Source organism: Theropithecus gelada, chromosome 3 (genome assembly GCF_003255815.1).
Source record: "Theropithecus gelada isolate Dixy chromosome 3, Tgel_1.0, whole genome shotgun sequence".
Taxonomy (NCBI): Eukaryota; Metazoa; Chordata; class Mammalia; order Primates; family Cercopithecidae; genus Theropithecus; species Theropithecus gelada.
The window spans coordinates 6,415,055-6,487,143 of NC_037670.1; positions in this window are offsets into that span (position 1 = coordinate 6,415,055).

The window sequence follows — 72,089 nt, forward strand, 5'->3', positions numbered from 1 at the left end:
AAAGATGGGATCAGGCATAGACAGGGTTGGAGATCATTGATGCCACTTTGAATTCTCTTTTTTTTTCTTTGAGACAGTTTTTTTGTTTGTTTGTTTGTTTTTTTTTTTTTTTGAGTCGGAGTCTCGCTCTGTCACCCAGGCTGGAGTGCAGTGGTCGGATCTCGGCTTACTGCAAGCTCCACCTCCCGGGTTTGACACCATTCTCCTGCCTCAGCCTCTGGAGTAGCTGGGACTACAGGCGTCCACCACCATGCCCGGCTAGTTTTTTTGTATTTTTTAGTAGAGACGGGGTTTCACCATGTTAGCCAGGATGGTCTCAATCTCCTGACCTCGTGATCCGCCCGTCTGTGCCTCCCAAAGTGCTGGGATTACAGGCTTGAGCCACCGCGCCCGGCCCTCTTTTTTTTTTTTTCTTTTTTTGAGACAGTTTTGCTCTTGTTGCCCAGGCTGGAGTGCAGTGGCGCAATCTCGACTCACTGAAACCTCTGCCTCCCGGGTTCAAGCGATTCTCCTGCCTTAACCTCCCGAGTAGCTGGGATTACAGGCATGTGCCACCATGCCTGGCTAATTTTGTATTTTTAGTAGAGATGAGGTTTCTCCATGTTGGCCAGGCTGGTCTCGAACTGCTGACCTCAGGTGATCCACCCACCTCGGCCTCCCAAAGCGCTGGAATTACAGGCGTGAGCCACCACGCCCAGCCCACTTTGAATTCTTTTGACAAGCATCTGAAGTGTTGTGAGGAACTTAGTGTGCATTTAACTAGATTTGCTCTCAGGTTCAAAGAAAATCAAGTCCAGTGGGTAGAACACAGTGTCATATTCTAGGAGCAGGAGGGAAAGAACATTATACTTTCAATGACAGAGAGGTAGCAACCACCTGGGGAACGTGTGGGACACAGTCTGACCATTAGAATGGGATGGGAAGTGACAAACCAAGTTAGAGTGGTGTGGGTTTAGCTGTGCTGCCTCCAGCTCAGAGCTGGGCTTTCCAGCCACAGTACAGAGCTGCTGCATAGACCATGAAACAAGAGGTACCCAGAGGTGTAGGTGGGGATTGGAGGAAGCTACCATTCAGAGGGGCAGTGGTACACCAGACCCTGGAGCTATGATAGTTGGCATGGCCAATTCCAATCTCCATTTGCTGATAGTACTGAAGTTTGCTTGCAAGCTGGGCAGATTAGAGACAACAAAACTTGCATGCCCCTAACAACCCGATTGCACCCTTGCTCCGACATCAGATGTACTACTTTGGTGTTTAAGCCAGCCCCTAACAGCTCAATTTTTTTAAAATTATTTTTTATTTTATTTTATTTCGTTTTGTTTTTGAGACGAGTCTCACTCTGTCACCCAGGCTGGAGTGCAGTGGCACGATCTCGGCTCACTGCAATCTCTGCCTTGCAGGTTCAAGCGATTCTCCTGCCTCAGCCTCCCGAGTAGCTGATACTACAGGTGCGTGCCACCACGCCCGGCTAATTTTTGTATTTTTAGTAGAGACAGAATTTCACCATGTTGGCCAGGATGGTCTCGATCTCTTGACCTTGTGATCCGCCCACCTCGGCCTCCCAAAGTGCTGGGATTACAGGCGTGAGCCACCGCGCCCAGCCCACAGCTCAATTTTTATGTGAAGTTGAAGTGTGGTAAAAATTCAAGTTGCTGTGATGATTTCTCAAAAAATGTAATTACAGCTTCTTAGAACAAAGGGCAAAATGGTCACCTTCAAAATCATAAATAGGCCAGGCACAGGGGCTCACACCTGTAATCTCAGCACTTTGGGAGGCCGAAGCGGGCAGATAACTTGAGTTCAGGAGTTTGAGATCGGCTTGGCCAACATGGCGAAACGTTGTCTCTACTAAAAATACAAAAGTTAGCTGGGTGTGGTGGTGATACGCCTGCAATACTAGCTACTCGGGAGGCTAGGTAGGAGAATCACTTGAACCCGGGAGACAGAGGTTGCAGTGAGCCAATATTGCATCATTGCACTCCAGCCTGGGTGACAGAGCGAGACTCTGCCTCAAAAAAAAAAAAAAAAAAAAAAAAGAATAGGAAAACAGGTTAGTTTTTCAACATTACATGACTTCAAATTAGTGTGAAGAATGCCTTCAAGAAAGCCTTTACCTTTTTCTATTTTTACTTTTTATTTATTTTTATGTTTTTATTTATTTATTTTGACACAGAGTTTGGCTCTGTCACCCAGGTTGAAGTGCAGTGGTATGATCTTGGCTCACTGCAACCTCCATCTCCCAGGTTCAAGCAGTTCTCCTGCTTCAGCCTCCTGAGTATCTGATTATAGGCAGGCACCACGACACCCAGCTAATTTTTCTATTTCTAGTAGAGACGGGATTTCACCATGTTGGCCAGGCTGGTCTCGAACTCCTGACCTCAAGTGATCTGCCCTCCTTGGCGTCCCAAAGTGCTGGGATTACAGATGTGAGCCACTGAGCCCGATCCTTTTTAAATTTTAAGCAATATAATGGGGGAGATTTTGGTGTGAATCCCAAGTGGCCCACATCCTGCTTAAGACGGCAGATGATTTTGCTGTCCGTTATTTTCAGAGATTAGTCTTCCTCACTGTGAGAAGACAATGATTCCTTCAAGACTATTTTAGCCTAATTCAAGAAGTGATGATTATGAAGTTATTAAGGCATTTAGAAATTAGATTTTCTATTGACAACCAGGTGTTCTAGTATTTGGAAACACATCACATTCTTTAGTAGAGATATTAGAGGAAGGAAAATGAGAGTTCTGTCTTCTCACCGTGGCAGCTTGGTGGACCTAAGACCTTTTCCAAACGAGGTAGTTGAACATAGCAAATAAAGGGGAATGTATTCAGTTGGAGGACTGTAGGGTATAGCGGAAAAAACACGCCACCTTTGAAAGTGGAAGATGGGAATTAAACAACTTAAGGGGTTGAGGGCAGTGGCTCATGCCTGTAATCTAAGCACTTTGGGAGGCCGAGGGGGGCTGATCACTTGAGGTCAGGAGTTCGAGACCAGCCTGGCCAACATGGCAAAACCCCGCCTCTACTGAAAATACAAAAATTAGCCAGGCATGTGGTGGGCGCCTGTAATCCAAGCTACTCAGAAGGCTGAGGCAGGAGAATTGCTTGAGCTTGGGAGGCAAGCGTTGCAGTGAGCTAAGATTGCACCACTACACTCCAGCCTAGGTAACAGAGTGAGACTTGGTCTCAAAAAAACAAAACAAAACAAACAAATGAATGGCTAGGAGAACCTCGTCAAAGCAGAGCCCTAGTTTAGTGCCTGACATGTAAGAAGTGCTCACTATAAGAGGTGTGCTGAGTTGAACCAGAAACCATGCTCTGAAAAACCCTATATGACCGCTGCAGTTGACCTGTAGGGATGGCCCCACCTTGAAGACTCCAAGTTTGATTAGTTGCTGTAGCAAGTCTGGGACTTCACACCTCTCAAGACTTCTGGCTGGGCATGGTGGCTCAAGCCTGTAATCCCAGCACTTTGAGAGGCCGAGGTGGGTGAATCACGAGGTCAGGAGTTCAAGACCAGTCTGGCTAACATAGTGAAACGTGGTCTCTACTAGAAAAGTACCAAAAAAAAAAAAATTGCTGGGCATAGTGGCGGGTGCCTGTAGTCCCACCTACCGGGAAGGCTGAGACAGGAGAATTGCTTGAGCATGGGAGTCGGAGGTTACAGTGAGCTGAGATTATGCCACTGCATTCCAGCCTGGGTGACACAGCAAGACTCTGTCTCAAAAAAAAAAAAAAAAAAAGACTTCTGATAACTCAACTGGTGCCACGCTTCATGGTGAGCTCATTGGAGCTACCAGAGCTGGAATGAAAACATTGAGGTGGAAAACCAGGGCAAGGTGAAGTCAGGTGTTGGGCAGATCGTGTCTGTGAGATATAAAGGCTAGGCCTAGACAAGGGTGGGACAGTGTCAGGGCCAGGCATGGCAGGAGACATCAAATTTAAATTAGAGTAAACTGAGTGCCAGAGAGGTGCTGAAATCCTAGAACAAAAGTCCATAGAGAGTTGTCAAGGAGGAATGGTTTGGGAGCAAGGATACGTATATACTGTCTAGTTAATTTACATGATGGAGTGAGTTGCATTTGAAGGGCTAATGACTAGCACCTATAGACTCCGTCGGGTGAATCCTAAAGAACTAAGGAGGAAGGGCTGGGTGCGGCGGCTCATGCCTGTAATCCCAGCACTTTGGGAGGCTGAGGTGAGTGGATGGCCTAAGGTCACGAGTTCAAGACCACTGGGCGTGGTGGTGGATGCCTGTAATCCCAGCTACTCAGGAGGCTGAAGCAGGAGAATCACTTGAACTCTGGAGGTGGAGGTTGTGGTGAGCTGAGATCACGCCACTCATTGCACTCCAGCCTGGGCAGCAAGAGTGAAATTCAGTCTCAAAAAAACAAAACAGAACAAAAAAAGAACTAAGGAGGAGGATGGAGGTGTGGAAATCAGGTCCCTTCTGCAGGTCCGTTCCCACTCCAAATTCTGAAGCTTGGCCAGGCTTAGTGGCTCACACCTGTAATTACAGCACTTTGGGTGGCCGAGGCAGGAGGGTCACTTGAGGCCAGGAGTTCAAGACCAGCCTGGCCAACATGACAAGACCCTGTCTTTACTAAAAATACAAAAATTAGCTGGAGGTGGTGGTGTACACCTGTAATCCCAGCTACTCGGGAGGCTGAGGCACCAGGATGGCTTGAACCCAGGAGGCGGAGGTTGCAGTCAGCTGAGATCATACCTCTGCACTCCAGCCTGGGCGACAGAGTGAGACTCTGTCTCAAAGAAAAAAAAAAATCTGTAGCGTTGTGAAATTGGGTTACAAGAATATTAATACAGCTGAACGTGGGCTCTCTGTTAACATTGATACTTCATAGCTGCCAAATTCTACAATAAATGAGATTTGATATCAAGTGGTTCTGAGATGTTGCTTGGAGCTTCCTGGGATCAACCCGGTTGTGCTTCTAGCTTCAGCCTTGGGTATGGAAAAGAACAAAAGGCTGCAGAAAAGCAGGTGTTATTCACTTTGTTGCTTTCAATGTGTATTTGGTTGAATGGGTGCCTAGAGATTTTTAAACATTAGCTCCTTTTAAATCAAGTTGGGCACCTTATAAATCAAAATGATAAATGATTGATAAATAAACTGTCATTGCCACAATTAGATTCTCCATTATACTTGTATGCTATAATTTAAAATGTAATTTCCCTTGAAGCTCATAAAGGCCCTGTAGTAATAGGGTGTCACAATGTATTAGGGGCACGTGCATGCATTGTGGCTGAGTGCGCACCTTGATGAAGTGCAGGGCTGAGCTGTAGGGTTTTACTGCGAAAGCATGTGTTTGGCTGTCGGTTTAGGGGCAGATCTATGACATTCAGGGAACTGGGTGTTTCAGCCAGAAAACCAGAAGAGTGAAGAGGGAGGAAGTCCTCCAAATGGACCCCCCCAAAAAGTGAGTTAGCCCATGTCGCATGGGCGGCCAAAAGTTTTCCAATCAAGCTCATCCAGGTGATAATTTTTCATGCATTTATATCCTGTTTTTGTCAAGGATAATTTAGTAAGATTTATCAGGAAAGAACAATATATATTCTGCAACTCAGTTTTCTTCAACTGAGCAGTGAGAAGCTCAGACTTCCAAGGAACCACCAGACTCAAATCTTTGGAAATGGAGTTTAAAGATTTGCACTTCTGGTAAATGTCCTGATCTTTTTTTTTTTTTTTTTTTTTTGAGACGGAGTCTCCCTCTGTCATCCAGGCTGCAGTGCAGTGGCGTGATCTTGGCTCACTGCAAGCTCCGCCTCCCGGGTTCACTCCATTCTCCTGCCTCAGCCTCCCGAGTAACTGGGACTACAGGCGCCCGCCACCATGCCCAGCTAGTTTTTTGTATTTTCAGTAGAGAAGGGGTTTCACCGTGTTAGCCAGGATGGTCTGGATCTCCTGACTTCCTGATCCACTCGCCTTGGCCTCCCAAAGTGCTAGGATTACAGGCTTGAGCCACCATGCCTGGCCTTTTTTTTTTGAGATGGTCTCACTCTGTCACCCAGGCTGGAGTGCAGTGGCATGATCTCGGCTCACTGCAACCTCTGCCTTCTGGATCTAAGCGATTATCCTGCCTCAGCCTCCAGAGTAGCTGGGATTACAGGCACCTGCCACCACAGCTGGCTAATTTTTGTATTTTTAGTAGAGAAAGGGTTTCGACATGTTGGCCAGGCTGGTCTCGAACTCCTGACCTTACATAATCCACCCACCTCGGCCTCCCAGAGTTCTGGGATTACACGCATGAGCCACTGCACCAGGCCGCCCTAATGATTTTGATGCAGCCTTATCTGCTCTAGTCATACTTCAGTTTAGGAACAACTAATACAACAGGTCATGATCTTAAGACCAATTCTGCAAAGACAACACTCAGTGACTTCTGATTCAGCACCTCTCGGTTTAGCCAAATGAATTGGAATTTGCATATCTGTGTCGGCACTTAGTCTAGCTTTGCAGGTAGATTTTGTTTTGTTTTGTTTTTTTGAGACAGGGTCTCACTCTGGTGCCCAGGCTGAAGTGAAGTGGCACAATCACAGCTCACTGCAGCCTGAATTCTCCGGGCTCAAGTGATCCTCCCACCTCCAGACTTCTGAGTAGCTGAGACTGTAGGTGCATGCCACCATGCCCACCTAATTTTTATTTATTTATTTTGTAGAGATAGGTCCTTCCTATGTTGCCCAGGTTGGTTTTAAACTCCTGGGCTCACCACCTCCTGGGCGATCCACCCCCTCGGTCTCCCAAAGTGCTGGGATTACAGCCATAAGCTGCCGTGCTCGGCCTGATTTTGTTTTCATTTCTTTTTTTTTTTCTTTTTTTTTTTTTTTTTTTGAGACAGAATCTCGCTCTGTTGCCCAGGCTGGAGTGCAGGGGCATGATCTTGGCTCACTGCAACCTCCATTTCCTGGGTTTAGGCAATTCTCTGCCTCAGCCTCCCGAGTAGCTGGGATTACAGGCGTGTGCCACCATGCCCAGCTAGTTTTTGTATTTTTTAAAGTAGAGATGAGGTTTCACCATCTTGCCCAGGCTGGTCTTGAACTCCTGATCTCATGATCCACCCATCTTGGCCTCCCAAAGTGCTAGAATTACAGGTGTAAGCCACCACCCCCAGCCTGATTATGTTTTCTATACTAAAAAACGATGTGGCTTCCCTTAACCATTATCTGTGAGAACCACTGTGTTTGAACATAAACACCAACCAATTCTGTCTTCTATATTCCTCAAGCGTCTTTCCCTAATATGCTTCCCAAAATGACCACCCAAATCTTCACGGACCGCTAGCCCTCTGGTAACATTACTGTTAAGCCGTCTTTCCCATCCTGCATATATTTACTTCAAGTCCTGACTCCCCTCAGTCCCCATTACAGGGCTGAGAGTGTTGTCTCTAAAACAGGACGGATGTCTTAGAATTGAAAAGAGAACCCCTGACTCTCAGAGAAGGGTCAGGTTTCCACAAACACTTTAAATTCCTATTTTTTTTCCCCCTTGCCAGCTCATTAGTGCCATACCTCCACATTTAAATTCCACCCACAGAGTGAGCAGAATGGATGTCACCAGGCTGGTGTTAAATCAACAGTCCCTGTGCTCACAGAGCCCTTTGACCTGAGCTTTTTGGAATGACCTGAAATCATTACAGACCCAGTCGAGTGTGGCTGCGAGAGTCTGGTCGGTGTCGGAAACCCTCGTGCCCGTTTATAATTTCTCATGTAGCTCTTTCCCTGTCCCCAAATTAGCCATCAAGTGGTTCAATTGACCTTGAAATGTAGATTGTAAATTGTGACTTGAGAAAACCAGGGATTCCAAAGTGATTTTTTTTTTTTTTTAAATTCCAATTTGGCCTTGACATGGCATGCATTTAAAAAATTTTTCCAGGGATTTCTTTCCTGCTCAGAAGGATGTATGGCATCTTGCTCGGGCAAGCCCTTGTTAGCAAGAGTTCTTGTTCAGCCTGTTCCAATGATTCATTAAAATTAATGAAGCCAGATTTCTACACCTTGATTGGAAGTTAACATTGTGGAAAAGGAAGCTGATCGGATTTGCTGTTGGAATAGGAGAATTTCCCATTCCTCTCTTCCCAGGCTGGTAGTAAACCACGGGGAAAGTTTTTTCCTTAAGATTCCTCAGAGGTTCAGTGTTACATTTGGTGAAGCTGAAGAGTTAACTCAGGACAGTGCATTAGTTAACGTGTGGGCAGAGCTAACACCGTGTTTAAGGTTTCCAATGAACTGTGTCAAACCTCCTTGTCCAGCCTTATTTTCTAGCATGATTCGAGAATTGGCTCAGATGTTTTCTAATATGCTCTGCTGTCATCCAGATGGAGATCCTCTTTCTACTTTTTTTTCCTTAGCCTGCCTTCCATAGCCCTCTCCTATCAGCTTCCAGGGAGGGGTCCCCACATCGTATTCATCTCTGTCTCACAGGCACCCAGAGCCTGGCAGGTAAATTTTATTGAATGGAAATGGATACGTCTATAAATACATTTAGTTCTTCTGAATTAATCCAAGGCCAAAAAAAAAAAAATCACAAATAGGAACTGAATAATTCATCAATTTATAAACTTGAGAAATCCAGAGGAGAAATTTAGCCCTATCTCATCATGTTACAGATAAGGAAACTGATGCATATGGTGGAATTGTGATTTGCCCAAGGCCACTTGAGTCAGTCCAGTTCTCCCTCCATCTTTTAATTTAATGTATGAATCCTGGGCCACTGTGACTTGAACCCCAATGCACTGAAGTGTATACATTCCTGCAACTTGTAATTTAACAGAGATATTTACAGAATCCGTTTATGGCTGTACTTCATCTTGCCCAAAAGAAGCTGTGTGTAAATCTGATCACGTTTGAAAAATAAAAGGAAATTATTCTATTTAAATTAACCCCATAGTCAAATCTTTTACAAAGCCAGGGATCCCTTTTCTATGTGACTAAGTACAACCTAATTAACCTATTTTTGTTACTTACGGTTTTTGGAAAGTGAAAAACTCCTTATTTAGGAATATAACAGACCCCGAAGGTGAGGAGAGCAAAAAGTGCTAAGAGATGGGGGTGATGGTTTGGGAAGCTGAGGTATCTTGAAATAGTCTATCATAGGATGAGTACATTTGCATACTTGAAATTCTTCCGGCACTTCCCTTCTCCTTCCTTTCCTTTTTTTTTTTTTTTGAAACAGAGTCTCGCTCTGTCACCCAGGCTAGAGTAAAATGGTATGATCTCGGCTCACTGCAACCTCTGCCTCCTGGGTTAAAGCGATTCTCCTGCCTCAGCCTCCTGAGTAGCTGGGACTACAACGGTGCACCACCAAACCTGGCTAATTATTTATATTTTTAGTAGAGACAGGTTTTTGCTATGTTGGCCAGGCTGGTCTCAGACTCCTGACCTCAGGTGATCCTCCCACCTTGGCCTCCCAAAGTGCTGGGATTGCAGGTGTGAGCAACAGCCCGGCCGCAATCTTTTTTTTTTTTTTTGAGATGGAGTCTTGCCCTGTTGCCCAGGCTGGAGTGCAGTGTGTGATCCTGGCTCACTGCAATGTTCACCTCCCAGGTTCAAAGGATTCTCCTGCCTCCCCCGCAGCTGGGATTACAGATGTGAGACACTGCACTGGGCACTGAATCAGCCACTTTTTTTTTTTTTTTTTCTTGTTTTTTTGAGATGGCGTCTTCATCTGTCTCCCAGGCTGGAGTGCAATGGGGCCATCTCAGCTTACTGCAACTTCCGCCTCCTGGATTCAAGCAATTCTCATGTCTCAGATTCCCGAGTAGCTGGGATTACAGGTGCCCACTACCATGTCTGGCTAATTTTTGTATTTTTAGTAGAGATAGTGTTTCACCATATTGGCCAGACTGGTCTCGAACTCCTGGCCTCAAGTGATCTGCCCACCTTGGCCTCCCGAATTGCTGGGATTACAGGCGTGAGCCACCATGCCCATTCCCTATCTTTTTTCATAAACAGCTTAAAGGGGAACATGTTATGTGGAATTTTGATTATCTTCTGTCTTTGGCTTAAAGATGGTCCCTGTTTTCTGCTCAGCGAAGGAATGAGGAAGGGTGAAGGATTCAGGCCACCGGTACTGGGCAGAGTGCCAGGTTCCTGGAAATATTCAGGAAATACTCATTAGTGCTGCTGCAGCTGCTGATCTGGAAACATCCCACTTACCTCCAGAAAATTCCAGAACCAGCATTTATTAAGCATCTCTACGCAAAATGCTTTGTTGGGATACTTGGGAAGATATAAAGACACCTAGGACTCTCTTCAGGCTCATAATGTCATCCTCTCCTTCCGTGTTGGAGATCTTTTTTTTTTTGAGATGGAGTTTTGCTCTTGCTACCCAGGCTGGAGTGCAATGGCATGATCTCTGCTCGCTGAAACCTTCGCCTCGTGGATTCAAGTGATGCTCGTGCCTCAGCCTCCCAAGTACCTGGGAGTACAGTCTTGCACCACCACACCTGGCTAATTTTTGTATTTTTTAAATAGAGGTGGGGTTTCAGCATGTTGGCTAGGCAGATCTCGAACTCCTGGCCTCAAGTGACTCACCTGCCACGCCTCCCTTAGTGCTGGGATTACAAGCATGGCCCCTGCGCCCAGCCTGCATTGATCTTACACCAGCAAACTCTCCTGAGGGCACTTGTCTGGCTTCATCACAGCCAAAGACCAAGGGGCCCTGGAAAAACTCAGACCACATGTGCATGGGCAGAACCACTCACTCACAGGTAATGGCAGGAGTTAAAATGCAAACTACAAAGCTGATTATAAAATTCTAGGCCAGGCACAGTAATCACACCTGCAATCCCAACACTTTGGGAGGCTGAGGCAGGTGGATCACCTGAGGTCAGGAGTTCAAGATCAGCCTCGGCAACATGGTGAAACCCCTTCTCTACTAAAAATACAAAAAATGAGCCAGGCGTTGTGGCGGGCACCTGTAATCCCAGCTACTTGGGAGGCTGAGGCAGGAGAATCGCTTGAACCCGGAAGGCAGAGGTTGCAGCGAACCGAGATCGCACCATTGCACTCCAGTCTGGGCAACAAGAGTGAAACTCTGTCTCATTAAATAAATAAATAAATAAATAAATAAATAATTCTTAGCAGTTCTCTCAATTGCCTAATTGCAGGAGTATCCCTAAACTTTCAAATGTTTTGTGTTAAATTGTTTCCCTTAATGGTACTGGTTTCTCTTCCCTCTTTTTCTTCATCTTTTCCACTTTCCACAATTCTATATCCTCTGGATTCACTTATACGACTCACACTGTGTCTACCTCCAATCCGCCCTCCACCCCTCAGGGGTAAGTGTCTGGTGGATTCGAAACTGCCCATGCTACAAATTTAGATGAACCTGTTAGTAAACCGAACTTGGGTCTGCTCCCTCGGTGCAGCAAAGCCACACACCGACAGCGGAATCACAGTGAGAGAAAGTGAGTCATTTATTGCAGGGCAGCAAGCAAGGAGATCGGGCAGTTCAAGCTAAAGACTCGAACTCCCCCATGGCTTACAGATAAAGAGGATTAAAGGGAGGCTTAAGTTACAGGTCAGGTCATAAATCACAACATGGAGCCCATACATTGTTTTGACCTAAAAAGGTGGTGGGATATCTCAAGGCGGGGGCCCACAGGTCATAGGTGGATTCAAAGATTTTCTGATTTGTGACTGGTTAAGGAAGTGAAGCTTTACGTAAAAATCTGGGGTCAGGCTGGGCATGGTGGCTCACACCTGTTACTCCAGCATTTTGAGAGGCCAAAGAGGGCAGATCACTTGAGGCCAGGAGTTCGAGATCAGCCTGGCCAACATGGCAAAACCCTGTCTCTATTAAAAATATCAAAAATTAACCGGATGTGGTGGGAGGCGCCCATAGTCCCAGCTGCCAGGAAGGTTGAGGCAGGAGAATCACTTGAACTCAGGAGGTGGAGGTTGCAGTGAGCTGAGATTGTGCCACTGCACTCCAGCCTGGGGAACCAAGCGAGACTCTGTCTCAAAAAATAATAATAACATAAATAAATAAATAAAATAAAATAAAATAAAAATTTGGGATCAGCAGAAAAGAATGTTAGCTCTGGCCTGTGGGCATGACCTCCTCCAGGTTCCTTAGGAAAAAGCTTAGAACAAAGAACAGGTTGGGGGGGCAGTGGGGGGATGGGCGGTTGGAGGGGTCAGGGTTCGGCTCTCATTTTCCCCTTATCTGAGTTCTGTGTGTCAGGGGATCCACTTCGTGGGGTCCAGGTTTCTGAAAAACAACTCAGGGACATATGTTAAGATGCTATCTTTCATTTCTATAGAGAACAAAGCATCTCATGTATCCAGCTGCCTTTGATGTTGTTTTAAGCTTCAATTGCCTTCTCGATTATCAAGTTGCCTATTCACTTCTCAGGGCTAGCTAGGTGCCTGGAACTTCCTTGGAAAGAACTCAGGATTTTCCTTTATTTCCACAGATAGGGCCACCCATAGGCCCCTCAGAGGGGTTCTTGCTCCTCTTCAAACTGGATGTGGGACAAGGCAGACCCTTTGATGCTAATGCCTGGGATATATTAGGACCTTCTGTGGCTGTGCTGTTCAAATCATTCAACAACATCCAGTATCGGTCAGGGGGCTTCCTGGTCAATGAGAACTAAGGGCTGAATAATAGAAGATTGCCTGGGTTTTATATGCTTAGTAATAGACTGTTCTGACTCCTTCAAACATACAAGTTTCTCTGGGTTTTCTCCCGTTTCTATGTATGGTTGTGCAACCTACTGAAAATCTTGCTAGTGCATAATTGTTCTATCGCTTCAGAATTTAGTTGTTTCTCTTGTTTATTTTTATTATTATTATTATTGTTTGAGATGGAGTTTCACTCTTGTTGCCCAGGCTGGAGTGCAATGGTGCGATCTCTGCTCACTGCAAACTCTGCCTCCCGGGTTCAAGTGATTCTCCCACCTCAGCCTCCCAATCCAGTAGCTGGATTACAGGCATGTACCACCATGCCTGGCTAATTTTGTATTTTTAATAGAAAGGCGGTTTCTCCATGTTGGTCTGGCTGGTCTCGAACTCCCCATCTCAAGTGATCCGCCCACCTCAGCCTCCCAAAGTGCTAGGATTACAGGCGTGAGCCACCGTGCCTGGACATTCATTCTCTCAGGTCTTTTTAAAGCGTGTTTTTTTTTTTTTTTTTTTTTTGTAGATATGGGATTCTGCTATGTTGTGTAGGCTGGTCTTGAACTCCTGGTCTCAAGAGATCCTCCTGCCTTGACCTCCCAAAGTGTTGGGATTACAGGAATGAGCCACTGCACCTGGTCTTAAAGATTGTCTTTGGATCTCTTGGAGGACCTGTGGCCTCAATTGCTTTATTTTTACCTTTTTTTTTTTTTTTTTTTTTGATGGAGTCTCACTGTGTTGCCAGGCTGGAGTGCAGTGGCACGATCTCAGCTCACTGCAACCTCCACCTCCCGGGTTTAACTGATTCTTCTGTGTCAGCCTCCCAAGTAGCTGGGACTATAGGTGTGTGCCACCATGCCCAGATAATTTTTCTGTATTTTCAGTAGAGATGGAGTTTCACCATGTTGGCCAAGATGGTCTTGATCTCTTGACCCCGTGATCTGCCTGCCTCGTCCTCCCAAAGTGCTGGGATTACAGGTGTGAGCCACCGTGCCCGGCCCTCAATTGCTTTCATAAAAGCAGAACCTCTGAATGAGTGGCAGATCATTTTTATTTATTATTTACTTTTTAAAACTTTGTATTTTAGGTTCAGGGGTACATGTGTGCAGGTTTGTTATCTAGATAAATTGTGTGTACAGATTATTTCATCATTCAGGTAATACGCATAGTACCTGATAGGTAGTTTTTTCCATCATCATCCTCTCTGTATCTCTGACTTCACTTTGAGAAGAATATGTGTCAGAGGTTCTGCTGGCCCAAGGAGGAAAAGATACATGTAGCCGAGGCATCCCGGCTAAGTCCGGTGTAGATCAGCCAACCTCCAGTACTCAATAAGCGCATAAGTGAGCCCAGTAGGGAGGCTGCCTGGCAGAGCCCGGTTCATTTTAGCTGACCCAGAGATGACTAAGCTGTAATGAACAATAGTGGTTTACACTACTGAGTTTTGGACTGATTTGTTATGCAGCAATACATTTGCAAAAGTATTTTAAAAATATTTTTAAGTTTTTAAAAAATTGATGGAGTCGAATTGATAAATCTTATTTCATTTTATTTTATTTTTGAGATGGAGTCTCACTTTGTCACCCAGACTGGAGTGCAGTGGGGTGATCTTGGCTCACTGCAATCTCTGCCTCCCGGGTTCAAGTGATTCTCCTGCCTCAGCATCTTGAGTAGCTGAGACTGCAGGTACCCACCAGCACATCCAGCTAATTTTGTATTTTTAGTAGAAACAGGGCTTCACCATGTTGGCCAGGCTGGTCTTGAACTCCTGACCTCAGGTGATCCACCTGCCTCGGCCTCCCAAAGTGCTGGGATTACAGGCATGAGCCACCTCACCTGGCCAATCAATCTTATCTCATTGCAACTGGATTTTGAGTCAGAGTTACAAGGGTTTTCTCTACATTCAGGCCATGAAGAGATCCACTCATATTTTCTCTTAGTACTTAGATGGTTTTAGTTTTTACATTTGTAGCTCTGATCCATCTGGAGTTTATTCTGGCACATAATGTGAGTGTGAATTCATTATTATCTTTTTCCAAATGGCTATTCAGTTATTCCAGCATTACTGAATTTCAAAGTCATTTTTTCCCCAGAAATTTGAGGTGGGTCTTTATCATATAGTGAATTTCCATATGGAGGTGGGTCTATTTCTAGGCTTTTTTTTTTTTTTTTCTTTTGAAACGGAGTTTCCCTCTTGTTGCCCAGGCTAACGTGCAATGCTGCAATCTCAGCTTACTGCCACCTCTGCCTCCTGGGTTCAAGCGATTCTCCTGCATCAGCCTCCTGAGTAGCTGGGATTACAGGCATTCGCCACCACGCTTAGCTAATTTTATATTTTTAGTAGAGATTGGGTTTCTCCATGTTAGTCAGTCTGGTCTCAAACTCCTGACATCAGATGATCTGCCCACCTTGGCCTCCCAAAGTGCTGGGATTACAGGCGTGAGTCACCACGCCCGGCCTTCTGGGCTGTTTATTCTCTCATTGGTCTATCTGTCTACTAATTGGCAAGGGCCACACTGTTTTAGTTATAGACACTTTGCATTATGTTTTAATATATGGTACAGCTGATCTGTATGGGCTAAAATTAGTTTAGGTGATTGGGGAAAGTACCTCTGAGGAGGGTGTCATTTACATTGAATTATAAATAGCAAGGAGTCAGTCATGAATAATATTTTATGCAGAAAGGAGGGCTAGAGAAAAAAGTGAAAGTAGGGAAAATGCTTGGAAATAATATCAGCATTGAAATCAGGGTCGATATTGTAAGGAGGTCTTAGTCGGGAGTTTGGATTTTGTTTCAAATTCAATAAGAAGTCACTGGAGGGTTTTAAATAAAGGGAGTTGGAATAGGAAAGCAGGTGAGGAGTGACTCAATATGATTTACATTTTGAAAAGATCTCCTTGGCTAAAGACTGAAGAATGAACTATAGGATTCAGGAGAAGAGGCAGAGAGGCCAGTTAGAAGGCCATTGTCATTGTCATAGTCCATGGTGTGACTTGGACAAGAGAGATCGCATCGGCAATGAGGGTGAGTGAACAGACAACTTAGACTACTAGGGTGGATATAGGGACATAAAAGAAATAGAAGAATTGAGTTTGAGTTAGAAGAATTGAGTTACTGAACCATTTTTGGTTCAGTAACTAGGGAAGAAGAGAGAAGATCGAGTTTGAAGACAAAAATCAACAGTTCTGTGTTGATTATGTTAATTCAGATTCCTTCTACACATCAAAGTAGAAACCTCAAAGTAGGCAATAAGGTACACATCTTTGGAACTTAAAGGGAAAATTATGAAAATAAGAAATAGGAAGTCACTGTCTCAGGTGTTATTTGAATGATAGGACAGGGTGGATCTCCTTAGGGAGACTTTAATGTTGGTAACTATTTTAATACTCTTACTGATATAGCCAAAGGGCACTTAACAGAATAGTCATCCATTCATTTGTCATAATTGCAACGTATGTTCTTGGGGTATAGATTTTTTTTGAGCAAATATTTATTGAAAGCCTACCTCTTGCTGGGCCTGGTGGCTCACCCCTGTAAGCCCAGCACTTTAGGAGGCCGAGGTGGGCAGATCACTTGGGGTTAGGAGTTCGAGACTAGCATGGTCAACACGGTGAAACCCTGTCTCTACTAAAAATACAAAAATTAGCCAGGTGTCATGGCAGGCACCTGTAGTCCCAGCTACTCGAGAGGCTGAGGCAGGAGATTCACTTGAACCTGGAAGGCAGAGGTTGCAGTGAGCCAAGATCACGCCACTGCACTCCAGTCTGGGTGACAGAGCCATCTCAAAAAAAAAAGAAAGAAAGAAAGAAGAGAATAAAGAAAAAACAGAAAGCCTACTTCTCAAGAGATGATGTTTTCTTACTTGTCTGTCACTCTGCTAATCCCCGAGGGCAGGAGTAGGATGAAGATGCAAAAGAATTTTGAATATGTATCCCTGTTCTCTGAAACTTACCTTCTATTAAGAAACTTGAAAAGACATGGAAAAACCTTAGTTGCTTGTGTTTTTCTGTGCAATTTCAGCCAACAAGAAAAAATTGTACAATGATTTCTAGAAACAGAGGAATATGATGTCTTTTCCTAACTTTTTTTTTTTTTTTTTTTGAGACAGTCTCATTCTGTCACCCAGACTGGAGTGCAGTGGTGCGATCAAACCTCATTGCAACCTCCACCTCCCAGGTTCAAGCAATTCTCCTGCCTCAGATTCCTGAGTAGCCGGGATTACAGGCATGTGCCACCATGCCTGGCTAATTTTTTTGTGTTGTTAGTAGAGACCAGGTCTTACCATGTTGGCCAGGCTGGTCTTGAACTTGTGACCTCAAGTGATCCACCGGCCTTGGCCTCCCAAAGTGCTGGAATTACAGGCATAAGCTACTGTGCCCAGCCTTCTAACTCTTCTTGAGTTTACCCAGGCAAGTCCATATGTGCAAATCTATCCCATTGCAATACAGGAAAATGTCTCAGAAGTGACTTCCGTCCTGGGCCCATGAGCTCATCTGAGCCAGTTAGGGTAGAAGTGAATCAAATGAATTTGTGGCATTATTTAGGCTGAACAATGCTGAATTTCAGAAACAAACACTGCTGTGTCCCAGGATTCTGTACTTGGCTCTAGGTCCTGTTCTCCCATTGTGATCTCAATCTGCTTTGGGATCTGGATTAGTCTCTGCACAAATGATCCCCAAATATTAATACCATTCCACTCATGTCTGAACATCCAGTTCACATTTCCCACTTATTCGATGGTGATACATGTATTTGAAAGTCACGTGGACCCATTATTATGCAACCTGCAAATGACTAAATTAATCAACTTCTTCCAAATGGGTAGATGCATGCTCTACCTCCTGGGATCCCAGGTTCAATTTGGTTTTCGTTTTCATTTTCTTTACTTTTCTTTCTTTCTTTCTTTCTTTCTTTCTTTCTTTCTTTCTTTCTTTCTTTCTTTCTTTCTTTCTTTCTTTTTCTTTCTTTCTTTCTTTCTTTCTTTCTTTTTCTTTCTTTCTTTTTTTTTTGATGGAATTTCACTGTTGTCACCCAGGCTGGAGTGCAATGGTGCAATCTTGGCTCACTGCAACCTTCCCCTCCCAGGTTCAAGCGATTCTCCTGCCTCAGCCTCCAAAGTAGCTGGGATTACAGGCACCCACTAACACACCTGGCTAATTTTTGTATTTTTACTAGAGATGGGATTTCACCATGTTGGCTAGGCTGGTCTCAAACTCCTGACCTCGGGTGATCCGCCCGCCTCGGCCTCTCAAAGTGCTGGGATTACAGGCATGAGCCACCACGCCCGGCCTCCAGGCTCAATTTGTGTGGTCACCAGTCACCCTCACCATCACCAAAGCCCGGAGTCCTTCCCCTCATTGCCTATATCCAATGAATCATCCAACTCTGCCAACATAGTCCCCCATTTTTTCAAATGTAGGAAAATTCATATAATACAAAATTTACAGTCATGATCATTTTTAAGTGTACAGTTCAGTGGCATTCACGCTGTTGCACAATCATCACTCCCATCCATCTCCATAACTCTTTGCATCTTGCAAAATGAAAACCCTTGGCCGGGCACGGTGGCTCACTCCTGTAATCCCAGCACTTGGGGAGGCCAACGCGGTCGGATCACCCGAGGTCAGGAGATCCATAGCAACCTGGCCAACATGGTGAAACCCCGTCCCTACTAAAAAATACAAAAATTAGCTGGGCATGGTGGCACACGCCTGTAATCCCAGCTACTTGGGAGGCTGAGGCAGGAGAATCGCTTGAACCTGGGGGGTCGGAGGTTGCATTCAGCCGAAATGGTGCCACTGGACTCTAGCCTGGGTGACAGAGTGAGACTGTCTCAAAAAAAAAAAAAAAAAAAAGGAAAGCTTGGAGCCAGAGACCACGTTCAACCTTCCTTTAGCTTTTACTAAGCTCTTTGGCTGGATCTAGAAACCAAATTGACACTAGGCGTATTAACAAGAGAAAAATGTACAGGTTTTATTAGTTTTACATATACATGGGATCTTCACAAGGGAATAAAGTCTGAAGAAGTGGCCAAAGCAAGGTGCTTTTATACTTTTTAGACAAAGAAGGATAAAGTAGAGAAGAAATGACAGGACAAAGGAGATCAGGCCAGGGACAGTAAATGTCTAGGAGTCACTAGGAGATACATGGAAGCATACAAAACTAGTGGAAGGTAAGGGTTACTTTGGTAAGTTTATTTATTCAGGTCCATTGCAATGCTCAATTCCCTGTCTCTGGTGATAAGGGCTGTGTTCTCCTTCTGGTACAGGGAAAGAATCTTTATGGCTTTCTGCGTGCAGAAGGGACAGTTAGCTAGCCCTTTCTGAAACTGCAGTTTCTCCAATGTCTTTGAATGAAAATAATCAATATGCAAATTGGGCATATTTTGGGATGACACATCCTTAACTCCTTCACCCTATACCCATTAAATGACAACTCCTCATCCTCCCTGTACCAGCCCCTGGCAACCACCATTCTATTTTCTGCCTCTATGAATTTGACTGTGTCAATTCCCTCATATAAGTGGAATGATGCAGTATTTGGCTTTTGTAACCAGCTTATTTTGTTTAGCATAATGTCCTTAAGATTTATTCGGCTGGGCATGGTGGCTCATGCCTTTAATCCCAGTACTTTGGGAGGCCGAGGCAGGTGGATCACCTGAGGTCAGGAGTTCAAGACCAACCTGGAGATAGCGCCACTACACTCCAGGCTGGGAGACAGAGTGAAACTCCATCTCCAAAAAAAAAAAAAAAAGGATTTATTCATATTGTAGCATATGTCAAAATTTCCTTCCCTTTTAAGGCTGAATAATATTCTGTTGAATGTATATAACACATTTTGAGTTAATCTGTGGCCTAACATATGGGCTATCTTGGAAAATGTTCCATGTACAATGAGAAAAATGTGTATACTGTTGTTGAATAGAGGGTTCTGTATATGTCTGTTAGATCTAGTTGGTTTATTGTGTTAAGTCCTCTATTTTCTTTCTTTCTTTCTTTTTTTTTTTTTTTTTTTTTTTTTTTTGAGACAGAGTCTCGCTCTGTTGTCCAGGCTGGAGTGCAGTGGCACAATCTCAGCTTACCGCAACCTCCGCCTCCCGGGTTCAAGCAATGCTCTTGCCTCAGCCTCCCAAGTAGCTGGGATTACCGACACCTGCCACCACGCCCGGCTATTTTTTGTATTTTTAGTAGAGACAGGGCTTCTCCATGTTGGTCAGGCTGGTCTTGAACTCCTGACCTCAGGTGATCGGCCCGCCTTGGTCTCCCAAAGTGCTGGTATTACAGGCGTGAGCCACCTCACCTGGCCGATTTCCACTGCGGCCGTTCCTTCTGCAGTTGTTCCCACCTTTCCTTCATGTCCTTGCTTATTCCTGAGACTAGATTGGGCAAGCGAAAAACACCTCCTCGGTGTCTTCCTAGAGCCACTGAATTCTCTTTGTCATAATGTATTGAAATCTGCCTTTCATACAACCCTCGAACTCCTGCAGACCTGCACTGTCTTGTCGAGGCAGAGTGTATGCCTCATGGGTAATTTTTAATTGTCTAGTAAGCACATTAAAAAAGTAAAAAGAAAGGGGTGGAATTATTATCATTATTATTATTATTGAGACAGAGTCTTACTCTGTCATCCAGACTAAAGTGCAGTGGCACAATCTGGGCTCATTGCAATCTCTACCCGCCGGGGTTCAAGCTTCCTGAGTAGCTGGGATTACAGGCACATGCCATCACGCCTGGCTAATTTTTGCATTTCTTGTAAAGACAAGGTCTCACCATGTTGGTCAGGCTGGTCTCGAGCTCCTGACCTCAGGTGATCCACTCACTTTGGCCTGCCAAAGTGCTGGGATCACAGTGGAATTAATTTCAGTGACGTATTTTATTTAACCTAATATATCCACAAGTTATTTCAACATGTACCACTCACCATGTTTCAAGCACTCAACAGCCAAACATGGGGCTAGTTGCTACTGTGATAACTCTGTTCAGCTCGGATAGTAAATTTACAAGGGCTGGGATGTCTGCTGTTCATCTTTGTTCTTCAATTCCCGGACATTTCTCAGATTGCATTTCCCTGAATACCTGCTTAAGAATCACCTGGCTCTCATCAGCTTCCTGAACAATTAAAATTGCTGACCTCCGGGTCCTTATCCACACCCACTGACTCTAAGGCCCTAGGGTTAAGATATGGGGATCAGTTTTTGTTTGTTTGTTTCTTTGTTTGTTTGTTTTTGAGATAGAGTCTCACTTTGTTACCCAGGCTGGAGTACGGTGACACAATCACAGCTCACTGCAGCCTCTGCTTCTTGGGTTCAAGTGATTCTTGTGCCTCAGCCTCCTGAGTAGCTGGGATTACAGGCGCCCGCCATCACATCCGGCTATTTTTTGTATTTTTAGTAGAAACGGGGTTTCACCACGTTGGTCAGGCTGGTCTCAAATTCCCGACCTCAGGTGATCTGCCCGTCTCAGCTTCCTAAAGTGCTGGGATTACAGGCTTGAGCCACGGCACCCAGCCTGGGGATTTGCATTTTAAACTAGTAACATGGATTTGTTCTGTACATCCATGTTTGAGAACTATCAGTTTTTTGAACCATATGTTTGTGTGTTGGAATCCTTGCTTGTCTGTTTATTTGATGTTGGATTTTGAGGCTCAGAAGTGAAGTAACTACCCAGTTTCCTCAAAAAGAGGATGATACTATTTGCCCAGTTTATCTTAAGAGATTACTGTGCAGATTAAATGGGACAGATGGATATGAAAGCTCTTTGCATAGTATAAAGTACTTCATAAAAGTTTTTATGAGACTATCAGTTCCTGGTAGCAGATTATAAATATATAATAAATATAGGTATGGCATTTGCTATTTTACTTACTTTTTACATGAGCCTATAGTGATTTGTTTTTCTTTTTTTCTTTTTGAGACATAGTTTCTATCTTATTGCCCAGACTGGAGTGCTATGGCACAATCTCGACTTACTGCAACCTCCACCTCCCGGGTTCAAGCGACTGTCCTGCCTTAGCCTCCCAAGTAGCTGGGATTGTAGGCATACACCACTACGCCCGGGTAATTTTGTATTTTTAGTAGAGATGGGGTTTCTACATGTTAGTTAGGCTGATCTTGAACTCCCGCCCTCAGGTAATCCGCCCTCCTCGGCCTCCCAAAGTGCTGGGATTACAGGCATGAGCTACTGCACCCAGATGATTTTATTTTTTCTTTTGAGACGGGGTCTCACTTTGACGCCCAGGCAGGAGTGCAGTGGCATGATCATAGCTCACTGCCACCTCCAACTCCTGGGTTCAACTGATCCTCCTGCCTCAGCCTCCCTTTAAGGAGAGGAAGGATGAGAAGTGTGTGGTGCTTTCTGTTTTTGCTCCATAAAGGGTCTTTCCAGAAGTTTGGGGGGCTCCCCTCTCTTGTGACTCATTGGCTCCTGTGGGCTGCCCTCTGGTCAGCCACTGCTGTGTGTCATCCAGGGATCCAGTTGTACCAGGCCCCTTGGCCCTCTGATGCCCTCCCCTAACCCTGCAGGCTCAGCGATGCTTGATACGGGACTCCAGGGACAGAGGCAACAGAGATGCTGTGCTGATGCAGCCTGGATGACAGGCTCAGCTCAGAGCAGCACGTGGCAGGGCTGGCAACCTGCCAGCTCTGGGTTCTGTCTGTTTTGTGTTCCTCACTCATAACTGTTTATTGTGACAGGTAAACACTTGTTTTGAAAGCTTGCAGGCATACTATTAAAACACAAGTGTTCTTGACACAGTCAAGCTGGGCTGTAAAATGTTTATCTTTCTGAGTGACAGCTGCTGGCTTTTCTTCTTTCTTGCTTTCTTCCCTCCTTTTCCTTTCTTCCTTTTCTTCTTTCTTTGCTTAACCTGTTTCCTTCTTCTCTCTCCGCACTGTCCCTGCTATCTGAGGAGTGACCATGAGTTCCTGACTATTCTCTTGGGAGGAAAGGGTGGAGGAGTGATGAATGGAGTAGGTTGAACTCTCCAATGACTTGTCAAGGTGGTGCTGGATCTTTTGGGTATTGGCATGTGTAATTCATAATCAAATCTCTATATTGTCAACAAAATTAAATACGCTGCTGAAACAATAAAAATGATAAAAAACAAAATTCAACTAAAATTAGAGTTTGTTTTTTGTTTTGTTTTTCTTTTTCTTTTTTTTTTTTTTTTTGAGATGGACTCTCTATCTGTCACCCAGGCTGGAGTGCAGTGGCGCGATCTCGGCTCACTGCGACCTCTGTTTCCCAGGTTCAAGTGATTCTCCTGCCTCAGCTCCTGAATAGCTGGGATTACAGGCACCCACTACCACACCTGGCTAATTTTTTTTGTGTGTGTGTATTTTTAGTAGAGAGGGAGTTTCGCCATTTTGGCCAGGCTCCTCTGGAACTCCTGACCTCAAGTGTTTCACCTGCCTTGGCCTCCTTAAACTTGTTATTTTAGTATATGTGCTGCTGAGGTGAGCACGAAACTTATTATTTTGAAATAGTTATAGATTCACTTGAAGTTACAAGAAATAATAGAGAGAGGTCCTGTGTACCCTTCACCCAGCTTCCTCCCAATGATAACCTCTTACATGATGATAGTACAATATCACAATTGGGAAATTGACACCGGGATAATCTAAGGATCTGACTGAGATACCCCCTCACATTACGTGCATTCATTGTGTGTGTGTGTGTGTGTGTGTGTGTGTAAAGTTAAGAGGTTCTCTAGAACCACTCATCTTGGAAAAGAAGGGGATGTAGCAGAAGCCCCTCTTATGTGCAAATGGAATTTTGGAAGAAGAACATTCAATGGGTGCTTCTTGTTGAATGTGTTTTTTCCTCCCAACCCCACCTCTCCTAACACAGCTGTCTTTGCAGGCTCACTTGGGCTGTATGGTTGCGTGGTGTCACATTCTTTTAGAAACATTCTTTCTGCTCTCCTAGGTGACAGCTGGTTTCTGAAATTAATCTGCAAATGTGTGAGTCGGAACTAATTATTTGAGGGGTTATCCTTTTCAGGTAAACCATTAATCTGAACCTCTTGACAAAGCTAGCCATCCTGAAGGAGTGACATAAATGGTAGGAACTTCCAGCCACATAGAAGGCCATTTGGGGACATAGTCGAAGCTGACAAGTCTTAATGAGACTCTCAGTCTTCCTTATATAGAGTCAAATGGTCCATTCCCTAATTCTCATCACTGATGTTAGCTTTAATTTCTGTAGATTGATTTAATCTTGCTTTCTCATGATAGCCCTTGAAATATGAGAAGACAGCTCCCAAGCTCCATTTACATCTCTATTTCTATTTCTCCAGATTAATTTTTTTCTATAATGACAGATTCTCACTCTGTTGCCCAGGCTGGAGTGCAGTGATGCTATCATAGCCCACTGTAGCCTCAAACTCCTGGGCTCAGGTGATCTTTCTGCCTCAGCCTCCCAAGTAGCTGGGACTACAGGTATGCACCACCATACCTGGCAGTGTTTAAAATTTTCAGTAGAGAAGGGGATCTCACTTTGTTGGCCAGGCTGGTCTGAAACTTCTGACCTCAAGCAATCTTCCTGCCTTGGCCTCCCAAATTGCTGAGAGCACAGGCTTGAACCACTGCACCTGGTCCTGATGAGATATTTCCTCGCTATTTCTTCATGACAACAAATCTTGTTATTCTCTTTGGTTTCAACTTTTGTTAATTGATGCCCCTCTCAAACTATGGTGCCCCAACTTGAAGAGAATAATATTATAGATATTGTATTGTTAATGTGGATGTAAACAGGCCATGACATCTCTTGCTTTGGTTGAATTTTGCTCTGTATAAGCTTTATGTGACCGTCTCATGCAATGAATCATGTGTGGTTTCAATCACTAAAATCTACATGTCTGTTTTATGCTTAGTCCTGTTAAATTTTTTATAAGATGTCACCCATTGCCCCAATCTTTTGAAATAAAATTTCATTTTATTTTATTCTGGGAATTCATTGTGGTAATAACTTTAGAAGTCATCACTAAAAAATAACATAAAATAAGACAAAAGTACGTCATGACTTCCCTCATGTAGTAGAGCAATGCATTGTGTGTGTGTATGTGTGTGTGTGTGTGTGTGTGTAATTGACAATTGAGTATTTTATTCTGGAAAAGCAAATTTAGACATCCTGCTGAAAAATAAAAGACATAAAAAATTAAATTTAACTAAAATCGAGGTTTTTTTGAACTTACTATTTCAAAATAACTATGGGTGGAAGGCCAAGGTAAGCAGATCACTTGAGGTCAGGAGTTCGAGACCAGCCTGGCCAACATGGCGAAACCCCATCTCTACTAAAAAAAAAAAAGACACAAAAATTAGCTGGACATGGTGGCATGCACCTGTAATCCCAGCTACTCAGGAGGCTGAGGTAGGAAAATCGCTTGATTCCATGAGGCGGAGGTTGCAGTGAGCCGAGATCACGCCATTCCAGCCTGGGTGACAGAGCAAGACCCTGTCTCAAAAAATAAATAAATAAAATTATAGATTCACAGTTTTCTCCAATAATAACATCTTGAATGACCGTAGTACAATATCACAACCAGGAAATTTACATGAGAATAGTCCAGGCCATGGCACCTCTTGCTTTGGTTGAATTTTATTCTATGTAAGATTATGTGACCATCTCATGTAATGAATCATATATGGAGTTTAGAGTAATCCATAGGCCTTTTGCGAATTTCACCCATTTTACATGCGCTCGTGTGTGTGTGCGCATGTGTGTGCGCAAGTGTGTGTGCGCATGTGTGTGCCTGTGTGAGTGTGAATGGAAGTCTTTTTGACACTTGAGATCAAGTTTGGTGTGAATACCTTTTAGATGTCAGACTGGCCTGATTGAATGGCATTATGGCATCACAGCCAGAGAATGGGACTGTCTGTGAATGTCCCCAGGCACTTAGCCTTTTTCTTGTATCTATAAAGCCACTATAATTGTATTGACCCTCATTTTTCACAGGGTGAGATCATGACCGGAAGAGCACTGTGGAAAATGTGAACCTCTGTCTACAATTTGTCCTTATTATTAGAATATTACTCTTTTAAAAGACACACACTCTATTCACATCAAACGTAACCCATTATGCTGTATTTCATGTAAAAGCTCATCACATTTGATGCTACAGAAAGAAATGAAGTTTTTAGCCTCGTTTCCTGTTTCCTTTCATGTACAAAAACATTCATCTGGTAATTAAAAGAAAACATTCAAAGGAACGTAAAATAAAAGTGCCCTGTTAACATTAAAGAGTAAAATGAAGAAAGTTCAGACAAAATAGAGTGTTGAGGCCCTTGTGGAGTGAATAAAACCTTTTTGTGGAGGACAGCATTCTCATTGCAATTAAAATGAAATATCAAGTCAGGTTCAATGGCTACTCTAGTGAGACAAAACAGAAAGGGATCATGCTTTCCTACTGCATTTTAGTGTCATTGGTATTAGACATTCTATTGGAGTAGGTGGATGTAGGTTAGAGGTGGCAATTGATGAATAATCTGCCCTTAAGAATGGAGAAAGGTAGGTGTGGAAGGTTGTTACAATGGAAAAAGTAAATTCCAGTTATGGTTTAACAATAGGACTCTCATGGTTTGGGGCACTTTGAAACATTACTGGACTCTGGGAGAGACCCACAATGGAATTGCTTGACCAAAGACTTGTATTTATTTATTTATTTATTTATTTATTTATTTATTTATTTTTGACGGAGTTTCACTCTTGTTGCCCCAGCTAGAGTGCAATGGCGCAGTCTCGGCTCACAGCAACCTCTGCCTCCTGGGTTCAAGTGATTCTCCTACCTCAGTCTCCTGAGTAGCTGGGATTACAAGCATACACTACCACGCCCAGCTGATTTTGTAGTTTTAGTAGAGACAGGGTTTCTCCTTGTTGGTCAGGCTGGTCCTGAACTCCCAACCACAGGTGATCCACTCCTCCTCGGCCTCCCAAAATGCTGGGATTACAGGCATGAGCCACCGTGCCTGGCCTTGACCAAGGACTTGATACAATGGTCCAAACTACCTTCAAACTTAATTCTCTTTTGGAAAATAGGACTACATTAGAGGTTGACAATATAAAGAACTTCAAGAAAAGGTTTAGATAAGCTCATGAATAGTAGATCTATTGTCTGTTGTTAAGGGGAAGTTAGGAATGTTCAAGGTACCACCTGTGAGGCTAAGATCAAGAACTCTCACGCCTGGCCAGGTGCGGTGGCTGACGCCTGTAATCCCAGCACTTTGGGAGTCTGAGGCAGGAGGATTACTTGAGGCCAGGGGTTCAAGAGCAACCTGGGCAACATAGTGAGACCCTGTTTCTGCAAAAAATTAAAAATTAGCTGGGCGGATTACAAGGTCAGGAGATCGAGACCATCCTGGCTAACACGGTGAAACCCCGTCTCTACTAAAAAATACAAAAAACTAGCCGGGCGAGGTGGCGGGCGCCTGTAATCCCAGCTACTCGGAGGCTGAGGCAGGAGAATGGCGTAAACCCGGGAGGCAGAGCTTGCAGTGAGCTGAGATCTGGCCACTGCACTCCAGCCTGGGTGACAGAGCAAGACTCCGTCTCAAAAAAAAAAAAAAAAAAAAATTAGCTGGGCATGGTGGCATGCATCTGTGGTCCCAGCTACTCGAGAAGCGGAAGTGACAGAATCTCTTGAACCCAGGAATTTGAGCCTGAAATGAGCTATGCTTGTACCACTGCACTCCAGCCTGGGAGACAGAGGTGAGGCCCTGTCTCAAAACACAAAAACCAAAAACAGAAAGAAAGGACAAAGGCACTCCTGTCTCCTGTGTCCTCCTGCAGCATATCACTGGGGGGCCCTGTCAAATGAGGGGCACTAGGTTGAGAACCATAAAACAGTCTGTTGATTTATGCATTTAAAACCTCAGGACTTTTTTTTTTTTTTTTTTTTTTTTTGGAGACGGAGTTTCCCTTTTGTTGCCCAGGCTGGAGTGCAATGGCGTGATCTCGGCTCACGTCTCACTGCAACCTCCACCTTCTGGGTTCAAGCGATTCTTTTGCCTCAGCCTCCCAAGTAGCTGGGATTATAGATATGCACCATCATGCCTGGTTAGTTTTTTATATTTTTAGTAGAGACGCAGTTTTTCCATGTTGGTCAGACTGGTCTCAAATTCCGACCTCAGGTGATTCGCCCGCCTTGGCCTCCCTAAGTGCTGGGATTACAGGCATGAGCCACCACGCCTGGTTGGACTTTTGTCTCAAATGAAATTGTTAAAGGAATCCACTTTTTACAAAATATGTGGTGGAACAAACTTTCTTCCGTGAGTCTCTTTTCCAGGGTATATGGGAGATAAGGAGGGGAAGACCAGGGCTTTTAGGCCCGGCTCTTCCTAGTGCTGAGACACTGGAAGACTGCTTTGTAAAGCATCTAGGGATGTAAATTCAGGAAAAGCTCTTTAAGCATTAGACCAAAGCTGAGTGAGCTGGGAGGTTATGGATCTCGCACGTAGACCTGATAATGGGCATTGGCATGATCTTAATCCTTGGACAGCAAGATGCCTCCCTCTGCCCCCATGATGTGTATGCAAATAAAAAAGAAACATGGAAGTAAATTATCTCCCAGTTTTCCCTCCTCTGCTGTCCCCTCCAGCTCTATCCTTCCTCTCTACCAAGAGCAGGGCCACTTGGAGGACAAGGTACTCACCACGTCAGGCCCAGGTCCGAGGCTGTGAAGAGGTACCAGATGTAAGAGAGAGGTGGGACTGGCTCACTTTTTAGAACAATTTAACTGGAGAGTGTGCAGGCAGGGATGAGTTATAAAGACACAAGGATGAGGGGGAATGGGAATGAAGGGAACATAAGGAGGAATGGATAGAGGCTCATGGAGACACATGCAGACTCTACAGTTGTCAAGGGCAGTCTAAAGATTTGGGGGGCCGGGCCTGGTGGCTCATGCCTATCATCCTAGCACTTTGGAAGGCCGAGGTGGGTGGATCACCTGAGGTTGCGAGTTCGAGACCAGGCTGACCAACATGGAGACACCTCATCTCTACTAAAAATACAAAATAATAATAATAATTAGCTGGGCATGGTGGCGCATGCCTGTAATCCCAGCTACTTGGGAGGCTGAGGCAGGAGAATTGCTTGAACCCAGTAGGCAGAGGTTGCAGTGAGCCAAGATCACACCATTGCTCTTCAGCCTATGCAACAACAGTGAAACTCCATCTCAAAAGAAAAAAAAAAAAAAAAAGATTTGGGGGCTAAGACTCCATACTCTTGGATGGTACAAGGAAACATGTTAGCTCAACTGGGGTGAGCTACACCTCTGTGTTACTGCCTCCTCTTAATCCTCTGTGATTTGCATTTTCTCCTCGGAGAACCTGAAGGTAGCAAGAACAAGCATGAGAGTTATAGAAACGTAACTTAATTTTCCAAAATTAACCTTATTTTTGGCTGAGGGTGATGGCTCATGCCCGTAATCTCAGCAGTTTGGGAAGCCAAGGCGGGTGGATCACGTGAGGCCAAGAGTTTGAGACCAACCTGGCTAACATGGCGAAACCCCGTCTCTACGAAAACTGCAAACAATTAGCCAGGTGTGGTGGCGGGCGCCTGTAATCCCAGCTATTTGGGAGGCTGAGGCGGCAGAATCACTTGAACCAGGGAGGCGGAGGCTGCAGTGAGCCAAATTGGCACCATCGCACTCTCGCCTGGGCAATAAGAGCAAAACTCTGTCTCAAGGAATAAATAAATAAAAATAAAATAAATTTAATTTCTCTCACAAGCCTGCATTCTGCATTCTGGCATGGATGTTATGTCAGCTGATTCACGGTCCTCTCAGTGAGTTCTGGGGTTGAGGGTCTTGGTGGTGCCAGTCCTGGTGGTAGGGGTTCTTCTTTGTTATCTATATGGACTTCAAAGCATCTCTCTACCTGTCTGGACTTTGACATTTGGTCCCTGTAGTTTTCTCTTTGTTATATCTTTCTGATCCAATGGACAGCCTTTGTGTTGAGGAGCCCAAGATCAGCCCCAGGCCGGAGTAATCACCAGGAGAACTTGCAGATTTCAGCCTGTACTTGTCCTTATGTTATGATCGATTAATTAATTAATTTATTTATTTTGAGACACAGTCACCCTGGCTGGAGTGCAGTGGCACAATCTCAGCTCACTGCAATCCCACCTCCCAGGTTCAAGTGATTCTCCTACCTCAGCCTCCTGAGTAGCTGGGGTTACAGGCATCTGTCACCATGCCCAGCCAATTTTTTGTATTTTTAGTAGAGACAGGGTTTTGCCATGTTGGCCGGGCTGGTCTCGAACTCCTGACCTCAGGCGATCCACCCACCTCAGCCTCCCAAACTGCTGGGATTACAGACATGAGCCGCCATGACCAGCCTATGTCTATGATTTATTACAATGAAAGAATACACAACAAAATCATCAAAGGGGAAAAGCATATGAGGCAAAGTCCAAGGAAAGCAGGTTCAAACTTCCAAGAGTCCTCTATCAGTGGAGTCACTTAGGATGGGCTTAGTTCCTCCAGCAAAGAGTGTGACAACACGTGAGAAACACTTTCTATCAACGAGCCTCATTAGAGATTCGGTGTCCAAGGTATTTATTGGAGGCTCATCACATAGGCACCTTCTTTTCAGTACAGGCTCCCATAAGCAAGGCAGGTACTCAGCGTGTATCACATTGTTTGTTCAAACCAATTAGGCACAGTGAGTCATTCTTATCAGTTACAGAAATTCTTTCAAAATTCAAGTTCAAGATTGGCCAAAGGCCAATCTTGCAAAGAAGGCTCTCTAAGGACAAGTCTCAGACCTGCTATGTTAACTCTTTTTTGCCCAGCCCCTTCATCTCTCATGGAGTTTTGTGCCAAGTCTGTGCTGCTGTTGGGCATCCAGGAAAAGTACTCTTCACCTAAGATGCCCTGAGAGGTGGGAAAACCCAAGGACTTTGTGCATTATGAGATCTTTTCCTTGCTAGGGTCTTGCTGCCTTTCTGGGCTCTGCCTAGTAAGAGGAAATCCAGGATTCTCTGATCTGACTCTCCAAATCTACCTGTTGACTTTCTTGTTGCTTCTTGTCCTCTATTTCTAGGACTTGGCCAAGGGGGTCAGGTTGTAAAGCCTTCTTGTGGAACCCACCAACATCAGAGGATGTTTTCTATCCCTTAGCCTCACTCTCTTTTCCCTGTTTAGAGGATTTTTTGTTCCATTTTACAGAGACTGGGTCTGGCTTTGTCACCCAGGCTGGGCTGCAGTGGTGCCATCATAGCTTAATGCAGCCTCGAATTCCTGGGATCAAGCAATCCTCCCACCTCAGCCTCCTGAGTAGCTTAGACTACAGGTGTGCACCACCATATGCAGCTAAGTTTTAATTTTTTGTATAGATAGGGGTCTTACTATGTTACCCAGGCTGGTCTTGTACCCTTGGCCTCAAGGAATCTTCCCACCTCAGTCCCCCAAAGTACTGGGATGCCCAACCATTTAAAAATAAATAAATTCAGGGGCAAAAAAATGGCAAAATAAATAAGGGTAAGAGAACTATGGATGATATTCTCTTTATCCCCAGCTCCTCCTTATCACCTCCTGCATAACGTCATGCAGCTCAGGCAGTGGCAGGTGGATACTATGTTACAGAAGTATCTGCTTGTTGAAGAAGATCAGATTGAAGATACAACTGGCTACATTTTCCACAACCAGAGTTTTTCCCTTCCCTTCCCTTTCCTTGAATCTCTCTCCCATCCCTGAGGCTCTTCAGAATAGGTACTCACCCATTTGTGTTCAGAGATGGAGACAGAAAGCAATTTCTTTTTAAAACCCACATCAAGCATATGCCTATCATCTCAGCTACTTGGGAGGCCAAGGAGGGAGGATGGCTTGAGCCCACGAGGTTGAGGCTGCAGTGAGCTGTGATTGCACCACTGCACTCCGGTCTTGGTGACAGATGAGACCCTGTCTCAAAAATAAATACATAAATAAATAAAAATAAACCCCCTAACAGTACATCCAAGAATGGCATTGTGTACTCAAGAACAAAACTCTGTTCAGAGAATATACAGGGTCTCACCCTGGCGGGAGCCTCCTTATCTGGCACCCCCTGTACGTCACTTTCTCCTTATGACTTTGGAAATGTAGACAAATCAAAGCCAACAGCTCACAGACGAGGGGGTGAGTCTGCTTTTCAGATTCCACATTTTACTTCCACTACAGCGTGTATGACTTTGACAAGTAGAACTAGTGGAATTTGGCCCCGTTTTAGTAAATATCAAGATATGTGATGATGCTGTTTCTACATACACAACGTTTTGATTTGGGGGAAATGGACAACTATCGCAAGAACAGAAAACCAAACACCACATGTTCTCACTCATAGGTGAGAATTGAACAATGAGAACACTTGGACACAGGAAGGGGAACGTCACACACCGGGGCCGATTGTGGGGAAGGGGTAGGGGGGAGGAATAGCATTAGGAGCTATACTTATTGTAAATGATGAGTTGATGGGTGCAGCACACCAACATGGCACATGTATACATATGTAACAAACCTGCACGTTGTGCACATGTACCCTAGAACTTAAAGTATAATTAAAATATATATATTTTATATATATAAAATATAAATATATTTATATATTTTATAAATATATATAAAACTCGGTTTTAGAACGTGGCATGCATACGAGAACACAGACTAAAGTTCTAATCATGATAAAATCTGATTTAGTATAATTAGCAGGGGCATTAGACATGTGATGGATATTTAATTGTTGATTTTTAAAAATCTTCTTAACTTGTGGCAATACCGTGTGTAGCTCTGGAAGCCTGGGTCTTTTAAGTTCTTTTCCATGTTTTAGATTAAATTTTGATTCTTCATTAAATGTTATTTTCCCCTCAGTTATTTTGCTTGGTATTTCCATTCTTTTAAAGGAGCCCACGGCAAGGGAAAATTGCATAATAGATGCTGAGAAACAGAACAGCTGTGATTAATTCAAGTGGGTTGGCTCAGGTAAAGTGTATTCATCATCTGCGTTAGAATAGCATGTCTTCAGCAAGAATGAAATTATCGCCTCCTTCCTTGGGTGAGTCTCTGTGGGGCCATGATGCTGTCATTGGTTTAGAAACAATAAGAATAAAGCAAGCCTTTATAATGAAGCTTAGATACAGTCAAGCCATAAGATGTATTTGAGATACCTGCACCTTTTGAATTTGGTGAATTGGAGATCGGGTTTTGTTAAACACCTGTGTAAGTCAGGTCCTGTGCTGAGCAGGAGATGGAACAATAAGTGACCAGCCCAAGGTCACACAGAACATGTCATTCCCTGGAGGCTGTGTGCACTGGATCTGCTGATAATCTGCCTTCTCACACTGTCTCATTGCCTGTAACAGAGCTAAGGTTCAAATGCAAACATAAGAGCTGCTAAGTCTAAGAGGAACCTGTGACGTGAGCAGGTCTGGGCCTTTGCTAGTGGACCAAACATGCTCTGATGATGCACTGGATCCTAGCAAGGCCATAGATGGTCCAGAAGAGTGTTTTGGAGCAGTCCATGGATGTGTCTTATCCCTGCCCCACTCCCAGCCCTTGGGAGTGTTTCTGTCTGTTTGAAAGCTGTGGTTGTCTGAAAGTGAGGGCCACGGCTGATCCACATGGTCGAGGGGTTGGCCTGCATCTGCCTTTGTCCTCCTTTTATTATTATTATTATTATTATTATTATTTTGTGGAGTTTCGCTCTTGCTTCCCAGGCTGGAGTGCAATGGCATGATCTCGGCTCACCGCAACCTCCGCCTCTGAGGTTCAAGTGATTTTCCTGCCTCAGCCTCCCGAGTAGCTGGGATTACAGGCATGTGCCACGATGCCCAGCTACTTTTGTATTTTTAGTGGAGACAGGGTTTGGTCATGTTGGCCAGGTTGGTCTCGAACTCCCCACCTCAGGTGATCCGCCTGCCTCGGCCTCCCAAAGTGCTGGGATTTTAGGTGTGAGCCACCACATCCGGACTGTCCTCCTTTTTGCCCATGCCTGGAAGCCTGGCATGAAGACAGAACCCAGTTCTTGGTACATCCCTCTGCAGTTCGTTGGGCTTGGTCTGAGATGTGTTTGTATCATGTATGTATGTGTGCGTGTGTGCATATATTTGTTGTTATTTGGGAGAAACATGCCAAAGAAGGGAGCAAAGAAAAAGTTAATTTTCGTAGTCAAATTCTGACATTGAAACAGTTATCCTCAGTGATCTCAGCTATATTGAAATCTTACCCAGACCATGGGTAGACCTCTGCTCCCACATTCGATTTGTTAAAAGAAAAACCTTAGACAAATTACATTTGGCCAGGTGCGGTGGCTCATGCCTGTAATCCTAGCACTTTGGGAGGCCGAGGCAGGCAGATTATGAGGTCAAGAGTTCGAGATCAGCCTGGCCAACATAGTGGAACCCCATCTCTACTTAAAAAATACAAAAATCTGCCGGGCATGGTGGCTGGTGCCTGTAATCCCAGCACTTTGGGAGGCCGAGATGGGAGGACCACCTGAGGTCGAAAGTTAGAGACCAGCCTGACCAACATAGAGAAATCCTGACTCTACTAAAAATACAAAAAATTAGCCAGGCATGGTGGTGGGCACCTGGAATCCCAGATACTTGGGAGGCTGAGGCAGGAGAATCACTTGAACCTGGGAGGCAGAGGTTGCGGTGAGCTGAGATCTTGCCATTGCACTCCAGCCTGGGCAACAAGAGTGAAACTCCATCTTAAAAACAAAAACAAAAATTAGCCGGGCATGGTGACACGTGCTTATAGTCCCAGCTACTCAGGAGGCTAAGGCAGGAGGATTGCTTGAACCCAGGAGGCAGAGGTTGGAGTGAGCCCAGATCATGCCACTGCATTCCAGCCTGGGTTACAGAGTGAGACTCTGTCTCAAAAAAAAAAAAAAAAAAATACGTGTAATAGAGTGTGATAGAGCAAAGAATGATCGTGAATCAGGCAGCCCTTAAGCCAGAGTAGGCTCCAGTGCGGAGAGAGGCTCTGTGAGAGGCTCCAGTGCAACCACGTGGTGGAAGGTTCATGGACAGAGAAAGGAAAGTGATGTACAGAAAATGGAAGTGAGGTACAGAAATAGCCAGATTGGTTACAGCTCAGCATTTGCCTTATGTGATGGTTAAGACTGAGTGTCAGCTTGATTGGATTGAGGGATGCAAAGTATTGTTCCTGGGTGTGTCTGTGAGGGTGTTGCCAAACGAGATTAACATTTGAGTCAGTGGACTGGGAAAGGCAGACCCACCCTCAATCTGGGTGGGCACCCTCTAATTAGCTGCCAGCGCATCCAGCATTAAAGCAGGCAGAAGAATGTGGAGAGATTAGACTGGCTTAGCCTCCCAGCCTGCATCTTTCTCCCATGCTGGATGCTTCCTGCCCTCGAACATCAGACTCCAAGTTCTTCAGCTTTGGGACTCAGACTGGCTCTCCTTGCTCCTCAGCCTGCAGACAGCCTGTTGTGGGACCTTGTGATCATGTGAGTCAATACTCCTTGATAAACTCCCCTTTATATATATCTACCCTATTAGTTCTGTCCTTTTAGGGAGCCCTGACTAATACACCTTATTTGAACACGTTTTCAACAGTTGGCTGCCTTTCATTTGCCAAAACTTGGCAATTGGCACAAGAGTAGATTACAGTCTGCTTACACACCCAGCTAAGTCACAGTTCACTATGGACAGAGAGAGCTTTAAGTTGAACTTAAAATAGGTAAGGAAGCCGTATTCAGCTAAATTTAATAGATTCCATCAAGATCGTACACAAGTCATTTACACATTAGTATGAATTTTAATCCCGAAGGGGCACCAACAATTCTCAACGCAGTGGTTACAACTCTCCCTTTTTCTTTCACTCAAGAAAGCAAGTCGGATAGATAAAAAGTACAGATGTTGGCCCGGTGCAGTGGTGCTCACCTGTAATCGCAGCACTTTGGGCGGCTGAGGTGGGTGGATCACTTGAGTTCAGGAATTCAAGACCAGCCTGGGCAACATGGTGAAATGCTGTCTCTACAAAAAAAAAAAAAATACAAAAATTAGCCAAGTGTAGTGGTGCAAGCCTGCAGTCCTAGCTACCTGGGAAGCTGAAGTGGGAGAATTACTTGAGCCCAGGAGGTTGAGTCTGCAGTAAGCCGTGGAAAACAGAGTGAGAACCTGTTGCCAAAAAAATAAAATAAAAAGCGTTCTATCTCACTTTGAAGTAAAGGACATTTTATTATTTTTCCAGAGTGTTCTGGTTATTCTCCATGATTACAGAGACTCAGTCTGGTATTGATGAGTTAAACCCAGCCAATTGCCTGGGAGGCACTGACCTCAAAGGGAAACCCAGGTGTGCAGACTGGAAGTAAGTTCTTTCCCCTTTCTTGTGGACAAACCTTACCAAGGACCCGAAGCTCTGGAGTCTGCCAAAGGGATGAGTGGTACATGATCGTGCCTAATTGGTGACATCTTTAAGCAAAAGCAGATTCATTTCCCCTTTCCCAACCGATAGGGCAATGTCATGGCCAAAGCTACAAGGCCACAGCAACAGCCAATTATGCCTCAGCACTTCTGCCAACATGCTGGGTTAATTGCCTTTGCAGACCTCTGTGTGATGCAGAGCAAGAAGGAGAAAAAATGATTTAGACTTTCAGTAATCTCTTGGGGGTGACGCCTTCAACCACTTAAAGAGAATACAAAAATCTGAGAAATTTTGGTCTCTTTTTAAATTCTTCCCAGGCTTGCTCCATCAATCATCCAAGCTGAAACCACTCTTATGATATATTGTACATGGAGACCACACTACATCATTGGAGTTCTGACAGCCCCACGGTTCTGTAGTAGGTTATAATGCAAGGTAACAAATTACAATGGTGGACATTGACAAATTCAGTTTTGGGGGAGTTTAAATTAATTTTGAGTGGTTTCAAGTTGGTTTAGAAAGTAATTTTTAAATAAATCAGAGGTGGACCGGGAGAGAGAGCTCCAAAGGCTAATGTGCAGAAAGAAACTTCAGGGCCAAATCTGGCTTTAGTTCCTTGAGAGGAATGGGAGCATCACTTAGATTCAAACACTGTGCCTGCTATCCGAAGAACAGGGTCAGCAGAGGGAGAAAGGGTTGACCTTACAGGCAAAAAAGGAAAAAAAAAAAAAAGGTATCATCACATGATGAAGAGTGCCCCTAGGAGCCTACAGGCAGTGTTAGTTCATCTTACTCCCTGGAGGCAAAATTGAAATCTATCTTTCCTTCCTTCCTTCCTTCTCTCCATACTGTCTTCCTTTTTTGCTTCCTTTCTCCTCCCGTCAGTCCTTCCTTCCTTCCTTCCTTCTCTCCATACTCTCTTTCTTTTTTCCTTCCATTCTCTCCCTCCCTCCCTCCCTTCCTTCTTTCCTTCCTTCCTTCCTTCCTTCCTTCCTTCCTTCCTTCCTTCCTTCCTTCCTTCCTTCCTTCTTTCCTTCCTTCCTTCCTCTTTTGGAGAGACAGGGTCTCTCTCTGGTGTCCAGGCTGGAGTGCAGCGGCACAACTATAGTTGAATCTTCTGGGATCAAGATATCCTCCTGCCTCAGCATCCTGAGTAGCTGGGACTACAGGCATGCACCACCATGCCTGGCTAATTTAAAACAATATTTTTTTCTAGAGATGGAGTCTGGCTATGTTGCCCAGCCTGGTCTCAAACTCCAAGCCTCAAGCAATCCTTCTACCTCGACCTCCCAAAGAACTGAGATTACAAACACGAGTCACCTTACAGAGCCCAAAACTGGATTTCTTAGAGTACACGCAACAGAATTATATAGCTGAGTGTCTGATATAGTAGATAACCCTAAAGGTAACATGGCTTTTGGAATATGTTACAGATAACATAGGTGGTGTGGTAAAATGGAAAGAGCGAAGAATTAGGAAGCACGAAACCCATATTCAGTTCTCACTCTTCACACCTTCTTGCTGTGGACACCTGGATCTCTCTGGATCTCAATTTCTGCATTCGTTAAGTTGTGGAATAAAGTACTTAATGGGGCTCTTAGGAAAATTTTGGAAATGCTGCGAAATCTTTTGCCCCTTTGAAACCATAAAGAATAATGCATTACTATTGCTGCTGTTGATATTATTGTTGTTGGTGTATGTTAGAAGGCAAGGCATTCTAATTGGATTGTAGTCATGCTATCATAATTTATTTATTTATTTGTTTTGTTTTGTCTTATTTTTGAGACGGAGTCTCACTCGGTAATCCAGGCTGGAGTGCATCGGCGTGATCTCCACTCACTGCAACCTCCACTTCCTGGGTTCAAGTGATTCTCCTGCCTCAGCCTCCTGAGTAGCTGGGATTACAGGCGCCTGCCACCACACCTAGCTAATTTTTGTATTTTTAGTAGAGACGGGGTTTCATCGTGTTGGCCAGGCTGGTCTCAAACTCCTGACCTCAGGTAATCCACACGCCTTGGCCTCCCAAAGTGCTGGGATTACAGGCATGAGCCACCATGCCCAGCCATAATTTAAAATAGATATTCATATTGCCTATTGTGGGGGCACAGGAAGATGTTGAGATAGAACTGAGTAAAATGCTATATTTGAGGAAACTGAATGGATTCCACAACACCCTACAGACGGAAAGATTGCTTGCCATCTTGGAGACTCGCAGCTCCTTTTACAAAGAGCAGAGACAAAAAGAATCTACATCAAGTGGAGCTTTTTTCCCCCCAAAAAGAAATACTCATTTCTCAGTGCATAGGGGAATCAATTAGCCACAGTGCCCTGTTCAGGTAGACTTCAGATTAGCTCGAGACCACTCCACTATAGATAATTAACCTTCGTACCCAAATTAGCAGTGAAATAAGCCAGTTATTAGTTTTCATAATGAACAAAATTGAGTATTTTGAAAAAGTTAAACCCCTAGAGCTTAAATTAAAATAAGCATCTGGGAGAAATCCCTAAAGCATACTTCAATTCATTAATACTACAAATTCCACAGCAGATTGAACTGACAATGTGCCTTCTCTAAAGGAAATTGAGTCCCTCAAATAATCATTTGGATTGACCTCAGAGAGTGATTCTATTTGATGCCCAGAATCTCAAAGACCAGCTGAATAACTGAGCTGATGTCCTTTTCTTGCTAAGAGGCAAGCGGCAGGCAGAGAAGAGGAAAAAAACTACACGTGGCTCTAAAACAAACAAATGGCTTTATTAAAGGTCTAAAAGAAAATTGTCTTAACTCCAGCCTGGAGGACATGCTCCCGTTGACTTAACTTTCACTGTGAAAGTCAGCGGACTATGAATCATTGAACTGAGTGTCACAAGAATTGGTGCTCTCACTTACTGGCCCTATGACCTTGGAAAAGCCATTGACCTTCTCCATGTCCCAATTACCTCCTTGGTAAAATGGGAGCAATTATGAATTGGCTCACTCATTTCAGGGTTTTCTGGATCAATGTACACAAGGTTCTATAGATAGAAAGGTGCTATAAACATCAACATAGTCTTCTCTTTTAGCTGGCAAGTGTATTCGACTTAACCCCATGCTTCCCATCTGTATTATCCTAGGGAAATGATAAGATGTCAGAATAATCACGAACTTGGATATTAATAAATACTTGTTAGAGATATTTGACTGGGCATGGTGGTGCCCAGCCAAATAAGCTATAGCCAAGCACTTTGGGAGACTGAGATGGTAGGATTACTGGAGCCTAGGAGCCCGAGACCAGCCTTGGCAACTCATCTCTATGAAAGAACTCATCTCTATTAAAAATTTTAAAAATTAGCTGGGCATGGTGGTGCATGCCTGTAGTCACAGTTACTCCAGAGGCTGAGGGAGGAGGATTGCTTGAGCACATGAGGTTAAGGCTGCAGTGAGCTATAATTGCACCAATGCACTCTAGCCTGGGTGACAGAGCAAAACCCTGTCTCTTAAAAAAAATAAATAAAAGTTAGAAATATCTGCTGGTATTTCACATCAGTGATCTCTTTTAAATCCTCCCAAAATCCTATGAGTTCTACTATCATGTTTATCACCTGCCTAAGATCCCTCAGCAATCTAGAGACAAAAGTAAGATTAGAACCTGGGCAGTCCTGCTGCCTAGAGAATTTTTTACACTGGTGAAAGTCCCACAAAATTACAAACTAATGCTAAAACCTGCCCAGTTGTCCCATAGAATTGATGTTTATGGTTTCGTTTGAATAAACATAGAAATTGACCCTTTAGGCTTTAAAACTTGAGAAACTTACATTTATCTTACCCAAGTTACTTTCTCAGGCAACCAACCATCAGTCCTCCCAGATAGTATCAAGGAACTGAAACTCACCAGATCGCCAAGGCAATGAGACACCAGACCCCTCACCTGTCATGATTGCCTAACCAAGCCTCTGTCACCTGTTGACAAACTCCTCTTCCTTATCCTTCCATAATTCCTGTTTTTCGGCATGTGGTTACATTTCTTCCCTGCTATGTAAACCCCTGACTTAACTGGTTCAGAGGAGATGGATTTGAGACTGAGTCCCCATCTCCTCAGTGGCAGCACCTGATTAAAGTCTTTCTTCACTGGCAATACTAATTGTCTCAGTGATTGGCTTTCTGTGCAGTGAGCAGCAGGATCTAGACCCAGCCCCTGGTGTTTTGGTAACAATATCAAACCTGGAAGGTCATTACCAGATCAGAAGCTAGGGAGAAGGGCAGACACTGCAATGAAGTGTGTTGTCTCATTTCCTTTGTAAGGCAAACACGCAACATAGGAAATATTTCCTCCCTTTTACATAAGAGGACACAGAGGCTCAGGGAAATTAAATAACTTGTCCTAGACTGTGCAGCTAGAAAAGGTAGAACCATTTGCAAACACGAGGGCCATGGTGTTTCCCTGGCCCTCTTGCCTTCCACTGATGAGCTCTGAACTAGTCCATCCTGTCCTGGGGAGAGAACACAAGGGAAATGCTCCCCGCTTTTATGTTAGGATTTTAAAAAATTCCTTTACCCTTAGTCTCTATTTGGAGCAGCAAAGAATGCAATCCCTGTTTTTGGTGTTTTTTGGAAAGTGCAGGGTCCTGAGGAATGTGGGGAGGGATTGGTACATACAGTGATGCATGACATTTGTATGGTGCTTATATTTTCTCCTCCAAGTATGTTGGACTACACTGTTGTTTTGTTTTGTTTGAGATGGAGTCTTACTCTGTCACCCAGGCTGGAGTGCAGTGGCACCATCTCAGCTCACTGCAGCCTCCACCTCCTGGGTTCAAGCAATTCTCCTGCCTCAGCCTCCCGAGTAGCTGGGATTACAGGCATGCACCACCACACCCGGCTAATATTTTTTGTATTTTCAGTAGAGACAGGGTCTCACCATGTTGGCCAGGCTGGTCTCAAACTCCTAACCTCAGGTAAACTGCCCGCCTCGGCCTTCCGAAGTGCTGGAATTACAGGCGTGAGCCATCATGCCTAGCCTGGAATATGCTGTTCTATACTTATATGGAGGCCGAAGCAACTCCATCTGGGAAGCTAATCTGCCATGTTTGCTTCTGCTTAATCCCAGTTCTGGGAAGACATCCAAGATTTCCAGTTTATCTATTGTTCCTTGTACAAAAGCAGCCACTTATTGTAAATCCTGCCCTTAAATCAAACAACCTTGATGTTATTGTACTTCGATTATCCCAAGCCTTCCTTCTGAATCACCCTTTCCCGATGGTATATAAGCCCTCAGTCCCGAAGTGATGGTGTGGGATCCACCATCTCATCTCACCACCACCCAAGATACAGACGTGGCTTGTGTTCATAAATCCATATTAAATCCTCCCTGTCCCAGGGATTCAAGCGATTCTCCTGCCTCAGCCTCCCGAGTAGCTGGGATTACAGGTGTGCACCACCATACCTGGTTAATTTTTGTATTTTTAATAGATACGGGGTTTCACTGTGTTGGCCAGGCTGGTGAATGTTTCTTTCTAAGAAATAGGATTTGTCAGCCTCTTTTGTCAGCCTCTCAGCTTACCTGGACTTTGGGAGCAGGTTTGCATAGAACTGCCCACTGTGAAACAACTTGTATCATCTCTTGAATTTTAAGCAGAGTGATTCTTAGAGTATAAACAGTGGCATCACCATCATCCTTGGGTTTATAAGCCCTATATAGGGACTGAGAAGTCCTGGGGTAGACCTGGCCCACACCCAGACATGGCAGCTGGGGCCAGTAGATGCCATTCCATCCTTCTGCTCAGCTTTGAACTCACCCTTCCTGTCATAGGCAGAAATGGCCTGATGAGTTTGGGAAGCAGGCTGTGGGCTGGTGATTTTCGGTGGCACAGGGCCCTTTGAAGCTGGGTTTGCCTGCGGGTCTATGCTCAGGCAGCCATCTCTTTCCCTATAGCTCATTCATTCAAGAAACCAACCAGGGCAAACAAGGAAAGAACAAAGTCAGCAAACTTTTCTGTGATCTCTGTAATGCATTAATATCCGACAGTGGCAAGAATGAGCTGGCTACAGAAAATAATCAAGGTGAGGTTGCAGTGGAGATGAAGATAAATTCAGAGGGATTTTTCATGCACATGAGAGTGTGTAGTTCAGTCAGGGAGACATGGTGGCCTCTAAGAGGAGACAGGATAATTTATTGAGAGAGGAGGAAAACAATGAAACAGAAATTCAATGAATATTTGCCTGAGTATTCAAAAGGAGGCTGTAAGCAGATGCTTGAATTGAGCACATATCCCCAAGGGAGAAAGCCACATAGTAAGAAATCAAGACTGAATCAGAAAAAAAAGATGATGAAAAAATTAAAAATTCAAAAGACAAACAGAGCTAGGATACCCATAGAATCTGTATGAGCATCCAGGCCTGGGAAGAAGGAGACCCATGCATGTTTCTTACCCTAGGTCAGGCTGGCTGAATTAGGGTGCAGGCATCTCTTAGCTCCAGTTTCAATATGTGAAGTCGGGAACAGGCAGGGGCCAGGTACTGGGAGCATGATTCAGAGCCACATCCAGGCTGCAAGTCCAGCTGGGCCAGGGAGAGAGAAGGGTAAGTTACACTGGGCAGAACAGAGATTGCAAAACAAGGGCTCAAGATGCCAGAAGATGTTTGGCTTCCTGGATTCTAAGGATGAGCTAAGATTCATGAGGAAGTTCAAAGGAGTTTGCTGACTTTGTTCCTTTCTTGTTCGTACTGGTTGGCCTTCTGAGTGACTGAGCTCTAGTGATTCTGATAGATCAGTGGTCCCCAACCTTTTTGGCATTAGGAACTGGTTTCTTGGATGACAATTTTTCCATGGACCAAGGTTGGGGGGCAGGGATGGTTTTGAAATTATTTGAGTGCATTCCATTTATCACGTACTTTATTTCTATTACTATTACATTGTAATATATAATGAAATAATTCTATGACTCGCCATCATGTAGTATCACTGGGAGCCCTGAGCTTGTTTTCCTGCAACTAGATGATCCCACCTGGAGGTGATGGACACAGTGACAGATCATCAGGCATTAGATTCTCATAAGGAGCGCGCAGCCTGGATCCCTCGTGTGCACAGTTCACAATAGGGTTCACACTCCTGTTAGAATCTAATGCCACTGCTGATCTGACAGGAGGCGGGGCTCAGGTGGTAAAGAGAGCGATGGAGAACAGCCGTAAATACAGATGAAGCTTCACGTGCCCACCTGCTGCTCACCTCCTGCTATGCGGCCTGGTTCCTAACAGGCCGTAGACCAGTACTGTTGGGGACCCCTGTTTTAGATTATCAGAATTCATGACCAGCTTCTGTTTTACTGAGGGTCAACTAGGGAAACTCAGAGACTAAAGAAAACAAAAACAAGACAAAGCAAAACAAACAACAAACCATGGTTCACTGAATAGACGTTTTCCTCAAGAAGACATAAACATGGCCAACAGATATATGAAAAGGTGCTCAGCATCACTAATCATCAGAGAAATGTGAATCAGAACCATAATGAGATATCACCTCATACCTATTAGGATGGCTATCATCAAAAGACAAGAGACAGAAAGTGTTGGTGGAGGTTTCAGGGGAAAGAAAACCCTGTACATTGTTGGTGAGAATGTAACTTGGTGTGGCCATTATGGAAAACAGTACCGAGGTTCCTTAAAAATCTAAAAATAGAACTTCCCTGTGATCCAACAATTCCTCTACTGGGTACATACATGAAGGAAATAAAATCAGTGCCTCCTAGAGAGATACTAGAATCATTGCAGCATTATACACAATAGCCAAGTAGAAATAGCCTATTTATCAAAGGATGAATGGATAAAGGAATTGTGTATATATACAATGGAATATTATTTGGTCACTTTTTTTCTTAAGACAGGGTCTTGCTCTGTCACTCAGGCTGGAGTGCATGACACAATCCTAGCTCACTGCAGCCTCAGCCTCCTGGACTCAGGGGATCCTCCCATTTCAGCCTCCTGAGTTGCTGAGACTACAGGCATGCACCACCACACCCAGCCACATTTTTATTTCTGTATTGTTTGTAGAGACAGGGTTTTGTTATGTTGCCCAGGCTGGTCTTGAACTCCTGGGCTCAAGCAATCTTCCCAACTTAGCCTCCCAAAGTGCCGAGATTACAGGCGTGAGCCACTGCACCTGACCTTGTTTAGCCTTAATTAAGAAGAGGAGCATGCCATTTGCAAGAATGTGGATGAAACTATGCTAGGTAAAATAAGCCAGACACAGCAAGAAAATACTGCATGATCTCACATATAAGTGGAATCTAACAAGAGTCAAATGCATAAAAATAGGGCACAGAATTGTGGTCACCAAAGGCAGGTAGGTGGGAGAAATGGGGAGATGTGGGTCAAAGGGTACAAGGTTGCAGTTATATAGGAGGAGTAAGTCTGGAGCTCTAATGCACAGTCTTAAGACTGTAGTTAATAATATTTTACTTGTGTAGAAGAAAATTGCTAACAGAGTAGATTTTGGGTGCTCTTCCCACAAACACAAACTCACACATATGCAAACACACACATACACAAAGGGAATTATGCAAGTTGATGGATATGTTCAATTGCTCGACTGTAATAATCATTTTACTACATATGTGTATATCAAAATATCATGTTGTGTCCCTTCCATATAGACAATAAAATTTAAAAAAATAAAAGCATGGTCTGCAGCCGTGAGTCCCAAAGAGCTGGGGAAGTAACTGGAAGCTGAGGCTGCGTACAGTGGCTCATGCCTGCAAATCTCAGCACTTTGGGAGGCTGAGAGGTAGGAGGAGCACTTGAATCTAGGAATTTGAGACCAGCCTGGACAATATAGTGAGACCCCTGTCTCTATAAAAAACAAAAAATTCAGCTGGGTGTGGTGGCATGCACCTATGGTCCCAGCTACTTAGGAGGCTAAGGCGGGAGAATCATTTGAACCTCAGAAGTTCCAGGCTGCAGTGAGCTGTGATTGCTCCACAGCACACTGGACTAGGCAACATAGTGAGATCCTGTGTCAAAACAAAAAAAAAATTGAAGCTGAATTCTATAAAAAATTACTTCTAGGTGTCTCTCCCAAACTGCAGAAGCTGTATTTGTCCATTCAGTTTCTACATTGCCACCATGGTTGATTTACAATGGAGGGATCTAAGATCTCATGGAGAAAACCCAGAGACAAAGATCAGAAGCAAACATCTGAAAGTCGCTAGAAATATATGTTTTTTTTAAGAAAAGGAAAAAATACCGTATCAAATATAGAAGATATCAATCTAATTTTAAATGTCTTAATTTAGTAATATTGCATGTACCATCCTTCTGTGCCCTAGAAACTTTTTACACTTTCCCTTCTTTGCAGTCCTAAATGAATTTGTTGTGCTTTGCTGCAGTTAACATAGATGCTAAAGAGACTTACTCCAAATCTGATCCTCCCTCCAAATGTTCAGTGTGTTTCTGATTTTGCTATGGTTGTTAATTCTATCTTCTTGGATCACACTATAGCCCCTGAGTAACTTGGATGCGTGAGATAGTCAAAATTTTGCATAACTTTATTTAGCCCCTAATGCTTTGAAAGTCTTTCTCCAACCCTCAGCCCTCATGCGCAGGTTTACATGGTAACTTCAAACCAAAACACATGTTGGCAGGCCCCTTACTTGAATCTCAGCTCTTCTCCCCTACAGACACCAGACAGCATTTCTAAAGCCTGGATTTATTTTCTCTCCATTTCCTCTATGTCTCGCTCGGATTACTGCAACACTCCACACCTTTCATGCCATCTGTTTCACCACGCGGTTCTGTTCCAACCCTCAGTGCCCTCATTTTGAATCATCCCCAGTGCAAGTCACTATGGCACAGTACTCTTGAGCATGGGCTTTGGAAACAGACAGACCTGGTTTTGAATCCTGAACTCTGTGTTCTAGCAGACACGTGTCTTGGAGACCCAGCATCTGACCTATGGTAACAAATTGCCACAAACACAGTGACCTCACACAACAGAAATTTATTATCGTACAGTTCTGAGGCTCAGAAGTCCAAGTAAGCCTCATTAGGCTCACATCCAGGTGTCTGCAGGGCTGGGATCCTTCCTGGAGGCCCTAGGATGGAATCCATTTTTCCCTGTCTTTTCCAGCTTCCAGATGCCACCCGTGTTCCTTGTCTCATGGGGTTTTCTTCCATCTTTAAAGCCAGGGATGTTCAGTTGAGTCATTCTCAGGCTGCCTCCCTCTGACACTGACTCTTCTGTACCCCTCTTCTATTTAGGACCACCCTTGTTGATTACATTGAACCTTACTGATTACATCACACATGGATAATCTAGGATAATCTTCCTATTTCAAGGTCAGCTGATTAGCAACCGTAATTCCATTTGCCTCTTCCTTGATTCCCTTTTGCCTCGTAACTGAATATATTCATAGGTTCTGTGAACATCTTTGGAGAGGCATTATTTTGACTTCCACACCTGCTTATGGTATGGGAAGTCTCCAACTTTTGGGAGTTGGTGGTGTGCAGAGGCTCCCTCCCACTCCAAGGGGCTTACTTATAATAGACACTTCCTTTTCCAGGCCCAGACTAGTGACCTGGGCTCAGCCCATCAGAGGTTCCCACACTGGGCTTGGGCATGAGACACACACAAGAAGCAAGGAGCCAAACTTTCGAGTGAAGCATGGGGCATTTTTCCCAGCTGCATAGACTCAACACTGGGTCTTTAGCCCTTTCGATGTTTCCGTAAGCCTCACGGCCACTCCCTTCCAAAGTTTTATTTTTTGCATGTTTTCAATATATTTTTAAGATACACCTTTGCTGCTGGCCCATCGTTGCCTCTTTTTTTCTTTCGTTTTCTTTTTCTTTTTTTTTTTTTTTTTGAGGCTGAGTCTTACTCTGTCGCCGAGGCTGGAGTGAAGTGGCGCAATCTCGTCTCACTTCAACCTCCTCCTCCCGGGTTCAAGCGATTCTCTTGTCTCTGCCTCCCTAGTAGCTGGGATTACAGGTGCATGTCACCATGCCTGTCTAATCTGTGTATTTTTAGTAGAGACAGGGTTTCACCATATTGGTCAGGGTGATCTCGAACTCCTAACCTCAGGCAATCCACCCACCTCGGCCTCCCAAAGTGCTGGGATTACAGGCATGAGCCACTGTGCCCAGCCTCATCATTGCCTTTTGTAGCCTGCAGCTATGAGCCCTAAATCCCGAGTTTCCAACTGCCAGGGCAAGGACTGTGGCCTGTTCGGAAGCGGGCTGCACAGCAGGAGGTGAGCGGTAGGTGAGTTAGTGAAGCTGAGCTCCGCCTGTTGTGAGATTAGCAATGGCATTAGAGTCTCATAGGAGTGCAACCCCTATTGTGAACTGCACGTGCGAGGGATCTAGGTTTCCAGCTCCTTATGAGAATCTAATGAGAAATGTAATGGGATTGAATCATTCCAAAACCACTCCCCCCACCCCCATCCATGGAATAATTTTCTTCCATGAAACTGGTCCCTGGTGCCAGAAAGGTTGGGGACCGCTGCCCTAAATGACACAGAAACCTACCAGTTCTGTGACTCTGGGCAAGACACAGAGCTTCTCTGGTCTCAGTTTCTTCATGCAATACCAGCCTCAAAAGTTTGGGGAAGGGTAAGGCCGGGTGTGGTGGCTCACGCCTATAATCCCAGCATTTTGGGAGGCCAAGGCACGTGGATCAGCTGAGGTCCGGAGTTTGAGAGCAGCCTGGCCAACATGGAGAAATCCCATCTCTACTAAAAATGCAAAAAATTAGCCAGGTGTGGTGGTGCGCACCTGTAATCCTAGCACACTTGGGAGGCTGAGGCAGGAGAATCCCTTGAACTTGGGAGGCAGGGGCTGCAGTGAGCTGAGATCATGCCACTGCACTCCAGCCTGAGTGACAGAGCAAGACTCTGTCTCAAAAATCAAACAAAACAAAACAAAACAAAACAAAAACCCAAAAGTTTTGGGAAAGGTGAATGGGTTAATGTGTAAAGTTTGTCACAGGTCTTGACTCCTGAGAAACATTTAATAAACGGTAGGGGAAGGAGGGGAATGGAATAATACTTACATCCTGTATAGGAAAAAAATCTCAAGATGACAGAAATTACACAAAAGTAAATTATCACGGTCGGGCATGGTGGCTGATGCCTGTAATCCCAGCACTTTGGGAGGCCGAGGCAGACGGATTATTTGAGGTCAGAAGTTGGAGACCACCCTGGCCAACATGGTGAAACCCTATCTCTACTAAAAGTGCAAAACTTACCCAGGCTTGGTGGTGGGCACCTGTAATTTCAGCTACTTGGGAGACTGAGGCAGGAGAATCGCTTGAATTCAGGAAGCAGAAGTTGCAGTTGCAGTGAGCTGAGATCATGCCACTGCCCTCCGGCCTGGGTGATAGAGTAGGACTCCGTTTCAAAAAAAAAAAAAAAAAAAAGAAAGAAAAAAAAGAAACTGTCACACAGAAGTGGGAATAATAGACTTCATTTCAGAGTTGTTTGTACATTTTGAAAACCACCATGTGCCATTCAGAGGTTACCTATCAACTCATGCCATAAAGACAATAGATTTAGATGTTACTGTGAAAAGATAAAGCTAGTCAGTTGAGACATAACAGAAAAAGTCCAACAAATGGGTCATTATCATGTAGCAAAGAGTCTACAGAGAGCCACCTGGATCTCTGCCTCTTTAGGGAACACAGATAGGAATGATGTCTCAAAAGAGTCAGACTGTTCACACACAGTCCTAATGTAAGCTGGGCACTTTCTTTAGAAATGCACAGACCTTAATTAATACTTTAAGCTCTTTTTTTTTTTTGAGACAGAATCTCGCTCTGTTGCCCAGGCTGGAGTGCAGTGGTGCAATCTCAGCTCATGGCAACCTCTGCATCCCGGGTTCAAGCGATTCTCCTGCCTCAGCCTCCTGAGTAGCTGGGATTACAAGCGCACACCACCACGCCTGGCTAATTTTTGTATTTTTAGTACAGACAGAGTTTCACCATGTTAGTCAGACTGGTCTCAAACTTCTGAACCCGTGATCTGCCTGCCACGAATCCCAAAGTGCTGGGATTCCAGGCGTGAGCCACCGTGCCCAGCCCACTTTACACTCTTGAGAGTGACCCAGATATGATTTCTTGGATATGACTGACACACAAGGTCAAATAAAATGTGACTGTTCAAGATGTCTCCACTGAGATGACATCTTTTTGAGTCACTGACTGGTAGAGCAAACTTACTTTAGTTCGTTAATCATTTAACTGCTCTCACTCTTCTAAGAGCAAAACAGGGGATGGAGGGTGCCTGGCAGCAACAGCTTAAACGTTTACGCAGCACTTATCGTAGAGCAATGCTGGGCTAAGAACTTCACCTTTTCTGGGTGGTGTGGTTCATGTCTGCAATCCCAGCACTTTGGATGGCTGAGATGGGGGTGTCACTTGAAACCAGGAGTTGAGACCAGTCTAGGCAATATAACAAGACCCCATCTCTGCAAGAAGCAATTTTTTTTTTTGAGACAGTCTCATTCTGTCTCTTAGGCTGGAGTGCAATGGCACACTCTCAGCTCACCTCACTGCAACCTCAGCCTCCTGGGTTCAACCTATTTTTGCGCCTCAGCATCCTTAGTAGCTGGGATTACAGGCATGCACCACCACGCCCAGCTGATTTTTGTATTTCAGTAGAGATGGGGTTTCACTATGTTGGCCAGGCTGGTCTTGAACTTTTGACCTCAAGTGATCCTCCCGCCTCAGCCTCCCAAAGGGCTGGGATTACAGATGTGAGTCACCATGCCCAGCCTGCAAGAAGCAATGTTTAAAAATTAGCTGGCTGCAGTGACACACACCGTTAAACCCAGCTACTCAGGAGGCTGAGGCAGGAAGATCACTTGAACCCAGGAGTCCGAGGCTTCAGTGAGCTATGATCGCACCACTGCATGTTAGCCTGGGCGACAGTGCAAGATCCTGTCTCTTAAAAAAAAAAAAAAAAAAGATCTTAATCTGCATTATTTTGCAATGGTCTGCCCAGGTAGGTATCATGATTAGGCAGGCCCTTAGTGCCTCTGGAAGCAGATGCTGAGATAATTAGGAATGCAAAAAGTCACAGGGAAGTAACACCTATGAATGACAAGGAAGAAAAATGCAGCGTTCAGCAGAAAAAGCTATTCAAACAATGCAGGACTGACAAAGCCTCTGCTAGCCCAGTGGAGAGTTCCAGAAAACAAATTGCCCACTCAAGGAGTCCCATGTTGGGTGGAATTGACCTGGCCCAAGTACCCCTGTAATAACTTGCTCAGTTACTCCATTCTTCTCCTTGCTCTATTATTTATTAAATGCTTCTCAGGAGCCAAGCTGTGTGACACACTCTATACCTTAACCCATTCACCCTCCCAAAACTTTCTTTTTTTTTTTATGAGAGTGAGTCTTGCTCTATCACCCAGGCTGGAGTGCAGTGGCACGATCTTGACTCACTGCAACCTCTGCCTCTGGGTTCAAGTGATTCTCCTGCCTCAGCCTCCTGAGTAGCTGGAATTACAGGCGCCTGGCACCATACCCGGCTAACTTTCATATTTTTAGTAGAGACTTGGTTTTATCATATTGGCCAGGCTGGTATTGAACTGACCTCAGGTGATCCGCCTGCCTCGGTCTCCCAAAGTGCTGAGATTACAGGCATGAACCACTGCACCCAGCTCCCTCCGCAAAACTTTTGAGGTTGGTATTGCACGTAGAAACTAAGACCAGAGAAGTACAGTATCTTCCCCGAGGTCACACAGCTGGTGTATTTCTGTGTCATTGAGGGCTCATAGCTGCAAGAAACACAGGGTGATGATGGTCTATCAGGTTTGCTTTATTGGTTGTCGATTTTAAATTTGGAAGAAAATAGAGTAGAACCATGAAAGAGAGAGAGAGAGAAAAAAAAAATGACAGTGCTGGGTGAGGGTAAGCTCAGCCCCTAAACTGAGGTGGACCCTGAAGGTATTACTAACTGCATTTAGCAACCGCACTCAACAATTGCACTCTGCTGTCAGTCACCATACAGGTGGGGCCAGGGGAGCATGGACCAGTTAAGAACTTGCCGGCAGGTGCAGGGCTAAGAGTGTCAGAGCCTGAGGTCTAAGAACCTCTGAACCACTGACTGCATCTTGATTTACTCAAGGTGCTAGGAAGATGAAAAGAGATAAGGTGCTTCAAAGTTCTTTGAAAAGAATAAAGACCCACAGATGTTCAAAGGATTAGACAAGTGGATATTAAGGAACAATAAGCATTATGCTATTTATTAATTTTCCTCAAATTGCCCTGCCTGTTCTGCAAGACATTTTGCACCAGTTCCCAGAGAGGCATGAAGAGAAGCTTTTAACAGCGTATGAAAAGTATTAATAATTTGGTATGGTCTTAATTCATTTCATGATTCAGTTCTGCTGAATCTACAGAGACTGCTTCCAGCCTAGTAATTATAAAAGCTGCTTCCAAATCAGCCCTGACTTGATCTTACACTATTTGATCATTTTATTATTCCTTTTTACTTTATTATTCGGTTTGATTTGGCTCTAAGAAACCTGAGGCTACATAAACTGTATGTTTTATATCTTTAAAAGTTCTGTTGAGATAAATTCTTATATAAAAAGGCACTAATGCTAAATCAATGCCATTTATTTTTAAATATGAGAATATTGCTCTAAGAGTGAGAAATCCTTGATACCAGATACCAGATCAGATACCTTGATACCAGATACCTTGATACTAGATCACTTATAAATCCAGTTCCAATGTCCATTCCGTAGATAAAATAGATATGACTAAATTTTGTTATTTTTTATTTTGAACTATAGAAGATTTAATCAGCAATTTTTATTTTATTTATTTATTTTATTTTTATTTTGTTTTATTTTTTGTGATGGAGTCTGGCTCTGTCGCCCAGGCTGGATGGCATGGTCTTGGCTCACTCCAACCTCTGCCTACTGGGTTCAAGCAATTCTCTTGCCTCAGCCTCCCAAGTAGCTGGGATTACAGGCATGCACCACCATGCCTGGCTAATTTTTGTATTTTTAGCAGAGACAGGGTTTCACCATGTTGGCCAGGCTGATCTCGAACTCCTGACCTCAGGTGATCTGCCTGCCTCGGCCTCCCAAAGTGCTGGGATTACAGGCATGAGCCATCGTGCACGACCTACTTATTTTCTTTATTTTACATTATTATTATTATTTTTTAAAGAGACAGAGTCTTATTCTGTTGCTCAGGCTGGAGTGCAGTGGTATAATCATAGCTCACTGCAGCCTTAAACTCCTGACCTCCAGTGAGCCTCCTGCCTCAGCCTCCTGAGTAGCTGGGATTATAGATGTGAGCCACTGCACTGGGCTCTTAATCAGTTGCTTTTAAAACACAGGTTTGAAACCCATCTCAAATTAAAAAAAAAAAAAGAGAGAGAAAAGACCAGGAAATTGTAAGACCTATTCTTTGCCCTTAAGGAGATTATTAACAAACCATACCTGATCATTCCATCAGTTTTACAATCTGGTGCTTTCAGGCTAGGCAGTGTCTATGTCATCCAGTATTTAACTAATTAAGTGTATTCAGTTCAAAATACCAGGAGTCAGTGAGGCCCATTAGGCCAAGTTACCATTTGAGTGACACAATTGTATAGAATGTGCTTAAGCAAAAGGCGAGTCAGTAGAATTCCAATCAGTCACCAGGCTTGGAAGTTGCAGTTCAAGGCAGAGAGAAAAGCAGAGAGGGAGATGTTTGTAAAATATTTACAAAAGCCATTTGAAAACCAGGCAAACCCACTTTCTGATTGCTCTGGGTTTGAACAAGCCTTTGTTCTGATAACAAAAGAAGTCTCGATATCATTATGCGAAGAAGGGCTCAGTGTTTCGAATTCTCTATTACGACATGTGTACATTTGGCTACCTGCTGAAGCTCCCCTACTCCTGGGAAAATACTTCTAATGTTTGACAGTATACTGACAGTGAGAGTACTTTACCTTTTTAAATAAAGTGCTAGTATTTTCAAAGCCTCTTCACGTTTGCAAGATTTTTTGATTCTCCTTAAAATAATCTCATGTGCTAAGTCAGGCAGATATCATGTCCTTATTTGACAAATGGGCACTCGGCACTTGGAGGGTTAGGCAAATTTCTCAAGGTATTGAGAAATTACTTTCAACGACAAAACCCACAATTGCTTTTGCACCAACCTAATAATACTGTTGGGAAGAGCTGGAGCTACTGTTAAAACGAAGTTTTCAGACTCTGATCTCCTACTGTTTCCCTTGCAATATACTTTTTTTTTTTTTTTTTTCAGATGGAGTCTCGCTCTGTCACCCAGGCTGGAGTGCAGTGACGTGAACTTGGCTCACTGCTGCAACCTCCACCTCCCAGGTTCAAGCACTTCTCATGCCTCAGTCTCCCAAGGAGCTGGGATTGGGATTACAGGCATGCACCACCACGCCTAGCTGGTCTCAAACTCCTGACCTCGGGTGATCCACCTGCCTCGGCCTCCCAACCTGTTGGGATTACAGGAGTGAGCCACTGTGCCCCACCATCCATTGCAATATTCTAATACAAGCTTGTCCAACCCCTGGCCCATAGGCTGCATGCGGTCTAGGATGGCTTTGAATGCGGTCCAACACAAATCTGTAAACTTGCTTAAAACATTATGAGATTTTTTGAATATTGTTTTTAGCTCATCAGCTATTGTTAGTGTATTTTATGTGTGGCCCAAGACAATTCTTCTTCTCCCAGTGTGGACCAGGAAAGCCAGAAGCCTGGGCACCCCTATTCTAATAGAAGGCCAGTGAGTGAAATAGACCATTTTCTTTTCTTCAACGTTTTTTTTTTTTTTGAGATGGAGTCTCACTCTGTCACTCAGGCTGGAGTGCAGTGGTACAATCTCAGCTCGCTGCAACCACCGCCTCCTGAATTCAAGTGATTCTCATGCCTCAGCCTCCTGAGTAGCTGGGATTACAGGCACCTGCCAACATCCCCGGCTAATTTTTGTATTTTTAGTAAAAACGGGGTTTCAACATGTTGTCCAGGCTGGCCTCAAACTCCTGACCTTAGGTGATCCAACTGCCTCGGCCCCTCAAAGTGCTGGGTTTGCCTGGTTTTCAAATGGTGTGAGCCACTGTGCCCGGCCCTTCAACTATTGTTTTAAGTTCAGGGGTACATGTGCAGGATGTGCAGGTTTGTTACACAGGTAAATATATGTCATGGTGGTTTGCTGCACAGATTGTCCCATCACCTAGGTATTAAGCCTGGCATCTATTAACTGTTTTTCTGATGCTCTCCTTCCCCATCCCCTGGCAAACAGGCCCCAGTGTATGTTGTTCCCCGTCACGTGTCCATGTGTTCTCATCTTTCAGCTCCCACTTATGTGTAAACCACCATTTTTAATCTCTACAAACTGAAAGCTATTGAATGGGATTTGAAGTACATATCTCTTATCACTGGTGAAAAATACAGGCAGGCATGCTGCCCTCACCTGCACCTAGAGAGTGCTAATCAACTTGGCAGTCTCTTGCACCGAATCCTGGTGCAGTCTTAAAAGATCTCTCGGCTGGTCGCAGTGGCTCACGCCTGTAATCCCAGCACTTTGGGAGGCCGAGACGGGTGGATCACGAAGTCAGGAGATCGAGACCATCCTGGCTAACACGGTGAAACCCCGTCTCTACTAAAAAATACAAACAACTAGCCGGGTGAGGTGGCGGGCGCCTATAGTCCCAGCTACCTGGGAGGCTGAAGCAGGAGAATGGTGTGAACCCGGGAGGCGGAGCTTGCAGTGAGCTGAGATCCGGCCACTGTACTCCAGCCTGGGCGACCGAGCGAGACTCCATCTCAAAAAAAAAAAAAAAAAAAAAAAAAAGATCTCTCAACATGGGATACAAGCAACCACCTTTGACTGGAACTGAGAAAGTAATCTTTTTTTTTTTTTCTTTGAGATGGAGTCTCACTCTGTTGCCCAGGCTAGAATGCTGTGGCACAATCTTGGATCACTCTAATGTCTGCCTCCCAGGTTCCGGCAATTCTTGTGCCTCAGCCTCCCAAGTAGCTGGGATTACAGGTGTGTGCACCACCATGCCCGGCTAATTTTTTTGTATTTTTAGTAGAGACAGGGTTTCACCATGTTGGCCAGGCTTGTCTCGAACTCCTGACCTCTGGTGATCTGCCTGTTTTTGCCTCCCAAAGTGCTGGGATTATAGGCATGAGCCACCATGCCTGGTCTGAGAAATTAATCTTATTCCTGGGAGTACACAAACAGACTGGATGCCCATTGGTCACTCAGTTTTGGGAATTCATGCATTGAGTAGGTTCAGGATATCAGTGGTTCCCAATCCTGGTTGTACCACAAGATCTTCTGGTTGCATTCAAAAAGACATTTATTGTTTATTTATTTATTATTTTTATTTATTTATTTTTTTGAGACAGAGTCTCACTCTGTCACCCAGGCTGGAGTACAGTGGCATGATCTCGGCTCACTGCAACCTCTGCCTCCCGGGTTCAAGTGATTCTCCTGCCTTAGCCTCCCCAGTAGCTGGGACTATAGGCATGCACCACCACACCAGGCTAATTTTTGTATTTTTAGTAGAGATGGGGTTTCACTGTGTTGGCCAGACTGAAGTGGAACTTCTGATCCACCTGGCTCGGCCTCCCAAAGTGCTGGGATGACAGACAGGCATGAGCCACCATGCCTGATCTATTGTTTATTTTTAATTGAGATGTATGAGATCCAACCAGGACTTGCTGAATCAGAATCTCTGATGGGTGCCACTATCATTTGCCAATTGTTCTGAGCTGATTATGATGCAGCAGGTTTATTGCTTGGGAACTGGACCAAATTTCCTCGAAAGTCACTTCTGAATTGCAATCTAAATGATGTGACCTCCTACAGTCCAGCACTGGCAAGTTGTTGCATCAGGAACAACTGCATCATAATAAGGTATGGAGTTTCTAAATCACACCGAAAACAATTAGCCAAAACAGGTGAAAACAAGCACCAACTAGTTTGGCATCTGCATATTAGTGGCGAATTAGACTTCCCACGTTAGTTGTGTTCTCAGCGATATTAGTGTTACAAGCCCTAATGTATTGTATTTTATACTTCGGAGAGCTGGAAGGGAGTACTAATTACATGCAAATTTTCCAAGATTTCAGTTGGGAGTATTTCACATGCAAGTTAATTGTTCTTCTGGGGCTTTACCACTGGTTTATCCAATTAACGTGGAGTTTGCCTATATATCATGGTTTTGCTTACAGAAGGGAAACCATATTATTCACTTGGATAAAATGGGGCTTGTTCTAAGCGTGTGTTGAAGTCAGCCTGATGGCTTCTGGAACGAGTAAACAACTGTGTTCGCCTGCTCCCTTCTGAGGAGGAATGAGGTTTGTTCTGCAGGGGAAACAGCAAAAGTTGCTGATGAAATGCAGTGATTAAAAAAAGGGGCCGAGCAGATTTGCTTTTGATGCTTTTCCTCTTACTCTTCTATCAACTTGGAAATTGTCTTCGATCAAGTGCATATATGGTATCAACAATTCTTCAACTGATATTACACATTCTCCAGTTCACAGCTGTGCTTTCATCTCTTCTGACCTCAGAGGAGTCTGTGCAGTAGGCACAATTGTCTCCATTTTACAGGCCTCTGGATACTCAGAATTTTCCCCATTCGTCTTTATAGAATTGGCCTACTCTTTTTAGAGAACTCCAGATGTTGGCATAGTATATATATTAAATGGGCTCTATTAGTCTTGCAGAGAGGGAGTAAATAGGGGGTATGGTTGGGATGGTCTTGAGATTATGTTCATGCTAATCCCCTCTCTGGTTGGCCCCGGTCAGGGGTGTACCTCTGCCCTAATTCTTTTCCCCTTCGGAAGCCCTTGAGGTTCAGCATAGTGTTGCATAGGAAGGAGTTCAAGGTCAGAATTTTTCACCCTTTGGAAGTCTTTATGGTTCAGTGTGGTGTTGGCATGGAGAAGAGCTCAAGGTCACAATTCTTTGCCTCTTTGGAAGCCCTTGTGGTTCAGCGTGGTGTTGGCATGGGGAAAAGTTCAAGGTCAGAATTCTTTTCTCCTTTGGAAGCCTTTGTGGTTCAGCATGGTGTTGGCATAAGGAAAAGGTCAAGGTCAGGATTCTTTTTCCCCTTTGGAAGCTCTTATTAAAGTTCAGCATGGTGTTGGCATGGGGACGAGTTCAAGATCAGAATTCTTTTCTCCTTTGGAAGCCCTGTGGTTCAACATGGTGTTGGCATGGAGAAGAGTTCAAGGTCACAATTCTTTGCCTCTTTGGAAGCCCTTGAGTTTCAGCATGGTGTTGGCACGGGAAAGAGTTCAAGGTCAGGATTCTTTTCCCCTTTGGAACCCCTTGAAGTTCAGCATAGTGTTGGCATGGGGAAGAGTTCAAAGTTGTAAGTTCACAGGGTCAGGACTAGGTATCTATGCACCAAAGCACAGTCCACGATCTGAATACAGAGTCATGGATAATATTAAAGGTGGCTCCCAGAAAAAGAAGTAGAAGAAGAAAAAAGCTAAGAAGACACGGAGAGGTCACTAAGAACTGTAATCCAGGGAGGGGGCCAAGCCTTGAGAAATAGGGGCTACTGTGGATATCCCATGACAGGAACATATGATTGTTCTTGGGAAGGTCAATTGGTTCTTCCTGTGGGGTTCCTTCTTGCCTGAGGCCATTCTTATTGGGTAAGCATAACTTAGCATCTGATACCTCTAAGGAGGTCCTTGTGATGATTATGCAGTGAGAAGTTTCTGAAAGGAGAAGTTGGACTGCCGATGGTAGCAACCTCAGGAACCTTAAGTTATGTATTGGTAACTCCCTGCAGGAAGGGTCATTTTCACTGCCCACTGGGCACCATTCTTGATGCATATTCATCTGTCATCTGTGCACACCTCATAATGGAAAACATTAGCAACTCTGCAGGTTAGGTATCAAGGTGTCAGTGACTGTGGCTGGAGGTCCTGAATGTTGTGCAGGTAATTAAACTCTTGTTCTTCAGCCCTCTATCAGTCCATTTTGCGTTGCTGTAAAGGAATACCTGAGACTGGGTAATTCATAAAGAAAAGAGGTTTATTTGGCTCACAGTTCTGCAGGCTCTGCGAGAAGCACAGTGCCAGCATCTGCTTCTGGTGAGGACCTCAGGAAGCTTTCAGTCATGGTAGAAGGAGCAGAGCTGATGTGTCACATGGCGAGAGAGGGAGCAGGAGAGAGAAGAAGAAAGATGCCAAGTTCTTTTAAACAACCAGGTCTTGTGTGAACTAATAGAACAAGAACTCACTCACTACTGCAGGGAGGGCACCAAGCCATTCATGAGGGATCCACCCCCATGACCCAAACACCTGCCACTTAGCCTCACTTCCAACATTAGAATCAAATTTCAATATGAGATTTGGAGGGGACAAATATCAAAAGCATATCAAGCTCCAAAACTATCCTGTACTCTATTTTGCTGTGTTGAGGCTGGGACTCAGCCACATCACATTTCTTTGTCAGCTGGTTCCAAATTAGGCTCTGCCAGCACAGGGCAATGCAGGGAGGTTGGAAATCTGCAGGAGGAAGGATGAGGACCGTTTACTCTTCCTTGTTTTCCTGTCGTGCTTGTTAATGTCATGGCTTTCTTCCTTTATTGGTCCTCCAGTAGAAACTAGAGGAGTCCTCCTGAAAGTTGGCATCAATACATGAACCCTAAGAGACAGCATTTGTGCTCATTGGGAATATAGAACTGGACACTTGGATGTGTGCAGTACTTCTTCCAGTGCGTGCTGTCTCTACCATTCCTGGATCTCAAACTCTTTCATATGGACCATGAATACATCCAGGATGCTGAGGTCAACTGGCACTTTTCAGGGGTCCTTGGCAGTGCTAGTGGCATAGATCTGATAAAGTTCTCTACCCCAGTCCTTCCCTTGTTGGTAAGTAGCACCACCATCGCCTAGGTATAAAAGGCAGTAACTTGGAGGTTAATCTTAACTCTTCTCTTTTCTATTGTTCCATCTGAAATCCATCATTAAGCAGTTCTCTTTTTCAGAGAGAGAGAGAGAGAGAGAGAGAGAGAGACGGGGTCTTATTATGTTGCCCAGGCTGGTCTCGAACTTCTGAGCTCAAGTGATCCTCTTGCCTCAGCCTCCCAAAGTGCTGGGATTACAGGCATGACCCACCATGCCCGACCCATCAAGCAACTCTAACATAACCAAATAAATATGTTCATGCCTGTACACTAATAGCCATTCCTATCACTGTCATTCTGCTATAAATTACTGGGAAGCTTTCCCTGAGCTTCCCACATTGAACAGATCACTTTTTCTCTTAGGTCTCCAGAGTTTCTTGTACTCAGCCTCCATCTAAGCATTTGTTTGTTTCCAGTTTTGACTTTGCAGTTGTGCTTCTGGGTCCCATCCCTGATTCTGTCCACATGACGAAAGGGAAAATATTGCTATCTATATCTCTTTGTGACTTGCATTCTGCTCATAGCATAAATAATCTTATTTTGCTAATTCCTCCGGGTCCTGACTGATGATTGGCACATGGAAAGTGCTAGGTCAGTGTCTGAGAGATTCAATGCAATGAAGGGGAAGTTGGCTTGTTCTGATGTTGAGTGGTTCAGAAGGGCAGGGGAGGGAGGGTCCTCTGTGAGCTTCTGTGGGCTGAAGGGGAAGAGGGGCAAGGCTCGCTGCTTCTTAGATGAGGATGTATTAACGCCTCCTCATAGGTGATTAATCTCATCCAAGTTTTGTTATGACCCTTGATTAATGACCCACTGGTCTTGAGTAGCTTTAGAGGAATGTGGTCAAGGAGCCCCTTAGAGCTCCCGTAGTGCCCGATCTTTCTATACACAGTAGCTCCCTAATTATTTTGAGCCCTTGAAAGACCTCAGATTACAGAAACATTCTCATTCTTCTTAGGCCTCAGCTATGTTCTTGAATTCTTTAATTTTGAACTGCAGTTTGCATTGATGATAAGTAAACCATCATCTTTCTTAGCAAGAAGTAAGACAAGAAGGCCGGGTGTGGTAGCTCACTCCTGTAATCCCAGCACTTTGGGAGGCCAAGGCGGGCAGATCACAAGGTCAGGAGTTCGAGAGCAGCCTGGCCAATATGGTAAAACACTGTATCTACTGAAAAAAAAAAAAATTAGCCAGGCATGATGGCATGTGCCTGTAGTCCCAGCCACTTGGGAGGCTGAGGCAGGAGAATCGCTGGAACACGGGAGGCGGAGGTTGCTGTGAGCCAAGCTCATACTACTGCACTCCAGCCTGGGCAACAGAGCAAGACTCTGTCTCAAAAAATATATATAAATAAAGAAGTAGGACAAGAAAAAGAAAGCCCACATATCATCCAAGGTTAACTTTCCCTTTGAAGAATGCCTTGTCCTTATTCAGCTAAGAAAGAATCCCAATGACTAATATTACGTCCCCTTTTAGGTACTGGAAACTGGAGAACTTCCATTGGCAGAGGACAACAATTTGCAGTTGCTCACTATTTTAGAAGTCACCTCTAAGAACTTGGTGACTGCCAACAAGTACCTGCTGTTCCTTAGCAGACTGAAAGTCGAGCTTCACTCCACTGCCAATGGGAGGGACAGACAAAAAGGCAGACAAAAGGAGGGACTGAGAAACAAAGCATGCTTTCTCCCCTCCAGATAAAGGTTTTCTTCCCTGTTTGGCAAGGAATTGGGAGGTAAAGTGACTGAGGCTATGATGACTGAGATAGCCCTGGATACATGTTTGCCATTGCTGTTATTCATTCATAACTTTGGAATCATTCCAATTACTGACTCCAGAAAGTTGGCTGGAACGTTTTCCCACTACAGATTTAATCAGGAGATTCTGTTTTTCTCACAGCCAGTCTGATGAGGACTCAAGTGCCTGATCCCCAGTTGCCCTCATAAAACCAATGCACTTTCCAGGAGATGTGATGCATTGCAAGACATGGTGGTTTCTCCAGCGGGAATGACAAACCGAACTCCTAAGGCTTGTGGCTCTTGTTCCAGTAATACACATCTCATTTCTCCAGAGGATCACTCAAAGTACGTCGGGCTGATTGCATAAGGAAGCACAAAATTTCAGAGCCAGGGCAATGTTAACCTAGTCCCTTTGCTTCATAAAAAGAGGAGATACGGTAGGTGAAAAGGCTAAATGCCTTGGCTAATACCATACTGTTTGGTGGTGACATTTCCAACACCGCACAGCTTAACTTTTTACCATCAACAGAAGATCCCGCTGTCTGAGGTGAGAATGTGTGGTTGGGTTTAGAAATAGAGGGAGAAAGTACTCAAAAATGATAGTTTTTTGTTTGTTGATTGATTGATTTTTGAGACACAGTCTCACTCTCACCCAGGCTGGACTGCAGCAGCACAATCTCAGCTCACTGCAGCCTCTACCACCCAAAATCCAGCGATCCTCTTGCCTCAGTCTCCCAAGTAGCTGAGACTACAGGAGTGTGCCACCACACCTGGCCAATATTTGTATTTTTGGTAGAGACCGGGTTTCACCATGTGGCTCAGGCTGGTCTTGAACTCCTGGACTCATGCAATCCTCCTGCCTTGGCCTCTCAAAGTGCTGGGACTACAATCATAAGCCACTGTGCCTGATCAAAAATGATAGTTTTTAAATTATTCTAAATCAGCAAAACATAGGGCCCAGAATGATCTCACATTTTAATAACATGCACTGTTTCTTCTTCTTACAAAAACATATTTCCATTGTTAGAGATTTGGGAAATGCAGAAAAAGTTTAAGGAAGAAATTAAATGTCCTGTGGAATTTTAGCATTGAGATATAAACACAAGACCTTAATGTGTTTCCTTCTAGGCCCAATCTCTAACATTTTTTAAGGGACAATATCATTTCACAGAGGGGCTCAGTGAGCCCTACAAGGCTAAGGATACACAGAGAGTCAATTGTGAGATGGAGTCTGGGCATGCTGGCTCACGCTTATTATCCCAGCACTTTGGGAGGCCGAGGCAGGTGGATGACTTGAGGTCAGGAGTTCGAGACCAGGTGGCCAAAATGGTGAAACCCTGTCTCCTCTAAAAATACAAAAAAAAAAAAAAAATACAAAAATTAGCTGGGTGTGGTGGGGCACGCCTGTAATCCCTTGGGAGGCTGAGGCAGAAGAATTGCTTGAACCTGGGAGATGGAGGTTGCAGTGAGCCAAGATCATGCCACTGCACTCCAGCCTGGGCAACAGAGTTAGACTCCATCTCAAGAAACAACAAAACAAAACAAAACAAAACAAAAAAACCAAACAAACACGTCAGAATGAGATGATTATAGGTGGTGAATCCATTGGGGTCTGCAGTAACCTTGATTCTTGCCTCCAGAGAAGGAAGAATTTGACAGAGGAGGCATAGGCACGGAAGAAGAGACCAAAGCAAGTCTTAGAGCAGGAGTGAGAGTTTATTAAAAAGCTATAGAGCAGGGCTGGGCACCGTGGCTCACGCCTATAATCCCAGCACTTTAGGAGGCCGAGGTAGGCGGATCACGAGGTCAGGAGATCAAGACCATCTTGGCTAACATGGTGAAACCCTATCTCTAAAAATACAAAAATTAGCCTGGCGTGGTGGCGAGCGCCTGTAGTCCCAGCTACTCAGGAGGCTAAGAAAGGAGAATGGCGTGAACCCGGGAGGCGGAGCTTGCAGTGAGCCGAGATTGCACCATTGCACTCCAGCCTGGGCGACGGAGCGAGACTCCATCTCTTAAAAAAAAAAAAAAAAAGCTATAGAGCAGGAATGAAAGGAAATGAAAGGAAGGAAAGTACACTTGGAAGAGGGCCAAGTGGACAGCTTGAAAGATCAAGTGCCCTGTTTGACCTCTGACTTAGGGTTTTATGCATTGGCATACTTCCAGAGTCTCGCGTCCCTTCTCCCATGATGCTTCCCGTGGGGTGGGCTGTCCGCAGGCACCGTGGCCTGTTAGCGCTTGGGAAGTGAGCACGCACAGTGTGTTTACTGGAGTTGTACGCATGCTCACTGGAGGCGTTCTGCCCTTTCCAGCCGAATGTTCCTAGAAGGTCATAAACCAGGGAAACGCTGCTATTTTGCTTCTTAATATGCATGAATGAGCCCATTCGCCCAACTCCTGAGATGTTATCAGGAAGCGGCTGATCACCAGTTTCAGGTGTTTCTATCTGTTGGGAGACTGCCTTTCCCTGGCGCCAGCTGCAGCCAATTATTATTTTAGAGAGCCTGTTAACAACTGCCTGACCATCGCCTGATGGCTGCCTCACATTCCTGGTGGGGTTGCGAAAGCTCTCTCCTGCCCTGCTTATGCCTGACTAGCCACCCACTGTAACAGAGACTATAAATCAGGAACACTGAACCCCTGGCCAGTGCTTCTTCTGGTCTCCCATGCTGCCTGAAAGTTCATGAAGACTCTGTCCCCAAAGAAGAGAGGCTATAGAATCTATAGGGTGGATCTGGAACAGCGGTGACAACAAACAGGACCACATAACCTCTTGAAGCTGTTAGACTTGCAAAGTGATGGAGCTTTGCAAACCGGACCTCCTCTGCCTCATTTACTCAATAAATATTGACTGAGCACCTATGCAATTCCAGGCCTTGTGCCAGGCCCTGGGACTAGCAAGACAAGCAAACCAGACATGACTTCTACACTAATAATGCTTAACATTGAAGGAAGCAAGTTGTGCAGAGCTTATATGGAAGTGTGCGTGTGTGTGATACCAGATTCTTCTAGCACGCTCTCTTCCCTTTTTTGTGTGACCTACCATTTTCCTGTGCACCTGGGAGAACACAGCAGGTGCAGACTCCGTTGTGAAGGAGCCAGCTGGAGCATTTGTATGCACACTCTGGCTTTTTCCCTCCCATCCCTGGCTATGAGAAAATGGAGCAACTATGAGAAGCTTTAAACTCAAAAGATTCTGTGTGATAATGATCTAGGTCAACCTTTTTGTTTTGCAAGTAAGGAAACCAAGGCTCATAGACTAACCCCTAAGCAACTTATCCAGAGAGTTTGCAGTAATGACAGAAAGAGAATTTGATGCCTTTTGATTTTCTTACAGTTCTTCTAATCAGGAGAAGCAAATACATTTCAATGTGCCCATTAGTTAAAGAGGTCAGTGAGACATGTCTCTGAATAATAACGGTTAGCATTTATTGGGGACTTTCTATGTGCCAGACACTGTTCTTAATGTCCTCTATTAAATAACTCTTTTCCACCCACAATATGAGATGAGTACACTGTCATCCTTATTTTGCAGATCAAGTGCACGGTATACAGAGGGTTAAGTAACTCATCCAAAGTGACACAGGTTATGAACGGTGAGTCTGAGGCTGAACCTGGGGACCTTTGGTCTTAACCATCACATTGAGCTCCCTTGCTCACTGTGAATGATTGGCAGTGGAGAGCAGGCTTAGACTACAGCATCTCAATCATATGGGCTCCAGTTCCAGAGGAGTTGCTCACACCACATCTTTTCACAGTTCCTCTCCCTGTTCCTTTAGCTAGCAGGCTGGAGGCAGGCAGCCAAGTGGGCGGAGAGTGACTCTCACCTTACCTGGGTACAGTTACCTGTCTGTACTATTGGAGGTTGGCTCTCTAGGACTTCCATCACTTTCTTTTCTTTCCTTTTCCCTCCCTCCCTCCCTCTCTTCCTTTCTTCCTTCCTCTCTTTCTTTCTTTCCCTCCCTCCCTCCTTTCTTTCCCTCCCTCCCTCCTTTCTTTCTTTTTTTTCTTTCTTTATCTTTCTTTCTTTCTCTCTTTCTCTCTCTCTCTCTCTCTCTCTCTCTCTTTCTCTTTGTCTTTTTGAGACAGAGTCTTCGTCTGTTGCTCAGGCTGGAGTGCAGTCATGCCATCTCGGCTCACTGCAGCCTTTGCCTCCTGGGTTCAAGTGATTCTCCTGCCTCAGCCTCCTGAGTAGCTGGAACTAGGTCTGTGCCACCATGCCTGGCTAGTTTTTGTATTTTTAGTAGAGATGGGGTTTCGCCATGTTGGCCAGGCTGGTCTGGAGCTCCTGACCTCAAGTGATCTGCCCATCTCGGCCTCCCAAAGTGCTGGGATTACAGGCGTGAGCCACCGCGCCTGGCTGAATTCTGTCATTTTCTTCCTGGGTGAGTGAATTTCAACTAAGTGCCTTCTCTCTTTGTGAATTTCTCTTTGTTTTCCCCAGGAGCTGTAGCTGCAAGCAGCATGTCTCTGAGAACTTGGCACTTAGTGGTATCAGCAAGGCAAAGCCCTTGGGACCATGTGGCTCACACCTGCAGCCGTCACACTCTATCCTCAGCTTTTAGGAAAAGGAGTTTGAAGGGCATTTCAGCACCTAGCCCTGCCTGTGGGCCCTGTAGACCACGACACAGGTCTGGAGGGGGAGTTCTTGGTAGAATTTACCTCTGTAAAGTATTGTACTTAGTGAGCTTGGCCTTGGGGTGCAAGGAAACGTTTTCAGACAATAATAGTAGAAAGTATTTTTAGTATCCCCGATTTCCACTGTTTCTGTTTCCACTTGCCTGTGTATCAGGAATTGCATCGGGTGGAGCCAACAGAGACTGGAAGTTACAATTGCTTAATGACAAAGCAATGTATTCATTTATTTTTCTAAAGAAATAGAAGCATGGAGGTAGTAGTTCTGGGCTGGCCTGAAGCTTGTTCTGTTTTCTTTTCCTACCATCCTTCCTGCATGGTTCCCATCTTCAAGGTGCCCGTGATCTCTGGCCAACCCTCAGCCTGAGCTAGCATACACTCCTGAGAACAGGCTGGCTTCAGGGTGAAATATTCTTGGATCTATCTGATTATGTTACCATTTCATCACACTTCCCCACTCCTAACTTTTCTCTAGCTTTGCTTATCTTTCTTTGTAAAAGGAGACACTTTTGCCTAATCCTTATTTATTTATTTTCGAGACAGAGTCTTACTCTGTTGCACAGGCTGGAGTGCAGTGGTGCGATCTCAGCTCACCGCAACCTCCGCCACCCAGGTTCAAGTGATTCTCCTGTTTCAGTCTCCCGAGTAGCTGGGATTATACGCACCCGGCAACACGCCTGGCTAATTTTTGTATTTTTAGTAGAGACAGGGTTTCACCATGCTGACCAGACAGGTCTTGAACTGCTGACCTCAGGTGATCCACCCACCTTGGATTATAGGCATGAGCCACTGCGCCCGGCTTTAACAATTTTTATAGGTATTTAGTAGGTGTATATATTGATAGGGTACATGAAGTATTTTGATACTGACATACAGTGCATAATAATCATACTAGGGTAAATGGGGTATCCATCACTTCAAGTATTTATAATTGGTTATAAACAAACCAATTATACTCTTTTAGTTATTTGAAGGTATAGAAAAAATTATTGTTGACTGTAGTCACCCAGTTGTGCTGTCAAATAGTAGGTCTTATTCATTTTATTTAATGATATTTTTATACCCATTAACCACCCTCAAACCCCTTCAACACACTGCCCCCCGCACTACCCTTCCCAGCCCCTGCTAACCATCCTTCTACTCTCTTTCCATGAGTTCAATTGTTTTAATTTTTAGCTCTCACAAATAAGTGAGAACATGCAAAGTTTGTCTTTTGGTGCCTGGCTTATTTCACTTAACGTAATGACCTCCAGTTCATCCATGTTGTTGCAAATAACAGGATCTCATTCTTTTTAACAGCTGAATAGTACTCCACTGTGTATATGTACCACATTTTCTTTATCCATTCTTCTGTTGATGGACATTTAGGTTGCTTCCACATCTTGGCTATTGTCAATAATGCTGCAATAAACAAAAGAGTGTAGATATCTCTTCCATATACTGATTTCTTTTCTTTTGGATGTATACCTGGCAGTGGAATTGCTGGATCATATGGTAGATCGGTTTTTAGATTTGAGGAACCTCCAAACCTTTCTCCGTAGTGATTGTACTAATTTACACTCATGAGAAGCGTGCAAGTGTTTCCTTTCCTTCACATCCTGGCCAGCATTTGTTACTGCCTGTAGCCTAATTCTGGAGCTGTGTGGATTTTATGGTTAGAGTGTTCTTCCTGTTGCAATAGTCCCACTAATCCTATTGCGATTGTCCTCCTCCTCCTCCTCCTGCCCCTATTGCAAGAGTCTCTTTCCTACCTTCCTGCCCAACACGCTGTGCAATAATCCTTTTGAACCAAAGTCTCTTCTTGCTAAGTCCAGATTTCTTTTTCCCTTGACAGCCTCTAAGTCCTGGGGGCACTGGGTAGGCACCTGAGGACCTGAGTAAACAAGAAGGCTGGATACAGATTTTCTCCTTGACACTGTGGCCAAGTAAAGCTGAGTCACTGCTCTCCCATGCTGGTGATGCTCTCCTGTGAATCTTCTCTCTCTTAAGGACCCCAGGAAGCATGAAGACAGGTAGGCATAAGGACCCTGAATAGCCTCTGTAGTTATAAATAACAATAACCACAGGGCCAAAAGTGCCACAGAGCTGCCGTTGCCTGGGATAAAAGGGTTTCTTATCAAAATGATGGGGAAACCTTGAGTTAAGCAAAATCAAACAGATTTGTTTCCTGCCGGATTTTTCAGGGATGCTTTGTGAAACCCTCAAGAATAGGATATAGGACACATGGCTTCCCCAAATGATTTGACCACAGAACACATGTATTTGTCAAACACCTGGAAGTATCACGTGAAACAGTTTGGGAAATGCAGTTCTAAAGCTTTTTCTATCTCCTTCTGCAATTGCCTAATGCACTGTGTGGATGACAAGGTCTGCCTTGGGGGCAGAGGAGATGGAGGCTTCGGGGCTGGTGGCCAAGACTGGAAGGTAGCATCAGACACATTGCGTGTCAGGCGTTCTCTGTCTTTAAGTGGGAAGTGTGCTAAGTGGCCTCTTCCCTTGAGGAAGCACAGTAAAGGGGTCAGATTTCCCAACGGGAAGATGCTGTGTTTAAGACACATTTGATTTACATCAGCTTCCGCTGTGACCTTGGCTTTCCAGTTTGCAACTCATGTCACAAGGGTATCTGACTAAATGCGCGGTTGTGAATTTTTCATGGCAAGGCATGTATTTGTGCTGTCGGCCTCCTGGGCCAGGAAAAAAGCATGGCATGTCAAGAGCAACATAAATTGTTAGGTAAATCTTTATTCCCTCCGGACCTCCCTGCGAAGTCCCGTTATTCGTGTCCCACTCACCGTTCATTCATTTACAAACATTTATTGAGCAACTTCCATTTCTAAGTACTGTGGGGAATACAAGGATGTATAAACCAATGTGGTGACATTGGTGTCCTGGCAGCAGGTGTGAACGTGAGAGGAGGGGAAAAAGGCTTTGAGAGGGGATCCCTCCTTGGAGTGAGTATTCAGGCATCTGGAACCTGAATGGAACGTGCTTATCTTGTAAACACAAGCCATTTAAGTCCTGTAACACTCACCTCTAGGGGCACCTTGAGCCATCAAAGGGCAGGTGTCCTGTTGGGTTCAAATCTCAGTAAAGTGACCTTCAGCAAGTCTCCTAAAACTTTAGGACCAAACCTCTGATCTGTAAAAGGAGGAGGCTAAAATAGATAATTCTTAGTTTCTTTGGCTTCAAAACAATATAATTTAGAGATAGAGACAGACATATACAGTTGTATAGTTGACTCTTTTTTTTTTTTTTTTTGAGACAGTCTTGCTCTGTTGCCCAGGCTGGAGTGCAGTGGCATGATCTCAGCTCACTGCAACCTCCACCTCCTGGGTTCAAGCCATTCTCATACCTCAGCCTCCAGAGTAGCTGGCACTAGAGGTGCACACCACCACGCCTGGCTACTTTTTTGTATTTTTAGTAGAGAGGAGGCTTCGCCATATTGGCCAGCCTGGTCTTGAACTCCTGACCTCGAATGATCCGCCTGCCTCAGCCTCCCAAAGTGCTGGGATTACAGGTGTGAGCCACCTCGCCCATCCTACAGTTGACTCTTGAACAATGCAGGAAGGAGTTAGGGGCATGGGAGTCCCATGCAGTCAAAAACATTTGAACCCCCTCATCCCAGCCCACAACTTTACTAATAGCCTACTGATATGATTTGGGTCTGTGTCCTCACCCAAATTTTATGTCAAATGGCAATCCCCAGTGTTGGAAGGGGGCCTGGGGGGAGGTGATTGGATCATGGGGGGAGATTTCCCCTTTCGCGCCTTTCTCCTGATAGTGAGTGAGTTGTCCTGAGATCTGGTTGTTTAAAAGTGTGTGGCACCTCTGCCCTGTCTCCCTCCGTCCTGTTCTGGCCATGTAAGATGTGCCTGCTTCTCCTTCACCTTCCAGCCATGATTGTGAGTTTCCTGAGTCACGCTTCTTGCACAGCCTGTGGAACTGTGAGCCAATTAAACCTCTTTTCTTTATGAGTTACCGAGTCTCAGGTAATTATTTATAGCAGTGCAAGAATGGACTGATACACCCACTGTTGACTGAAAGCCTTACCAATAATGTGGGTGAAAAGACAAATAAATAGGCCGGGTACGGTGGCTCACGCCTGTAATCCCAGCACTTTGGGAGGCCAAGGCAGGTGGATCATCTGAGGTCAGGAGTTTGAGACCAGCCTGACCAACATGGTGAAACCCCATCTCTACTAAAAATGCAAAAGAATTAGCCGGGCTTGGTGGTGTGTGCCTGTAATCCCAGCTACTTGGGAGGCTGAGGCAGGAGAATCACTTGAACCTGGGGGTCGGAGGTTGCAGTGAGCCAAGATCATGCCACTGCACTCCAGCCTGGACGACAGAGCAGGACTCCATCTCAAAAAACAAACAAAAAGATAATTTCAGTAGTATCTGCAAATATTTTATGCATTCCCAACATACCTGTTTCTTTTCTTTCTTTCTTTATTTTTTTTTTTGATATTTATTTCTAGGCTATGTGTTTGTCTGCAAGTTTTTTCAAATTGTTGCAAATTTCCAAAAAATTTTCCAGTATATTTATGTAAAACAATCTGTGTATAAGTGGGCCTGCATAGTTCAAATCCATGTTATTGAAGGGTTAATTGTACATATGCATGTACATGTATATATACGTGCATGTGTACATATAAATATATGTATTTACACATAAACATAGAAAAGGTCAAGATTGCTTCTTTTTCGAGATGGAGTCTTGCTGTGACACCCAGGCTGGAATGCAATGGCACGATCTCAGCTCACTGCAACCTCCGCCTGCCAGGTTCAAGCGATTCTCCTGCCTCAGCCTCCCTAGTAGCTAGGATTATAGGCACCTGCCACCACGCCCAGCTAATTTTGGTATTTTCAGTAGAAACGGGGTTTCACCATATTGGCCAGGCTGGTCTCGAACTCAAGTGATCTGCCTGCCTTGGCCTCCCAAAGTGCTGGGATTACAGGCACGAGCCACTGCACTTGGCCCAAGATTGCTTCTAGTCAGAGTGTAGAGGTAAGACTTGGAGGTGTTGAAAAACAGGCCTTTGCATGAGCTTTAAAAGAGGCCTGAATGTATCTACAGCCATCCACACCACCCTGAACACACCCGATCTTGTCTGATCTCAGAAGCTAAGCAGCTTCAGTCTGGTTGGTACCTGGATGGGAAGGAAGCCTGAGCGTTGGATTTATAGGGTGGGAATGCTAGCATGGCACCACTCAGGGCAAAGTGCAGATTCAAAGGCCCTGGGGCAGGGAGGAAGGAGGTGCAGGGGCAGCCAGGACGTCTGGTGGCTAGAGCTGAGCATGGGTGTTGGGGTACAGTGGAAGAAGGTCCCTGGAGTGGGGGCTGGATCATAGAGGGCTTTGACTTCACAGCAGCAGAGGAAATCGCTGTCCTGCTCATGGGCTCTAGCCCCACCGTCTCTGTCCTTCCTCAGGTGATCTCTCTGCAGGAATCACTTTTCACTTTCTCCTTGCATACATGTCCCTGGCAGTCTTCAGGTTCCCTTCCTCTTGAGAGAGCTCTTCAGAGCCCTCCCCATTCCACTCTACACATCCTGTCTGTCATTCTCCGTTGATTCCCCCCAGAATGCTGATTGCTGTTTATGATGACATATTCACCACATTTGTCCATCATCTGTTTGTGGTCTGAGTCCTTGGGAATGGAAGCACCATGAGGAAGGGACGGTGCCTGCCTAGTCTACTTTAGTATTCCCAATGGCTATGCACATGTGCAGTAAATGCTGTTTGGTTGGATGAATGAATGAATGAGCTGGAATACTCTCAATAGGTATTGTTTGAACAAATGAATGAGTGAGCTGAAGTACATTCAATATTGTTTGTATGAATGAATAAGCCGAACTATGCTGAACAAATATTTTTTGCATGAATGAACTGGCATATGCTCAATAAATATTATTTGAATGAATGAATGAATAAGCTGAGATATGTCAGTAGGTAGTGTTTAAATGAATGAATGAATGAGCTGAAATACATTCAATAAATATTGTTTTAATGAATGAGATGGAATGCTCTCAATAAATCTTGTTTGAATGAATGAATGAATGAGGTGGGATACGGGTGGTAGATAGTATTTGAATGAATGAATGAATTAGCTGAAATACACTCAACAAATATTGTTTGAATTAATGAATAAGTGAGCTGAGATATGCTCAATAAATACTGTTTGAATGAATAACTGGATGAGGTGGAATATGCTCAGTAGATAGTGTTTGAATGAATGAATAAGCTGGAATACACTCAATATATTGTTTGAAGGAGTGAATGAATGATTTGGAATTCACACTATTGTAAAACCACAGAGGAAACCCTGACTGTATATTTCTCCAATGTGCAGAGCCTATACTATATTACTGAGTTTACTGTCTTCCCCAATGTCTGCCTAACCTCCAACATACATACATAAACATAGATCAAAAACTTAAACAATATTTTTTAATAAAGTGAAGACATTTGGTTCTCCCTGCTTGGTGAGCGTTGGTGAACGGGGTCCCCTTTCTTGATGTCCAGGAAGCAGGGCGGTATAACCCAGGTGCAAACACTGAGCTCAGTCCTGTAAGAGCCATGCCCCTGACCCCTCCTGAAGGGCCCTCCGTATCCCCCCGGCACTAGTCTCCAGAGGGTGCTTACACTTGAATCTTACTCCCCAAGTCTGATGCTTATTCTGAGTCCTAATAATGGGCACCATGATCTTCTGGTAGGTGGGAAACAAAGGTTTCTTCCCTGGAGCTGCTTTTTGTTATGTGGTTCGTGATCCCCTTCTCTGCTCCTCCTTCTTCCTGCAAATGCTGCACCTGGGCACCAGAGCGCCTGGTTGCAACCCTCAGG